This window comes from Arachis hypogaea, chromosome 1 (assembly GCF_003086295.3).
Source record: "Arachis hypogaea cultivar Tifrunner chromosome 1, arahy.Tifrunner.gnm2.J5K5, whole genome shotgun sequence".
NCBI classification, from domain to species: domain Eukaryota; kingdom Viridiplantae; phylum Streptophyta; class Magnoliopsida; order Fabales; family Fabaceae; genus Arachis; species Arachis hypogaea.
Genome location: NC_092036.1, coordinates 12,091,342 through 12,144,985, shown reverse-complemented (window position 1 = coordinate 12,144,985; position 53,644 = coordinate 12,091,342). Strand labels below are relative to the sequence as shown.

The following is a 53,644-nucleotide window of genomic DNA, read 5'->3' as shown; positions in this document are numbered from 1 at the left end:
AGGATTAGTTCTTAGCAAAAAGAAAGCAAGAATAGCAAAATAAGAAATAGAGTTTCTTGGATTAATTCTATCCACTCAAGAAAAGCTAAAACTTCAACCAAATGTTCTAGAAAAGGTAAATTTATTTCCTAATAAAATAGAAGATAGAAAACAATTACAAAGATTTTTAGGGTGTATAAATTATATTTCTGATCAAGGATTTTTAAAGAATATAACAGAATACACTAAAAGCTTATTTCCAAAAATAAGTACTAAAAAAGTATGGAAATGGGATGAAAAAGATAGTATGCAAATTCAAAGAATCAAAGAATTATGTAAAAAACTTCCAGAACTTTATATTCCAGAAGAAAATGACTACTTAATAGTAGAAACAGATGCTTCAGACATAACCTGGTCAGGATGTCTAAAAGCTAAGAAAGCTATAAAAAGTTTGGGACAAGAAAAAGAATCACTAGATTCTAAATATTCTCCAAAGGAATTACTTTGTAGATATATTTCAGGGACTTTTACTCCAACAGAACAGAGATATACTACTCATGAAAAGGAAACTCTAGCAGCAATTAAATCTCTTAAGAAATGGAAAATTGATTTACTACCTAGAGAATTTACATTAAGGACAGATTCAAGCTACCTAACAGGTTTCATACGATATAATTTAAAAGTTGATTATAATCATGGACGATTGGTAAGATGGCAATTATTTTTGTTACAATATCCAATAAAAATTGAATATATTAAGGGTGACAAAAATGTTATTGCAGATACATTAACAAGAGAATGGAGTTCGTCTACAACACATTAGATCAAGAAATTCAAAAATATGAACAATAACTCGAAAAATGCAAGCATTGTCAGCAAATAAGGACACAAATCCAATCCCTCAAGAAGGCCATCGAAGCAATGAAATCAACACAACAACCAAAACCATCAGAGTTCAGCCAGCTAAGCGTGGTGGACAAATCAGGTGAAGAAAAAATTTCAGAAAATAAAACAATTTCCGAAATTATCAAAAAAATCCACACAAGATAAAAAATATTATGTAATTTATAATGGCCCCATGAAAGGAGTATATGATGCCTGGGAAAAAAGCAGCACCATTTACACATCAATCAAGGATAATTCATAAAGGAGGGTTTTTAACACTGAAAGAAGCAAAAGAATCCTTCAGGGAATATGAAGCTCTTCATCCAGAGCAAACCCTAAAAAGAGCAGATAAAGCTCCAATTCAAACCCAGAGAACAGGGATAATAAGAAACATTCCTACAAGGGCTGAAATCAAGGAAAAGAAAAGGGTCTGTAGATCAAATCTCAGAGAAACCCTTAACATAGTCCTGAATTGGACCGAAGAAAAAAGGGCAATCTTGGGATATTATCCTATTGCCAAAGAACAGCTAACAAAGCTGGTTATATTTCCAGATGCTTTCCCCTCTGACACCTATCAGTTTTTCCAGTATGGATTAATTGATACAATTTTAATTTTTAATGATCTAAAAATTATCAGTGAGTTTCCTGCAGGATTCGTTGATGCAGTAAAGAGATTTAAAAATATGATTGACAATGTAAATCCAAGGGATATATCCCTAAAATTTACAAACAGTCAACCTATTTTTAAAGAAGAAGAATGCTTGGTCCCAGCACACCAAGTAATATTCATGTCCGTCTTCCCAGGAAATTTTCAACCAATTGATCAGATTCAAGATTTAACAATTTACAGTCATGAAGGAAGGCTAGCCAGCACATTAGCAAGGGTCTTTGAAAGAACTCAAAAAATAACGAAGGAATCTCACACAAGGATTAATTATAAAAGTAGAAATACTCTGCTTGTGTCCAGTAAAAGAAATGAAATTGAAGAAAGAGAGATGAGATTTTTGGTGGAATTTGAATCAGCATTCTACAACTTATCTGGACTTTTAGAAAAGCTCCCTGAAGGGATAAAGAGGAATCTCTACTATTTAATAAAAGACAGAGAAGACCACAAGTGCCAGCTATGTGCCTCAGAGATATATGAAGAAAGCAATAATGAAACGGAATCAACCCACATGATAAAGGAAGAAGACAACGCATCTGAAGGTCACATGATGAAAGAGGAGGATAGCACATCTGAAGCATCTCTTAACATTATTGCATAGTGACGTAAGCACTTAGGTCATAAAGCACCAACAATGTAGCTGGTGCAAGATAGCAAACAATGACGTAAGCAATGACGTCATAAGAAGGGTAAGGATGGGAATTGTCCATCAAACCCAACTATTATAAATAGGTTGCTTAGGCAATTATAGAAGGCATCAAACAATAGAAAGCAGGAGGCTAAGAGTACTCATATGCTAGGAGAGCAAGGAGGAAGCTGTGACAAACCCCAATTTGACGGTTTGTTGTGTATTGAATTTAGAGTATTTTGATAACCTTTTGTCACATTTAGCCTATGAATTAGCATGGTTTTGTTATCTCTCCCATATTTGTGCTTAAGTGTAAAAACATGCTTTTTAAGCCTTATCTTGATGAATTCTAATTTCTCTTTGATTCCATAAGATGCCTTGATGTGTTTGCTAGTAATCTCAGGATGAAATAGGCTAGACATGGATCAAAGGAAGCAAGGAAGGAAGCATACAAGTGGAGAGAAGCACTAAAAGCCAAAAGAATTGATCCAGGCCATACACGCGCACGCGCACAAGGCGCTCGCGCGCACATTGCGAAACAGGCCAAGGACGCGCACGCGTACCATGCGCGCACACGCCGATGAGGGCACATGACTTCATTTATGTAACACGTGCCTGGCGATTTTGGAGAGGTTTCAGCAACCAACTTTGGCGCCAAAATGCACATAAAGGCCAAGGATTAGAGGGGATTGACAACACATGTCCATACACATTCACACACTCACTAGGATTAGTTTTAGTTTAGTTTCTAGAGAGAGAAGCTCTCACTTCTCTCTAGAATTAGGATTAGGATTAGGTTTAGGTTAATCTATTTTCTTAGATCTAGGTTTAATTCATGCTTTGATTCAATTGTCCTTTATCAATTCTCAATCTTCTCATCTTTCTCTTTCTAGTTATGTGTTTTTATGATTGTAATTCTTCATTTTGTTTTGGATAGATTGTTGTTCTTTAGTTTCCTTTCAATAATGCAATTTGAGGTAATTCATGATAATTGTGATTTCCTTGATTGTTGTTGTTAATTCTTTGCAATAATTGTTGTTAGATTCTATTCTCGTTGTCAATTTACTAGGCTTTTCTTTTATGCCTTCCAAGTGTTTGATGAAATGCTTGGTTGGATTTTAGTATAGATTTTGTCCCTCTTGGCCTAGGTAGAGTAATTAGTGACTCTTGAGTTATCTAATTCCTTTGTTGATTGATAATTAGAAGTTGCTAATTGATTTGAATACCTCTAAAGCTAGTCTTTCCTTTAGGAGATGATTAGGACTTGAGGAATCAAATTGATTCATCCACTTGACTTTCCTTTATTTAGTAAGGGTTGACTAAGTGGGAGCAATGAACAATTCTCATCACAATTGAGGAAGATAACTAGGATAGGACTTCTAGTTCTCATATCTTGCCAAGAGCCTTTTATAGTTGTTAGTTTATTTTCATTGCCATTTACTTTTCATGCCTCTTATCCAAAACCCCAAATTAACTCAAACCAATAACAAGACACTTTATTGTAAATCCTAGGGAGAACGACCCGAGGTCCAATACTTCGGTTTATAAATTTTAGGGGTTTGTACTAGTGACAAACAACTTTTTGTACGAAAGGATTATTGTTTGGTTTAGAAACTATACTTTACAACGAGATTTTATTAGTGAAATTCTAAACCGTCAAAAATCCAATCGTCAAGCTGCCGAGACGATTCTATAGTTTGAAGAAGAATTTCCTTAGGAAAAACCAATTCTAAACTCCCCTCTGGAGTTAGTATCTACAATCTCCCCTCTGGAGATAAAAACATCTTATGTAAAATATACTAAATAAAGGAAGTTTTTCTCCAGAAAGGTACGCCTTTATCCTAATCTCTTAGTTATGAATTATTTAGAAAGCTTAGAATTAACAGAAGAATCTGATTATTATAGATTAACTGCTTTATTAGATAATGAAAAATAGGCTGTTCTAAAAACAGAATTAAATCTCAAATCAAATGAAAATTTTAATAAACAAAATCTTTTAAAAGAAGTTTTTAATAGAAAAAATATAATATACTATGGAAAAATTCAACTTGAAGCCCCTATAAAGATAAAATCCGCCAATGGAGAACTTGAAATAGCTTTGATAAATGATGAAGAATTGAGTAAACAGATTGAGAAAATTAAGGATCAACATAAAAGATCTAAAATTGGATGGATTCATATTAGTACTATACAAGTCTTAATCAAATCTACATATATGAAAGGAATTAATTCACCAATAAGCTTAGCAATCTGTGACAAAAGAATTACTGATGACCCAATAGATCAAATAATTGGAATTGTTCATGGAAACTTGGCAAACGTAAATGTTAAATTCAATGCCCATCTTGGATATGCTATACCTTTATCAACTGAAAACCTTGGAAGATCTATAAGTTTGGCTTATAAATTTCATAGAAAGAATCTAATGGAACAAGACGATGAACCTTTTTCAATTACATATGCAATAAATTATGCTTTAACAAATAGCCATCATAGTATAATATTTAAAAACAGAGAAAGAATTTATGTTGATGAATTATTTCAGAAAATTGTAAAAACAGAAATACCAAAATATAAAGCTATTGAAAACCCAGTTCTATTATTAAAAGAACCATCAGAAAAATTAGTTTCATCAAATTTTCAAATAAGAAAATCTAAAATTAATAGCCCTTTAAGTTTATCCAAGTTAAAGATTAAAGAAGAAAATTCTGAAATAAAAGAATTAACAAAAAAGGTCGAAAAATTAAATGAAACCTTAAACATCAAATTATGACAATAAATAAAGAAAAAATATATGTAACTTATCAAGACAAGAAACAAGAGCTCTTTGAAAGAGAAAATCGGTTGAATTATTTACAGTTTTCTGAAATAAATCAAAGAGCATTTGAAGCTCTAAAAATAATTTATGACAAGTTAAAAAGAGAAGTCGAAGAGTTAGAAAAATTAATAGAATCTCTAGAAAATAGTGATGAATCGATAATAGAATTTGCAGAAATTCTAAGGTAAATAATGAAGCATACAAAGATTGAAAGACCAGAAAATAAAATAAAAAGGAAAAGGGCAAAAAATTAAAAAGTAAAATAAAGGAGTATAAAAGGGAATTAAATAATCTTCAGATCGAAATTGATGACCTTATAATAAAAAGGATAGAAATAAGAATAAATATAAACAAGTTGGAGTTAAACTTAAAAAATTTGTAAATGCCTGGAAAACCATATTATGACTTAAAAGAATTAAAGCTGTTAAAAGAAAAAATGGAAAATGAAGTTGAAAAATTAAAAAGATATTTAGAAACAACAGAAAGTGTAGAAATAAAAGAAGTTTTTGAGGATTTAAGAAATTATATTAAAGAAAAAGACAAACAGATAAAAGATTTTATATACAATAATCCATACAAAAAAGAATATTATAAACTAAAATAAGATTGAAAAATCAGAATTATAAATACTAGTAATACGGTCAATACTTTTTATTATGAATTGGCAAATTATTCGAAGAGTTAATAGAAATTTCGAAAAAGAAATTAAAAGAAAAGACGACTTTAAAAATTGTGAGTTAATAGAAATTTCGAAAAAGAAATTAAAAGAAAAGACGACTTTAAAAATTGGTATCAGAGCCAAGTTAACGATTAAGGGTAACACTTTCTCTTTAAGCAACACTTTTAATGACACGCTTTTTCAGCCACAAAAAGACAAAAATCTGTACAGACACATCTGTACACTAGATGGCCCTTATTATTATTATGTGAATTATAATATGCCTATGTTCATAATAATATAGTGGTTATGTAACTGTCATTAAAATTAATTTTTTTATATTTTGATAATAATTTTTTTAATAATATTTTTTTTAAAATATTGCTAAATAATAAAAAAATATTATTTTAATTTTAATAATATTTTTTGAAACACTATAACTATATAATAAATTTAATTCAATTTATTATAGAATAACGACATTGTATTATTTTTATTATTTAAAAACTTGGAGATGAATCAATTAATAATTTATGAAAAAATGAATTTATCTTAAAGATGTTGCCCAAATATTATTAGAATGATTCACTTATAAGTTGTAATGACCCATTAAGAGACAATAAATTTGAACTTTCTTCTCTCCCCAAATAAAAATAAAAAGATAGGATAAGTATGATTTTGGTTCCCAACGTAGAGGTTGAAAATTTATTTCGTCTCTCAATTTTTTTTTTGCTCTAAAATGGTCCTCAAAGTTTCATTTTGTTTTAAAATCGTTCTTTTTACCAATTTTTTATTACCAAACTACCCCTCATAAAAAATTATAAAATAAAATAAATATAAAATAAATAAAAAAAGAAGAAAGAAAGGGATAGATACAGAGAAGGGGTGGGGAGAGAAAGAAAGGGGGAGGGGCGCGAGAAAATGGGGGGAGGGGGGAGGGATGGGGACCGCCGCACCACGGAACCGCCGCCTTGCCGCCCTGTCGCACCGCACCGCACCACCGCACCACCACCACCTCCTCCTTCTTCTTCTTCTTCTTCTTCTTCTTCTTCTTCTTCTTCTTCTTCTTCTTCTTCTTCTTCTCTCCTCGCCACCGCCATCGGTCTTTATTACCGCCGCCGCTCTTCGCTGCCGCCACCGCTCTGCTCCTCGGAAAAAGGGAGAAGGGAACGCGAAGGGAAGGGAGAAGAAGGGGAGGGGGTTTTGGGAAGAAGAGGGGGAAGAGGAAGGGTCCTCGCCGCTGTCACCGGTCTTTACGGACGCCGCCGCTCTTTGCTGCCGCCGCCGCTCTGCTCCTCGGAAAAAGGGGGAAGGGAACGCGAAGGGAGAAGAGGGGGAAGGGGAAGGGTCCTCACCGCCGCCACTCTTTATTATCGCCGCCACCGCTGCTCCTCACCGGTTTCTGGTTTCTGGTTTCTTGTGGTTTCTTCTGGTTCTGCTACTTCTGCATGTTTATGATTATCAATCTGGTTTCTGTGTTGTTGTTGTTCTTTTGATTCCATTATCGATTGAGTTCTAAGTTATGGGTTTTCGTTTTTCTGATTTTGGGTTCTGAGTTTTGATGATAACGATGATTTTGAGTTCTGGGTTGTTGTTCTTCTATTGTTGTTCTTCTATTTCTTGCTGTTTTTATTGTTTTTTGTTTGAGTTCAGATGATGATTTTCTGGGTTTTGATGATGATGATTTTTCTGAGTTCTGAGTTCATTGGTGGTGCTTCTGCTTCTGTTTTGCTTTTGTTTCTGTTCTGCTTCAACTTCTGGGTTCACAGCTTTGCTTTTGGTTGATTTAGGGGAAGAAGGAGAGGGGTATTTTCGTCCGAAAGATGATTTTAAAACAAATTGAAACCTTGGGAACCATTTTAGAGCGAAAAAAAAGGCCGGGGACGAAATAAATTTTCAGCCTCTACGTTGGGGACTAAAATCATACTTATCCCTAAAAAGAATATCAAGGATGTTACACATCTATGTAATCATATAACCAAGTTAGTCCATACTAAAAATATCCAATACCATTAAATGAAACGTGAAATACACGCGCCCAACACACGAAACACTTCTTCTCTTCTCCATCACGTTGCTTCTTCTTCTTCTTCTTCTTCTTCTTCTTCTTCTTCTTCTCACGCTAGTTTACGCACGCCTTCTTCTTCGCATTCTTCCTTTTCCTCCTTTTTTGCATTCCTTCTTCTTCTCGTGTTTTCTCCTTATCATCATTCTTTTGTTGTTGTTGCTGCTGTATTTTTTGTCTTTCTCTCCTTCTCTCTCTCATGAAGAAGCAGTAGAAGGTGAAGAAGAAGAGTTTTGAATAGTACAGAATGAACCGAACACAGTACTCGTGGTGAACCGAACACGGTACTCATGGTGAACCGAAAACAATACAATTGTATAGTACTGAGTGAACGAAACATAATCTATTATATAAAATCAAATTCAAACAGCTTTCTGCAGAATGAACCGAACACAGTACTCGTGGTGAATCGAATACAGTACTCATGGTGAACCGAACACAATACAACTGTATAGTACTGAGTGAACAAAATATAATCCATTATATAAAATCAAGATGGTGAACCAAACAATGCTTCTTTCAAATACAATTATACAGTACTCATGGTGAACCAAACAATGCTTCTTTCAAATGTATATATGTCAATGTTAATGTATATATCTATTCTTAATATCAACGTATGTATAAATTGTTAATATTTATATTTGATTCAAAATGGATTACTCATCTAAGATGTTAATTGATATATATGTTGGAACTGTCTTACTGCTGTTTTATTCCAGGTTCTCAGTGATTGCAATCATTGTATTTACCAATACATTCGAACTCCAAAAGAACATAGTGAACTGAAATTAATACACTGGGTGAACCGAAAGATAGAAACACACTGAACCCCTAAACCCTAAACCCTAAACACTAAAACCAGAACCCTGAACACTGAACCCTGAACCCATAAACCATAAATCCCTAAATCCCTAAACCCTAAACCCTAAACTCTGAACTCGAACCCTGAACTCTAAACTCTGAACCTTGAACGCATTTTTAAACCCTAAACCCTAAACCCTGAATGCTAACCCTGAACACTGAACTATGAACTCTGAATGCTAAACCCTCATGGTGAACCGAACATAGTATTCATGGTGAACCAAAACCTTAATTATGGTGAACCAAAATCTTAATTATGGTGAACCGAATAGATATAATACTATTTATTCTTAGATAAAATTTACATGCTTATTACTTGCTATTTAGATTTAATCTCATTTATTTTTTATAATAAGTTTTAAATATTTAAAAATTATTTATTTTATATTTTTTAAATTAAATATTAATTTTTAATTTGTTTTAATAAATTAATCGTTATCTTATAAATACCATAATAATCACTTTATTCTTATATACCGAAAAAAATATTTATTTTTGATAAACATTAAAAAAAGTGTCTCTAATAATTTATATATGGTGTTAGTGTGTGACTGGACCTAATAAGATATGGTGTAGGTGAAATAACACATAAAATATATTTTTTTATTCGAAATAAAAGTTTCTCAATTTAATATTTGGCACAAAAATTATCCACTAACCTGTATATTAATAATATTTATACACAACACCACTCAAGTCAGAGTTACTCACCATCCATCATCTCTAACCGCTTTCATTCTCTGCTGAATCGATCATAGTTTGTGCGTGATAGTTGATATTGGAATATGATTTCTCATTGGTAGTTATTGTTTTCGTTTCACCATACCTTATAAGTTCGGTTTGGTATCCAGAGCTGTACGAGAATCGGCATATATGGAGAGAATTTTATGGTGAATCGAAATCCTAATTATGGTGAACCAAAATCTTAATTACGGTGAAACAATTATATAGTGCTTAGGAAAGAAAACAGAACATATTGGTATAATTTTTGTTAGACTCCAGACCGAATCAAAAACATGAACGTGATGAACCACCTCTTTAGTACTTACCGAATCGAAAAGTTACTCACATATATTGAAAGTTACTCACAGTTACTGAAACTCACAATTACTCACAGTTACATATTATCAATTTAATTCAATTCAGATGTAGATCACCTCAGTCCATTCAATTCATTTCAAATAAATTTAGCAGTTTCATTCCATTTAATTCGATTCAGAATTCAATAATCCAAACCTCATCAAATTGATGCGTTTCAGAAGAATCATCAAAATTGCACTCATTCAACTGATTTGAAGTTGATTCATTCATTGTTTCAATTCAAAAGTGCAGATCGAAGAAAAAAATGAAGAAGATGAACGACGAGGCTAATTGCGTTGAATCAATCCAGATCCATAATGCAGAGAAGAAAAACATGAATTTAATTAAGTTGAAGAAGAAGAAGAAGAAAAACGCGAAAGATGTTTATGTTATGTGAAAAGGTTTACGTTGAGAAACGTTGATTACGCAAAATAAGTGATGAGTTTGGAAAACTCTAAATTAACATTTGTGATTACTAAACATTATTAATGCGATTAATTGTAAAAATATTAAATCAAATGTTTTTGAATAAATTAATTTTTGTAATGCAGGTTTTATTTGGGCCGAAACATAAAAGAAATATTGCAAGCCCAAATCAAAACCAACATTCAGCCTTGGTGTATGTTTCCTATAATATGTGGCTGAAGCAATTTGTGATTAATTGGGCCAGAACACAAACATTGCCATAAGCCCAATTAGTTTAGATGAATCAAAACTTTATTGGGCCAGATTAAATGTTGTTGCTACTAAGTCCAATTTTAATTTTGATGAATGTTCCTCATGCTTGATCCGAAATCAAGAGAAGAAGAAAGCAAAAATTGCTTCCATTTTACCATGTGATGGATTCCAAATTTCATTAAATTGTCATTTATTGCATGGAAAATATGAGAGAGAAATTTGCAATGATTGATTGCCATAGTGCTGCACGCTACCAATAGCAAAGAAAGGGAAGTAAATTAATTCATTTTAGTTTTAATTATTCAAAATCACTTGATTGCTTCTCTTTCTACATTTTCTATTCTCTCATCTCTCTCTTCTTTTCGGACAATACACAGCAAACCATGGAAGCAACTTTGAGTCACCGAAAGGAAGGAAGAGTGGTGCACGAAATTGCAATCACACTTTTGCAATTCCGCACAACTAACCAGCAAGTGCACTGGGTCGTCCAAGTAATACCTTACGTGAATAAGGGTCAATCCCACGGAGATTGTCGGCTTGAAGCAAGCTATGGTTATCTTGTAACTCTTAGTCAGGATATCAATAATTATCAGGGTTGATTGTAAAAAGCAAAAGAACATGAAATGAATACTTGTTTTGCAGTAATGGGGAACAGGTTGAGGTTTTGGAGATGCTCTGGCTTCTGAATCTATGCTTTCCTACTGTCTTCTTCTTCAAACACGCAAAGCTCCTTCCATGGCAAGCTGTATGTAGGGTTTCACCGTTGTCAATGGCTACCTCCCATCCTCTCAGTGAAAATGTTCAACGCGCTCTGTCACAGCACGGCTAATCATCTGTCGGTTCTCAATCAGGTTGGAATAGAATCCAGTGATTCTTTTGCGTCTGTCACTAACGCCCAGCCTTCAGGAGTTTGAAGCTCGTCACAGTCATTCAATCCTTGAATCCTACTCGGAATACCACAGACAAGGTTTAGACCTTCCGGATTCTCTTGAATGCCGCCATCAATCCTAGCTTATACCACGAAGATTCTGATTAAGGAATCCAAGAGATATCTACTCAACCTAAGGTAGAACGGAGGTGGTTGTCAGGCACACGTTCATAGTTGAGAATGATGATGAGTGTCACGGATCATCACATTCATCAGGTTTAAGAACAAGTGATATCTTAGAATGGAAGCAAGCATGATTGAATGAAAAACAGTAGTAATTGCATTAATCCATCAAGACACAGCAGAGCTCCTCACCCCCAACCATGGGGTTTAGAGACTCATGCTGTAGAAGATACAATGAGAAACGTGTAAAGTGTCATGAGGTCCAGATACAATGTCAAAAGATCCTATTAATAGTGCACTAGTAACCTAGGGTATACAGAAATGAGTAAATGACGTAAAAATCCACTTCTGGGTCCACTTAGTGTGTGCTTGGGCTGAGCATTGAAGCCTTCATGTGTAGAGACTTTTTCTGGAGTTAAACGCCAGCTTTTATGCCAGTTTGGGCGTTTAACTCCAATTTTTATGCCAGTTCCAGCGTTAAACGCTGGGAATTCTGAAGCTGATTTGCAACGCCGGTTTGGGCCATCAAATCTCGGGCAAAGTATGGACTATTATACATTGCTGGAAAGCCCAGGATGTCTACTTTCCAACGCCGTTGAGAGCGCGCCAATTGGGCTTCTGTAGCTCCAGAAAATCCACTTCGAGTGCAGGGAGGTCAGAATCCAACAGCATCTGTAGTCCTTTTCAGCCTCTGAATCAGATTTTTGCTCAGGTCCCTCAATTTCAGCCAGAAAATACCTGAAATCACAGAAAAACACACAAACTCATAGTAAAGTCCAGAAAAGTGAATTTTAACTAAAAAATAATGAAAATATAATAAAAACTAATTAAAACATACTAAAAACATACTGAAAACAATGCCAAAAAGCGTATAAATTGTCCGCTCATCACAACACCAAACTTAAATTGTTGCTTGTCCCCAAGCAACTGAAAATCAAAATAGGATAAAAAGAAGAGAATATACTATAGACTCCAAAATATCAAGGAAACTTAGCTCCAATTAGATGAGCGGGACTAGTAGCTTTTTGCTTCCGAACAGTTTTGGCATCTCACTTTATCCTTTGAGGTTCAGAATGATTGGCATCTATAGGAACTCAGAACTCAGATAGTGTTATTGATTCTCCTAGTTAAGTATAATGATTCTTGAACATAGCTATTTTATGAGTCTTGGTTGTGGCCCAAAGCACTTTGTCTTCCAGTATTACCACCGGATACATACATGCCACAGACACATACTTGGGTGAACCTTTTCAGATTGTGACTCAGCTTTGCTAGAGTCCCCAATTAGAGGTGTCCAGGGTTCTTAAGCACACTCTTTTTGTCTTGGATCACAACTTTATTTCTTTCTTTTTCTTCTATCTTTTTTTTCGTTTTTTTTTTGAATCACTGCTTTTTCTTGCTTCAAGAATCAAATTGATGATTTTTCAGATCCTCAATAACAGTTCTCTTTTTCCTCATTCTTTCAAGAGCCAACAATTTTAACATTCTTAAAACAACAAATTCAAAAGACATATGCACTGTTCAGGCATTCATTCAGAAAACAAAAAGTATTGTCACCACATCAAACTAATTCAACTAGTTTCAAAGATAAATTCGAAATCCTGTACTTCTTGTTCTTTTGTGATTAAAGCACTTTTCATTTAAGAGAGGTGATGGATTCATAGGACATTCATAGCTTTAAGACATGAACTTTAATTTTTATTAATCATGAATTAAGAACAATACTCAAAAAATAGATATAAGATGAGACCAGTAAGAATAGAAAACAAAAATTTAAATAGGCTCCTAATGATAGAGGTTATCACAGAGTTAGGACTCAACAATCTTGATTTTGAGAAGTGGATGCTCCCTCAAATTAAGGGGAGAACTTTTGGCGCTTCAATTCTTGAAGTTCACGCCCCTGCTTCTCTTGTTCCTTCAGCAATTTGCAGAGCATGCAGTTCTGATTCTGCTGTTCTTCCTTAAGTTGCTCCATAGTTTCTTGCAACTTGGTGATAGATGCTTCTAGGCTGGCCCAGTAGTCAATTTCAGGAAATTCAGGGAGAAACTCCTGCACCCTCTTTTTGATAGAGTTGTCTTGCATTTGTCCTTCCATTGACTTCTTGGTGATTGGATGTTCAATGGGTATGAATTCATCTACTCCCATCTTTACCCCAGCCTCTTTACAGAGCAAGGAGATCAAGCTTGGGTAAGCCAGTTTGGCTTCAATGGAATTCTTATTTGCAATTGTGTAGATCTCACAAGCAATCAGATGATGAACCTCCACTTCTTTTCCAAGCATAATGCAATGAATCATCACTGCTCTTTTGATAGTGACCTCAGAAAGGTTGCTAGTGGGCAATATGGAACGCCCAATAAAGTCTAGCCAACCTCTTGCAATTGGTTTGAGGTCTCCCCTCTTGAGTTGGTTTGGGACACCTTTTGAATTGGTTATCCACTTAGTTCCAGGGAGGCATATGTCCTCTAGAACTTGATCCAACCCTTTATCTGCTCTCATCATTCTCCTATTAAAGGATTCAGGATCATCTTGCAGTTGAGGCAATTTGAAAATCTCTCTTATTTTGTCCAGATGGAAGTAGATAACTTTTCCTCTGACCATGGTTCTGTAAGTATGGAAAGCAGTTCCAGTCATTCTCTGCTTATCTGTCAGCCACAGATTTGAGTAGAATTCCTGAAGCATATTTCTTCCAACCTTTATCTCAGGATTGGTTAGAACTTCCCATCCTCTGTTTCGAATTTGCTCTTGGATCCCCAGATATTCATCTTCTTTCAGATCGAATTTGACTTCCGGGATCACTGACCTTAGACCCATTATTTTGTGATAATGGTCTTCATGTTCTTTGGTTAAGAACTTCTCTTGATTCCAAAGATTCTTTGGATTATTCTCTTTCTTTCCTCTTAAATTGGTTTGTTTTCCCTTAGGAGTCATGATCTTGATGAATCTTGGCTTAGTGATCACAGAAAAGCACACCAAACTTAGAGGTTTGCTTGTCCTCAAGCAAAAGAAAGGAAAGAGGAGAGAGAGGAGGACAGCAAATTCGAATGGTGTGGGGAAATAGGGTGGCCGAACGTGTATTTATAAGGGAGGGGGAGAGATTTCGAAAATTTTGAAGGAGATTTGAGAAGATATGGAGAGAATTTGAGAAAAATTTGAGTTTTTGAAGAAGATTTAGGAAGGATTTGAGAGAGATTTGAAGATTGATTTTAATTTTTGAAAATTTGAAGGTGAATGATGAAAGTTTGAAATGTGTTTATGTAGAAAAGTATGGATCAAAAAAGGAAAGTTTGAAAAAAATTTAATCGGAAAGCAAAATCTCAGTCCCCCACCTTTCTGGCGTTAAACGCCCAGAATGGTATCCATTCTGGCGTTTGACGCCCATTTGTTGGCCATTGTGGGCGTTTAACGCCCAGCCAGGTGCCCTGGCTGGCGTTAAACGCCAGAATTCCCTTTGTCACTGGGCGTTTTGCTAAACGCCCAGGATGCTGCACGCCTGGTGTTAAACGCCCAGAATAGTGCCCATTCTGGCGTTTAACGCCCAAAATGGCACCTTTACTGGCGTTAAACACCCAGAATGGTGCCCATTCTGGCGTTTAACGCCCAAAGTACCCCTTATTGGCATTTTTTCGCCAGTAAGCTCTTTTTCTCTGCTTTTTGCACTGAATCCTTCTGTAACTCTGTGAATTCCTTCATTTTTGATACTTGCCCTTGTAGAAACAAAACATATAACCTGCTAATGACTGGGTTGCCTCCCAGCAAGCGCTTCTTTATTGTCTTTAGCTGGACCTTCACTGAGGATTATTCCAGCCTCAGTTTTGAGCATTCCTGCTCAAAGTTGCTTTCAAGATAATGCTTGATCCTCTGTCCATTAACAATGAACTTCTTGTCAGAATCAATATCCTGAAGCTCAATATATCCATATGGTGATACTCCTGTAATCACATACGGACCCCTCCAGCGGGATTTAAGTTTTCCTGGGAACAATCTGAGCCTAGAGTTGAAGAGCAGAACTTTTTGTCCTGGCTCAAAGACTCTGGATGACAACTTCTTGTCATGCCACTTCTTTGCCTTTTCCTTATAAATCTTAGCATTTTCAAAGGCACTGAGTCTAAATTCATCTAGCTCATTTAGCTGGAGCAATCTTTTTTCACCAGCTAACTTAGCATCCAGGTTTAGGAATCTGGTTGCCCAGTAAGCTTTATGTTCCAGTTCCACGGGCAGATGACAGGCCTTGCCATACACAAGTTGGTATGGAGAAGTTCCTATTGGAGTCTTGAATGCTGTTCTGTATGCCCACAGAGCATCATCCAAGCTCTTTGCCCAATCCTTTCTACGGGCAATTACAGTCCGTTCAAGGATTCTTTTTAACTCTCTGTTAGAGACTTCAGCTTGCCCATTTGTCTGTGGATGATACGGGGTCGCCACTTTGTGGCTAATTCCATATCGGACCATAGCAGAGTACAGCTGTTTATTACAGAAATGAGTACCCCCATCACTGATTATGACTCTGGGAACACCAAATCTGCTGAAGATGTGTTTCTGGAGGAATTTCAGCACGGTCTTAGTGTCATTAGTGGGTGTAGCAATTGCTTCTACCCACTTAGATACATAGTCCACTGCTACCAGAATGTAAGTGTTTGAGTATGATGGTGGGAATGGACCCATGAAGTCAATCCCCCATACATCAAACAACTCAATCTCTAAGATCCATTGTTGAGGCATGGCGTATCCGTGAGGCAAGTTACCAGCTCTTTGGCAGCTGTCACAGTTATGCACAAACTCTCGGGTATCTCTATAGAGAGTAGGCCAGTAGAAGCCACATTGGAGGACCTTAGTGGTTGTTCGCTCATTTCCAAAATACCCCCCATACTGTAATCCATGGCAGTGCCATATGATCCTTTGTGCTTCCTCTCTGGGTACACATCTACGGATCATTCCGTCTGCACATCTCTTAAAGAGATATGGCTCATCCCATAGGTAGTACTTGGCATCTGAAATTAGTTTCTTTCTTTGCACCCTGCTGTACTCCTGGGGTATGAACCTCACAGCTTTGTAATTTGCAATATCTGCAAACCATGGAGCTTCCTGAATGGCAAAGAGTTGCTCATCTGGAAAAGTCTCAGAAATCTCAGTAGAAGGGAGGGACGCCCCAGCTACTGGTTCTATTCGGGACAGATGATCAGCTACTTGGTTCTCTGTCCCTTTTCTGTCTCTTATTTCTATATCAAACTCTTGCAGAAGCAACACCCATCTTATAAGCCTGGGTTTTGAATCCTGCTTTGTGAGTAAGTACTTAAGAGCAGCATGGTCAGTGTACACAATCACCTTTGATCCCACTAGATAGGATCTAAACTTGTCAATGGCATAGACCACTGCAAGTAATTCTTTTTCTGTGGTTGTGTAATTCTTTTGTGCATCATTTAGAACACGGCTGGCATAATAAATGACGTGCAGAAGCTTGTTACGCCTCTGTCCCAACACTGCACCAATGGCATGGTCACTGGCATCACACATTAGTTCAAATGGCAATGTCCAGTCTGGTGCAGAGATGACTAGTGCTGTTACCAGCTTGGCTTTCAGGGTCTCAAATGCCTGCAGACACTGTGTGTCAAACACAAATGGTGTGTCAGCAGCTAGCAGGTTGCTCAAAGGTTTTGCAATTTTCGAAAAATCCTTTATAAACCTCCTGTAGAATCCTGCATGCCCCAGAAAGCTTCTGATTGCCTTAACATTGGTAGGTGGTGGTAATTTTTCAATTACCTTTACCTTTGCCTTATCCACCTCTATTCCCCTGCTTGAAATTTTGTGCCCAAGGACAATTCCCTCAGTCACCATAAAGTGACATTTCTCCCAGTTTAAAACCAGGTTAGTCTCTTGGCACCTTTTCAGGACAAGTGCTAGGTGGTCAAGACAGGAGCTGAATGAGTCTCCATATACTGAGAAGTCATCCATGAAGACTTCCAGGAATTTCTCCACCATATCAGAGAAGATGGATAGCATGCATCTCTGAAAGGTTGCAGGAGCATTACACAGACCAAAAGGCATCCTCCTGTAGGCAAACACGCCAGAAGGGCAAGTAAATGCTGTTTTCTCTTGGTCTTGAGGGTCTACTACAATTTGGTTGTAACCTGAATAGCCATCCAAAAAGCAGTAATAATCATGACCAGCTAGTCTTTCTAGCATTTGGTCTATGAATGGTAAAGGAAAATGATCCTTTCTGGTGGCTGTATTGAGCCTTCTGTAGTCAATACAAATACGCCACCCTGTGACTGTTCTTGTAGGAACCAGTTTATTTTTTTCATTATGAACCACTGTCATGCCTCCCTTTTTAGGGACAACTTGGACATGGCTTACCCAGGGGCTATCAGAAATAGGATAGATAATCCCAGCCTCTAGTAATTTAGTGACCTCCTTTTGCACCACCTCCTTCATGGCTGGATTTAGCCTCCTTTGTGGTTGGACCACTGGTTTGGCATTATCCTCCAACAGGATCTTGTGCATGTATCTAGCTGGGCTAATGCCCTTAAGATCACTTATGGACCACCCAAGAGCTGTCTTGTGTGTCCTTAGCACTTGAATTAGTGCTTCCTCTTCCTGTAGATTTAAAGCAGAGCTTATAATCACTGAAAAAGTGTCACCCTCTCCCAAAAATGCATACTTCAGGGATGGTGGTAGTGGTTTGAGTTCAAGTTTGGGAGGCTTATCCTCCTCCTGAGGAATTTTCAAAAATTTCTTTGTTTCCTCTGGCTCTTCTTGATCAGGCTGAGCATCCTTGAAGATGTCCTCAAGCTCTGATTCTAGACTTTCAGTCATATTGATCTCTTCCACCAAAGAGTCAATAATGTCAACGCCCATGCAGTCATTTGGTGTGTCTGGATGCTGCATAGCTTTTACAGCATTCAACTTGAACTCATCATCATTGACTCTCAGGGTTACTTCCCCTTTTTGTACATCAATGAGAGTTCGTCCAGTTGCTAGGAAAGGTCTTCCTAGAATGAGAGTTGCACTCTTGTGCTCCTCCATTTTCAGCACCACAAAGTCAGTTGGAAAGGTGAATGGCCCAACCTTGACAATCATGTCCTCTATTATGCCTGATGGATATTTAATGGAGCCATAAGCAAGTTGGAGGCATATCCGGGTTGGTTTGACTTCTTCAGTCAACCCAAGCTTTCTGATAGTGGATGCAGGTATTAGATTGATGCTTGCTCCAAGATCACATAGGGCTGTCTTGGTGCAAGCACCTTCTAATGTGCATGGTATCATAAAGCTTCCTGGATCTTGAAGCTTTTCTGGTAAGCTTTTTAAAATGACTGCACTGCATTCTTCAGTGAGAAATACTTTTTCAGTTTCTCTCCAATCTTTCTTATGACTTAGGATCTCTTTCATGAACTTAGCATAAGAAGGTATTTGCTAAAGTGCCTCTGCAAATGGAATCTTTATTTCAAGAGTCCTTAGATAGTCTGCAAAGCGGGCAAATTGCTTATCCTGTTCCGCTTGGCGGAGTTTCTGAGGATAAGGCATCTTGGCTTTATATTCTTCAACCTTAGTTGCTGCAGGTCTATTCCTTACAGAAGTGGTTGAAGAAGCCTTTTTAAAGGGATTACTGTCAGCACTCTCAGGTGTCTGATCCTCCCTTGGCGTCTGAACGCCAGGATTGGGTGAAGATTGGGCGTTTAACGCCAACTTCTCTCCCTTTTCTGGCGTTTGAACGCCAGAACTGGGTAGGGAATGGGCGTTTAACGCCAGCTTTCTCCCCTTTTCTGGCATTTGAACGCCAAAAGTACTCCTCTCTGGGATCTTACTGTCCTCAGAGGGATTTTGGACAGTGGTTTGGTTATCCTCTGTCAATTGTTCCTTATTTGGCTTTTTGCTACTTTGAGCAGTGTTATTCAATGTCTTCCCACTCCTCAATTGAACTGCTTGACATTCTTCTGTTATCTGTTTAGATATCTGCTGTTTTGCCTGATTCAACTGAAGTTCTATGTTCTTGTTAGCAATTTTAGTTTCTTGGAGCATCTCTTTAAATTCTGCTAACTGTTTTGTCATCAGTTGTAATTGCTGATTAAGCTCAATCATCTGTTCTTGAGGATTAGGACCAGTGGCTACTGCCATAACTTCTTTTTTTGTAGAGAACTCATTGCTAGAGTACAAATATTGATTTCTAGCAACAGTATCTATAAGCTCTTGAGCCTCTTCAATCGTCTTCCTCATATGTATAGATCCACCAGCTGAGTGATCTAAAGACATCTGAGCTTTTTCTGTAAGCCCATAGTAGAAGATGTCTAACTGTACCCACTCTGAAAACATTTCAGAGGGGCATTTTCTTAGCATACCTCTATACCTCTCCCAGGCATTGTAAAGGGGTTCATTATCCTCTTGTTTAAAGCCTTGGATGTCCAGCCTTAGCTGTGTCATCCTTTTTGGAGGGTAAAATTGATTCAAGAATTTGTCTGATAACTGTTTCCATGTCTTTATGCAGCCGTAATGGGGTTAGCATATGACCCCAAAGTCCTTCTGGACTGCTCAATTCCACTTAGGTCCATGATGGAGAAAGGAAAATGATATGGATTGCAAGTAGATTAAAATATATTTTTTTTTGAATTGACCGAAAAAATAAAATAAAATAAAGGAAAACAAAATAAATTTTCGAAAACTAAAAGAAAATAAGATCAAAGCAAATTGAAAACTAAATCAATTAATTAGTTAAAAAGATTTTGGAGTTAGCAATAGAAAAGATATGATTGAAAATTATTTTGAAAGAGATTTGATATATTTTTTTTTGAAATGAGGAAAGAGAAAACAACAAAATGACACCAAACTTAAAATTTTTAGAAAATCAAACACTAATTTTCGAAAATTTTAAGGGAAAAACACAAAGAGGACACCAAACTTAGAATTTTTAAGGATCAAAAAGGGACTAAGGACATGCAAATTCGAAAATTAAAAGAAAAATAAAAGCATGCAATTGACACCAAACTTAAAATATGAAACTAGACTCAACTAAAAGACTCTAAACCAACAAAAATAAAATAGTCCTAATCTAAGCAACAAGATAAGCCGTCAGTTGTCCAAACTCGAACAATCCCCGGCAACGGCGCCAAAAACTTGGTGCACGAAATTGCAATCACACTTTTGCAATTCCGCACAACTAACCAGCAAGTGCACTGGGTCGTCCAAGTAATACCTTACGTGAGTAAGGGTCGATCCCACAGAGATTGTCGGCTTGAAGCAAGCTATGGTTATCTTGTAACTCTTAGTCAGGATATCAATAATTATCAGGGTTGATTGTAAAAAGCAAAAGAACATGAAATGAATACTTGTTTTGCAGTAATGGGGAACCGGTTGAGGTTTAGGAGATGCTCTGGCTTCTGAATCTATGCTTTCCTACTGTCTTCTTCTTCAAACACGCAAAGCTCCTTCCATGGAAAGCTGTATGTAGGGTTTCACCGTTGTCAATGGCTACCTCCCATCCTCTCAGTGAAAATGTTCAACGCGCTCTGTCACAGCACGGCTAATCATCTGTCGGTTCTCAATCAGGTTGGAATAGAATCCAGTGATTCTTTTGCGTCTGTCACTAACGCCCAGCCTTCAGGAGTTTGAAGCTCGTCACAGTCATTCAATCCTTGAATCCTACTCGGAATACCACAGACAAGGTTTAGACCTTCCGGATTCTCTTGAATGCCGCCATCAATCCTAGCTTATACCACGAAGATTCTGATTAAGGAATCCAAGAGATATCTACTCAACCTAAGGTAGAACGGAGGTGGTTGTCAGGCACACGTTCATAGTTGAGAATGATGATGAGTGTCACGGATCATCACATTCATCAGGTTTAAGAACAAGTGATATCTTAGAATGGAAGCAAGCATGATTGAATGAAAAACAGTAGTAATTGCATTAATCCATCAAGACACAGCAGAGCTCCTCACCCCCAACCATGGGGTTTAGAGACTCATGCTGTAGAAGATACAATGAGAAACGTGTAAAGTGTCATGAGGTCCAGATACAATGTCAAAAGATCCTATTAATAGTGCACTAGTAACCTAGGGTATACAGAAATGAGTAAATGACGTAAAAATCCACTTCTGGGTCCACTTAGTGTGTGCTTGGGCTGAGCATTGAAGCCTTCATGTGTAGAGACTTTTTCTGGAGTTAAACGCCAGCTTTTATGCCAGTTTGGGCGTTTAACTCCAATTTTTATGCCAGTTCCAGCGTTAAACGCTGGGAATTCTGAAGCTGATTTGCAACGCCGGTTTGGGCCATCAAATCTCGGGCAAAGTATGGACTATTATACATTGCTGGAAAGCCCAGGATGTCTACTTTCCAACGCCGTTGAGAGCGCGCCAATTGGGCTTCTGTAGCTCCAGAAAATCCACTTCGAGTGCAGGAAGGTCAGAAACCAACAGCATCTGCAGTCATTTTCAGCCTCTGAATCAGATTTTTGCTCAGGTCCCTCAATTTCAGCCAGAAAATATCTGAAATCACAAAAAAACACACAAACTCATAGTAAAGTCCAGAAAAGTGAATTTTAACTAAAAAATAATGAAAATATAATAAAAACTAATTAAAACATACTAAAAATATACTGAAAACAATGCCAAAAAGCGTATAAATTGTCCGCTCATCAAAAAGCAAGTCACAAGACCATCACAATGATGGCATGAAAAAAAACATAAAGTATGTTGTGGCTGAGATTCTTATCACTTGTGAAAAGATTTGGTGATGAGATCTTAGCTTCTTCATACCAAAAAATGGAAAAAAAGATATCGGCCAGCAAGGTGAAGATTCTTGAAGTGTTGGCTTGTCTCTGATTCTGCTCAACCACCACAGAAGGTAGCTAGGGTAGCTACGTGATGGAAGAGGCATAGATTGGAGCAGATGAAGCCATCATTATCATCATGAAGCATCAAGGGCCAGAATTTCATGTTGGAGAACAAGCCAAGGATGGAGCGCTCGAATTGATGAAGGATGATGACCAAGGGAGAACTAGAGGTATTTGCATGTTGGGTTTTGCATGGGTTACCTCTTCTCTCTCTCTGGCCGAACCGGTTATGGGTGAAGAAAAAGAAGTTAAGCTTGGTTCTTGTTTCAACTGTGAAGGCTTCTCCTCTCTATAAAAGGGGTAAACAGTCATGGTTTGATTCAAGGAGAAAGTGAGAGAGTGCAAAGCACAGAAGTCTCATAGCTACCTAAGCTTACAGTTTTTCTTCTCCTTCAATGTATTCTATTTTGTAATTTTTCTGTTTAATTTTGTCATGTCTTGAGTCTCATGGAAAAAAGGCAAACAGTGAGGTTTGTATGAAAAAGCCATAGAGCGAAAAAAGGCAGAGTGCAAAATTAAAAAGAAAAAGCCATAGATGTCCTTAGAGTTCCTTTGTACATATGTTTTGTGTTTAATGATTCTGTGGAAATCTCCTTGTAAGTTGGGTTAGCATTTTACAGTTTGTAATCAGGTTGATTATAGTGAAATTCCATCATTGTTGTGATGGAGACTGGATGTAGGCTGTACTGCACTTAGCAGCTGAACCAGGATATATCTGGGTGTAACTTTCTCTCTCTTCTACTCCATTTCTGTTTCTACTGCACAGGAGCTAAAACAAAAAATATCTCGTGCCAAGTGACGAGACAAAAATAAAAGTCTCGTGGCTAAGGACGAGACAAAAAAAATCAAAAGTCTCCTCAAAGATCAGAAAGTGTAATTGATTAAAAAGGGGGCTAAGATTCAACCCCCATTATCTTAGCCACTAAAAGCCATCAATTAGTATCAGAGCTTGGTCTCAAAGAGATCAAGCTTTGCAGCTTGGAGAAAAGATCCACATGGCAGAAAGCAGTGGCTCGAATATGGTGTCCTACAATCTTACAGAAGGACAGTCAAGCAACAGACCTCCTCTTTTGAATGGGAAAAACTATACTTATTGGAAGGAGAGAATGAAGATCTTTGTGCAAGCAGTAGACTACAGGCTTTGGAAGATCATCCTAAAAGGTCCTCAATTTCCAACCAACACAAGTGCTGAAGGAGTTGTCACACTTAAACCAGAAGCTAGCTGGACCGAGAAAGATAAAAAGAAGGTTAAGCTAAATGCTAAAGCTGTAAATCTGCTCAACTGTGCTATCAGCTTCGAGGAGTACTGACGAGTATCACGATGCACAACGGCAAAGAAAATATGGGATAAATTGCAAATCACTCATGAAGGAACCACCATTGTAAAGAAGACTCGGATAGACATGTTAAACAGAGAGTATGAAATGTTTGCAATGAAGGAAGGAGAATCCATTGATGAACTGTTCAAACGGTTCAACACCATCATTGTTGGCTTGGATGCTATGGGAATAACACACTCTGATTCTGTGCTTGTGAGAAGAATGTTGAAATGTCTCACTAAAGAGTGGGAAACAAAAGCTTTAATTATTTCTGAGAGCAGTAGTCTTGATTCCATGACATTGGATGATTTGAGAGGAAACCTTCTTGCTTTTAAAAATACTTATTTGAAAAAAGATTCAAAAAAGAAAGGAATTACTTTTTCTTCTGTGACTAACCCCCTGGTTGATGAATCCAGTGATAACTCCTCTGAAAATGAATTTGTGTTGTTTGCCAAAAAATTCAGAAAAATGGTGAAGTTCAAAGGCAAAGGCGGCAGCTCAAGGAAAATGAAGAAAGACCTTAGCAAAGTAACTTGTTACAACTGCAAGGAAATGAGGCACTTCAAATCTGATTGTCCCAAGTTAAAAAAGGAGGAGAAGAAAAAAGGGGAGAAGAAGAAGGGTCTAATGGCATCATGGGAAGACTTGAAAAATGACTCAGACAGTGATGAAGAATCAGAGACCAAGTCACAGCCTTGTCTCATGGAAAATCATATAGATCAGGTATTCTTTCAAAACCCTGACACTGAAGACCTTCATCTTATGATAGATCACCTCTCTGAAAAAATAAGATGCTTTCTCCTTGATAATCAAGACTTGAACAACAAATTACAATTCTTAAAGCTGAAAATAATTTTCTCAAAGAAAAGCTAAGGGAGGCCGAAACTGCTTGTGATCTTGTGGAAGAAAATAAGCAGTTGAAAGCTCAACTTAGAAGTTGCGAAAGTGATCATTCGGTAGTTGCATATGTAAATTGTTTCAAGGAAAATGAAAAGTTGCTGAAAAAGGTTAAAAGTCTTGAAAATGACTTAGCCAAGTTTACTCAAAGTTCTGAAAATTTAAATCAAATATTGGCCAGTCAAAAACCACTCTTTGATAAAGCTGGTTTGGAGTTTTATAAAACTGATAAGAAACCTTCTTTTAAAAATAGAGCTTCTTCCTCTAATGACACAAGGTTTCAAGATCCCACCTACTTTAACAAAACAGCAACTCCAAGGTTTTGTAGGCTATGCAACCAAAACGGTTATTTTCCCGTTCAGTGTTTTTTTGGTGAAAGAATGATTGGTGATAAAGTTTACAAAGTTATTTTTTATTACAATGATTTGGGACATAGGAGATGGTTTAACGTGAAAGGATCCAAAAAGATTTGGATACCTAAGGTCACTTGAGCTCATTTTGTAGGTATGCCTAGCATCCAAGAGGAAGGAAAATATGTGGTACATAGACAGCGGATGCTCTAGACATATGACCGGAAAGACAACTTTCTTCATAAAGCTTGATGAATATGATGGAGGACTTGTCACTTTTGGTAATGATGGTAAAGGAAAGATAGTGGCCGTTGGAAAAGTTGGTAAAAGCTTTTCATCTTGTATAAATGATGTTCTTCTTATAAATGGTTTGAAACATAATTTACTTAGTGTAAGCCAATTGTGTGACTTAGGTTTTGAAGTTATTTTTACAAAATTTGTGTGTTTGGTTGTTTGTGAAAAAACTGGGAATATTCTTTTTGAAGCTAAAAGATGCAATAATGTGTATGGATTAACTCTTGAGGACTTGAAAGAACAAAATGTAACATGTTTTACTTCTCTTGAATCTGAAAAATGGCTATGGCATAGAAAGTTGGGTCATGCTAGCATGTACCAAATTTCTAAGCTAGTAAAGAAAAATCTGGTTAGAAGAATTCCTAAAATCACATTTGATAAAGATCTTACTTGTGATGCTTGTCAATTAGGCAAACAAGTTAAATCCTCTTTTAAACCAAAAGATGGAATTTCAACCAAAAGGCCATTAGAGATGTTACACATTGATCTTTTTGGTCCAACAAGAACTCAAAGTTTAGGAGGTAAATACTATGGTTTGGTAGTGGTAGATGATTACTCTAGATTTGGTTAGGTACTTTTTCTTGCTCATAAAAATGATGCTTTCAATGCTTTCTCAACTCTTTGCAAGAAAATTCAAAATGAAAAAGATTTAAAAGTGGCCCATTTGAGAAGTGATCACGGAAAAGAATTTGAAAATCAACACTTTGAAAAATTCTGTGATGACTTTGGAATTACTCATAATTTTTCATGTCGTAGAACACCTCAACAAAATGGGATTGTTGAAAGAAGGAATAGAAGCCTTCAAGAAATGACTAGGGCTATGTTATGTGAGAATGAGGTTCCTAAATTTCTATGGGCTGAAGTTATAAATACAGCATGCTATATTTTGAATAGGACAATAATTAGAAAAGGGTTGAAAAGAACTCCTTATGAGCTATGGAAAGGAACCCCTCCCAATCTTAAGTACTTTCATATTTTTGGATGCAAATATTTTGTACTTAACAACAAAGAAAATCTTGGCAAGTTTGATCCAAAATCTTATGAAGGAATGTTTGTTGGATACTCTACCACTAGCAAGGCCTATAGGATTTATCTCAAAGATCATAGAACCATAGAGGAATCTATACATGTTACTTTTTGTGATTCTAATTTAATTCCCAGTACTATGATAGATAATGATTCAGATTGTGAAGAAGCTGGAACAAGCAAAGAAAATCTCAAGTCTGCCCAAAATGAAGAATCTGCCAGTACAGTTTTGTCTCGTCAGAATGGAGGAGACATTTCTATTTTGTCTCCTGAGCCAGCAAGAGAAACTGAAACAGTGAGGCCCACAGAAGCTCATCAAAGCTCAACACCTCAAAGGAAGCCTAGAGAATGGAAGTCTATGAGGGGTTATCCTTATGACTTTATCATTGGAAATCCCTCTCAAGATGTGACAACTAGATCTTCAACCAAAAGACAATCCGAACCAAGCCATCTTGCACTCTTGTCACAAATGGAGCCCAACAATGTCAAACAAGCTCTTGAAGATCCATCATGGGTGAAAGCCATGCAAGAGGAGCTTGCTCAATTTGACAAGAATGTGGTTTGGACACTAGTACCTCATCTGGATGGTAAGAAAGTTACGGGTACTAAGTAGGTTTTAAAAATAAACTTGGTGAGGATGGACAAGTTGTTCGTAACAAGGCTAGTGATGGTTTCAGTGGCTAAGAGAAGGGGGGGTTGAATCTTAGCCCCTTTTTGCTTGCTAACACTTGTTGGACTTAGAAGAGACTTTTCTGTTTTATCTCGTCCCTAGCCACGAGACCATTTCATTTTGTCTCGTCACTTGACACGAGACATTTTTGATTTTTCATCTGAACAGTAAAAACAGAATTGAAGTGGGAAGAAAGAGAGAAGATTACACCCAGATATATCCTGGTTCAGCTGCTAAGTGCAGTGCAGCCTACATCCAGTCTCCATCACAACAATGATGGAATTTCACTATAATCATCCAGATTACAAATTGTAAAATGCTAACCCAACTTACAAGGGGATTCCCACAGAATCATGAAACACAACACAGATGTACAAAGGAACTCTAAGACATCTATGGCTTTTTCTTTTAATTTTGCACTCTCTGCCTTTTTCCGCTCTATGGCTTTTTCATACAAACCTCACTGTTTGCCTTTTTCCATGAGACTCAAGATATGACAAAATTAAACAGAAAATTATAAAACAGAAAACATTGAAGGAGAAGAGAAATCTGTTAGCTCAGGTAGCTCTGAGAACTCTGTGCCTTGCACTCTCACTGCTTACTTCTAACTCCTTGCTTCAAACCATGACTGTTCACCCCTTTTATAGAGAAGTGAAGCCTTCACGGTTGAAACACAAACCCGAGCCCAGCTTCTTTTCCTTCACAACACAACCGGTTCGGCCTCACAGAGAGAAGAGGTAACTCATGCCAAAAACCAACATGCAAATACCTCTTGTCCTTTCTTGGTCATCACTCTTCATCAATCCGAGCACTCCATCCTTGGCTTCCTCTCCAAGATGGATTTCTGGCCCTTGATACTTCATGATGATGATGACTTCATCTGCTTCAATCTCTGCCTTCAACCATCACTTCGCCACTCTAGCTACTCCCTGTGGTGGTTGAGCAGAATCAAAGACAAGCCACGCCTCCAAGATCTTCCTTGCTGGCCGAATCTTCATCCTTCTTTTTGAGTAAGAAGGATCCGAGATTACCTCACCAAATCTTACCAGATTAGGTGATAATCTCAGCCACAGCTCATTTTTATTTTAGTATGTTTTCTTGCCATCATTAGCTTGATGGTCTTGATGCATGCTTTCCTTTCCTTTCGGTAGCTCCAAGTAGCTTCCATGGATTCCTGGTTAATAACCGAAGAAGGAAGAAGAAAGAGATGAGAGAGAAGAGAGAGAATATTCAATGGATTTGAACAATAATCAATGAACAAAGAGAGAGAATAAAAGTGAATTAAAGTTTCCCACTTCCCTTTGTTGAGTAGCGTGAAGTGTCATAATAGCCATCAAATCAATCTTCTCTTTCTTTCTTATGTTTCCAATGCATTAATTAAATTTGAAATCCTTCAAAATAATGAAGTGGAATCCGTTGGAAGCATTTAGGCATTTCATTTGCTTCATGGATTCGAATAAGGCATGGAAACATTTATCAATATTGGGCTTGGTAGCAATAGATTTTATTTTGGCCCAATATCATTTTCTTTTCGGACCATAGCATGCATAAAACACATTGGACTATTGAATTTTGGTCCACTAAAAGCATTTGTTTTCCTGGTAAAAATTGGAACATGCACAAAACAAACTGAAAGCATGTAACACACTTGGGCTTAGAGCAATCAAAATCATTTGGGCCCTAGTAACATCAAATCAGCCATATTCATCATATATTATCAAAACCAAAGGCTGAATGTATTTTGGGCTTGCTCCAGAAAATTGTTTTCGGCCCAATATTAAACCTGCATAATAAAATTATTAATTAACATATGAGTAATGAAGATTGAATTAATAATTTTGCAATTTAATATTTTAATAATGTTTGTTTATCACAAATATTAATTTGGAGTTTTCCAAACTCATCAATCTCCCCCTTGATGACAAACATTATTAAAATTGAAATGGAAAGAAATTTAAAGATTGAGTACGAGTACTCCCTTTGAAGATTGAATTTCTCCCCCTTTCAAATTATCACATGACTCCCCCTTGATGTATGCTATTTTACCAAGGGAAGAACTAACCTGTAACATTTAAATCAAGCTTCAAGTAACAATGTTATTTAGCATATTTTATGATGCTGAAATGCTTGATTTATGAGCAGTTTTAATTGATAATCAAAACTCATCTGATATCATAAACTGATTTACTGCTCAACATATTACAAACATAAAAAATATCCAAACAATTTCCTGTTTAATATATCAGAGCAAAACAACATGAAGGAAAATATTTGTAGAGCAAAATAAGGCAGTTTTTGATACTTTATACAATTTAAAGGAACTGCCAAAAATACATTTTCAATTCAACAAGTTTATCAATGATGAATCAACAGCCAGGCATCAAAAAATCAAGCATAATTATAAACCAGATGCCAAAAGAGAATTAACTAATCATGATAAACTAAATGAAGTTTGAACAAAGCAAATCAACCAACATGCATTTTTTCGAACAAGGGTGATCATGAATTTTCAATTTGAAAATTTCATCCCTGTTCTTATCCCCTGTTTTTCTTTGTTTCCAATTTCAATTTTGGAAACTGATTTTCCTCCCCCTTTTGTCATCATGGGGGCACCTGCACAAAATATGATTAACAGAGCAAAATATTCATAACAGAGTAACTAGAGTGTATCAAAGTATCACAAAGCAATGAGTATCAAGTCATGCTTATACAAAAAATAGATTGAGCCTAATGAAGCCAATATCAAATAAAAGTAAACAGCAGCCATCAATCATCAGAAAGATTGAATTCTGAGTCGGAATCAGCTTCAAAATCCCCTGTGCCCATTTCATCATCAAAGCTTTTTATCATGAAGCCAACTCTATCATGGCATTTCTTCCAGGCCCTTTCTTGTTCATATTCCAATTTTCTGGCATTCTTGTGGGATTTGAACATTAACTTGGACATGTTGCGCATCTCATTGAGAACCTCCCGGATTGATGCAGTAACATTTGAGGACTCAGGATGGCTCTCCAGATCACTGAGAGATGGTTCAGAGGGAACAGATTTCTTGCCCTTTTTGCCCGAAATTCCTCCTCCTTTAATCATGGAAATCTTGTTCTCAACAGTTTCATTAGTCAAATCAACCTTAAAATACTCAAATATACATGTGAGAAACATGCCATAAAGAAGATTAGCCTTTTTGGTACTTTTCACTGCTTCCCACATATGACGTATCATAACATAAGCAAATGAAATTTGGGAAGAAGTAAGAAGTGCAAATAAAATAACAGAATCAGAAACTGTTACTCTGTGGTGAGAACCGCCTTGTGGAGTGAGAATGTGAGTGATGATACGGTGCAACAGAGAGTTCTCAGGACCGAGTGCTCGATGAGTTGGAATTAGTCCATCCAAACCAGAGAGATTTGCACAGATGTGTTGTAAGACCGTTTGTTGTTCAATGCCAACTTGATCATCCCACTTATCAACCATGTAAACTTTTGGCCCTTCTTCTTCATATCCAAGAGCAGCGGTTGAGGGTCATGTAAACACGTTTGACATAAGAGTGAATTGAGCCATCAATCAAACGCATGTTTGCATAAAATTCCCGGACCAGCCCCGGGTACAAAAGTTTTTGAATGTGAAGCAGTGGAGTCCACTTCAGAGCATCAAACATGGAAGAAAAGTTGATTCCTTTGGTTGCCAGTTTCTCAAGATTTACCAGTTATGAAAGACAGAGAGGGCGTTTCAGCAAAACCTCTTTATGAAATTCATAGAAAGCACATGAGTAAAACCGAGAGGGATCAAAATGGGAGTGAGTTTTGTGAAATTTGTTCTTGAAGTCGAGAGACTCCAAATTTGCCGGTTCCCTTGTTTCATGCAGAACAAAGCTTTTTGGCCTTTTCTGAGAGCTTTTTGTGGTTGAAGTAGGTCTTTTCGGCGGCGATGGTGGTGGAGAAGTATGTGATTCCTCCTCTTCTTCTTGAACGCTAGGCTCCTTGTTCTTTCCTCTCCCTGAAGATTTATGAGCAATGACTTTGCGACGCATGGTTTCGGTCCTTTTGGAAGGAGGTGATGGAGTAGAAGAGGAGGTAGAATGAAGATGGATATGTGTATGAGTTTGAGGTGATGAGAACGGTGGGCTTTTTGAAATAGGGGTTCGGCCACTTCTCTTTTGTGCCGTTTTCTTTTTCATGTTAGGAGGAGGGAGGAGGTTGAATATGAAAGGGTGAGGGTGCCGAACGAGAGTGAGGAGAAAGGAGGTTAGTGGTGCAATTAATGAGGATTGGAGAGAGATGACGGGGAAGTTAATAACCATAATGATGCGGTTATTAACCAAGGGGTTTTGAAAAAGTGGTTTCCTAGTTTTAAGGGATTAGATGGAGAGAGGAATTTGATTTGACAATAACCACTTCCAATGAGATTTGAAATGACACTCAAAAGATTTGATCATCATAAAATGAGGAACCAGTAAAATTCAATGAGGGGTCAAACTTGATTATGTGGGGCCCATTAAACGTAAAGTCTGCGCAGCCTCCCCCTTAATCATAGCTCCTCCAGCATGCCTTGTTTTTATCTCGTCCATTCCTACGAGATAAAACCAGACAGAATCAGAAATTCACAAATTTTCAACATGACTTAAATCAATCATTCCCAAACTTTTCCTTAACAAACAGAATCTATCTTCACAGAAGGGTTTTGTAAAAATATCAACAAGTTGTTCTTCAGATTTTACAAATTGAATATCAATAGTACCCTTTTGCACATGTTCTCTAATAAAATGATATTTAATTTCAATGTGCTTTGTTCTAGACTGCAGAACAGGATTTTTGGAAATATTTATTGCACTCATGTTATCACAAAATAAGGGTATGCTATTGATTTTTAATTTGTAATCTTCCAATTGAGTTTTTAACCAAATTAATTGTGAACAACAAGCAGATGCGGATATATATTCTGCTTCAGCTGTGGATAGAGCCACTGTGGCTTGTTTCTTGCTTGACCACATGTTGAGTGAGCTTCCAAGGAAGCAACACATGCCCGAGGTGCTCCTTCTATCCACTCGATCTCCCGCATAATCTGCATCACAAAACCCTACTGCACAAAAATCATCAGATTTTGGATACTATAAGCCATAATCACATGTTCCCTTAATATACCTAATGATGCATTTAACAGCCGTTAAATGGGATTCTTTTGGGTGAGATTGAAATCTTGAACATACACCCACACTTTGAACAATATCCGGTCTAGAGGATGTAAGATACATTAGTGAACCAATCATTCCTCTATACCGTGTCTCATCCACATCTAGGCCATCATCATCCTTTTTAAGTTTAGTATTAGGATGCATTGGTGTTCCCATTGGTTTGGAATTCTCTAAGCCAAATTTCTTTATCAATTCTTTTGCATACTTGCCTTGGTGAATAAAGGTACCACTAGGAGTTTGTTTAATTTGGAGGCCAAGAAAGAAAGTTAGCTCTCCCATTAAACTCATTTCAAACTCACTAGTCATGAGTTTTCCAAACTCTTCACACAAGGACTCGTTGGCTGATCCAAACACAATATCATCCATATAAACTTGAACAAGAAGGATCTCATCATTAGAAACTTTAATGAACAAAGTAGTGTCGGTGGTTCCCCTTTGAAAATGATTTTCTAACAAGAAGGCACTAAGCCTTTCATACCAAGCTCTTGGAGCTTGTCTAAGGCCATAAAGAGCCTTTGAAAGTTTAAACACATGATTAGGAAAATCTTTATATTCAAAACCGGGGGGTTGAGCCACATACACTTCTCTATCAATAAAGCCATTAAGGAAAGCACATTTAACATCCATTTGAAACATTTTGAAACCTTTATGGGCAGCATAGGCAAGAAGCAACCTAATTGCTTCCATTCTAGCTACCGGAGCAAACGACTCATCAAAATCAATTCCCTCTTCTTGATCGTAACCTTGGGCCACTAATCTAGCCTTGTTACTAACAACTTGTCCATCCTCACCAAGTTTATTTTTAAATACCCACTTAGTACCCGTTACCTTCTTACCATCCGGATGAGGTACTAATGTCCAAACCTCATTCTTGTCAAATTGAGCAAGTTCCTCTTGCATGGCCTTGACCCATGATGGATCTTCAAGGGCTTGTTTGACATTGTTAGGCTCTATTTGTGACAAGAGAGCAAAATTGCTAGGTTCGGTTTGCCTTTTGGTGGAGGATCTTGTGGTTATACCTTGAGAAGGATCACCAATGATGAAGTCATGAGGATAACCCCTCATGGATTTCCATTCTCTAGGCTTTCGGACAGGTGTTGAGCTTTGATGATCTTCTGGTGGTCTCACTGTTTCAGTTGCTCATGCCTGCTCAGGAGACAAAATGGAAGTTTCTCCTCCGATCTGACGAGACAAAACTGGGCTGACAGATTCTTCATTTTGCACAGATTTGGGATTTTCTTTATTTGTTCCATCTTCTTCACAATCTGATTTATTATCCTTTACAGTACTGGGAATTAAGTTAGAATCACAAAAAGTAACATATATGGATTCCTCTATGGTTCTATGTTCTTTGAGATAAACTCTATAGGCCTTGCTTGTGGTGGAATATCCAACAAACATTCCTTCATAGGATTTTGGATCAAATTTTCCAAGGTTTTCCTTATTGTTAAGTACAAAGCATTTGCATCCAAAAACATGAAAGTACTTAAGGTTTGGAGGGGTTCCCTTCCATAGCTCATAAGGAGTTTTCTTTAACCCTTTTCTAATGATTGTTCTATTCAAAATATAACATGCTGTGTTCACAGCTTCAGCCCATAAGAATTTGGGAATTTCATTCTCACATAGCATGGCCCTAGTCATTTCTTGAAGGCTTCGATTCCTTCTTTCAACCACCCCATTTTGTTGGGGGTTCTAGGGCATGAAAAATTATGAGAAATCCCTAAGTCATCACAGAATTTTTCAAAGTCTTGATTTTCAAATTCTCTTCCGTGATCACTTCTCAAATGGGCAATTTTCAAATCCTTTTCATTTTGAATTTTCTTACAAAGGGTGGAGAAGGCACAAAATGCATCATTCTTATGAGCAAGGAAAAGTACCCAACCAAAACTAGAGTAATCATCTACCACCACAAGACCATAGTGTTTACCTCCTAAACTTTGAGTTCTAGTAGGACCAAAAAGATCAATATGTAACATTTCCAATGGTCTTTTGGTTGAGATTCCATCTTTTGATTTAAAAGAGGATTTTACTTGTTTGCCCAATTGGCAAGCATCACAAGTAAGATCCTTATCAAACTTGATGTTTGGAATTCCTCTAACCAAATTCTTTTTGACTAGCTTAGAAATTTGGTACATGCTAGCATGGCCCAACTTTCTATGCCAAAGCCATTTTTCAGATTCAAGAGAGGCGAAGCATGTTACATTTTGTTCCTTTAAATCCTCAAGAGTTAATCCATACACATTATTACATCTTTTAGCTTCAAATAGAACATCCCCAGTTTTCTCACAAACTACTAAGCAAACAAGCTTCTTAAAAATAACTTCAAAGCCCAAATCACACAATTGACTAACACTAAGCAAGTTATGTTTCAAGCCATGTACAAGAAGGACATCATTTATACAAGATGAGAGATTTTTACCCACTTTCCCAACAGCCACTATTTTTCCTTTTGCATCATCACCGAATGTGACAAATCCTCAAGCTTTATGAAGAAGGTTGTCTTTCCGGTCATATGCCTAGAGCATCCGCTATCCATGTACCACATATTTTCTTTCTTCTTGGATGCTAGGCATACCTACAAAATGAACTCAAGTGCAAATTTTCTTGGATCCTTTCACGTTAAACCATCTCTTATGTCCCAAATCATTGTAATCAAAAACAACTTTGTAAACTTTGTCACCAATCATTCTTTCACCAAAGAAACATTGAACTGGAAAATGACCACTTCGGTTACATAGTCTACAAAATCTTGGAGTTGCTATTTTGTTAAAGTGAGTTGGGTCTTGATATTTTACATCATTTGAAGATGAAGCAATGTTTTCAAAATGTGATTTTTCAGATTTATAAAATCCCAACCCAGCTTTATCATAAAGAGGTTTTTGACTGGCCAAGATTTGGTTCAAATTTTCAAAACTTTGGGTGAACTTAGCTAAGTCTTCTTTAAGTCTTTTAACCTCTTTGAGCAACTCTTCATTTTGCTTAAAACAGTTCACATATGCAAGAACAGAATGGTCACTTTCACAGCTTCTTACTTGGGCTTTTAACTGCTTATTTTCTTCCACAAGATCACAAGCAGTTTCGGCCTCTCTTAGTTTTTCTTTGAGGAAATCATTTTCAGCTTTAAGAATGAAATTTTGTTGTTCAAGATCTTGATTCTCAGTTAGAAAACATCTTATTTTTTCAGAAAGGTGATCTATCATAAGATGAAGGTCTTCAGTGTTAGAGTTTTGAAAGGATACCTGCTCTACCTCATTTGCCATGAGACAAGGTTGTGACTTAGTCTCAGATTCTTCATCATCATCATCTGAGTCATTTTCCAAGTCTTCCCATGAAGCCATCAGTCCCTTTTTCTTTTCCCTTTTTGGCTTTTCTTCCCTTTTTAACTTGGGACAATCAGATTTGAAATGCCCCTTTTCCTTGCAATTGTAACAGATTACTTTGCTAAGGTCCTTCTTCATCTTCCTTGAGCTGCTGCCTTTGCCTCTGAGTTTCACCATTTTCATGAATTTTTTTACAAACAACACAAACTCATTTTCAGAAGAATTATCACTGGATTCATCATCCAGAGGGTTAGTCACAGAAGAAAAAGCAATTCCTTTCTTTTTTGAGTCTTTTTTCAAATAACTGTTTTCAAAAGCTAGAAGATTTCCTCTCAAATCATCAAGTGTCATGGAATCAAGATTACTACTCTCAGAAATAATTAAAGCTTTTGTTTCCCACTCTTTAGTGAGACATCTCAGCACTCTTCTCACAAGCACAGAATCAGAATGTGTAATTCCCAGAACATCTAAGCCAACAATGATAGTGTTGAACCGTTCGAACAGCTCATCAATGGATTCTCCTTCCTTCATTGTAAACATTTCATATTCTCTATTCAACATATCTGTCCGAGTCTTCTTTACAATAGTGGTTCCTTCATGAGTGATTTGTAACTTGTCCCAGATTTCCTTTGCCGTTGTGCATCGTGATACCCGTCGGTACTCCTCAAAGCTGATAGCACAGTTGAGCAGGTTTACTGCCTTGGCATTTAATTCTACCTTCTTCCTATCTTCCTCGGTCCATCTTGCTTCTGGTTTGAGAGAGACTACCCCTTCAGCACTTGAGGTAGTTGGAAATTGAGGCCCTTCAAGAATAATCTTCCAAAGTCTGTAATCTACAGCTTGTACAAATATCTTCATCCTCTCCTTCCAATAGGTATAATTTTTCCCATTAAAAAGAGGAGGTCTGTTGCTTGATTGTCCTTCGGTCAGATTATAGGACACCACATTTGCGCCACTGTTTTCCGCCATGAAGATCTTTACTCCAAGCTGCAAAGCTTGATCTCTTTGAGACCAAGCTCTGATACCAATTGATGGTTTCAGTGGCTAAGAGAAGGGGGGGTTGAATCTTAGCCCCTTTTTGCTTGCTAACACTTGCTGGACTTAGAAGAGACTTTTCTGTTTTATCTCGTCCCTAGCCACGAGACATTTTCATTTTGTCTCGTCACTTGACACGAGACATTTTTGATTTTTCATCTGAACAGTAAAAATAGAATTGAAGTAGGAAGAAAGAGAGAAGATTACACCCAGATATATCCTGGTTCAGCTGCTAAGTACAGTGCAGCCTACATCCAGTCTCCATCACAACAATGATGGAATTTCACTATAATCATCCAGATTACAAATTGTAAAGTGCTAACCCAACTTACAAGGGAATTCCCACAGAATCATGAAACACAACACAGATGTACAAAGGAACTCTAAGACATCTATGGCTTTTTCTTTTAATTTTGCACTCTCTGTCTTTTTTCGCTCTATGGCTTTTTCATACAAACCTCACTGTTTGCCTTTTTCCATGAGACTCAAGACATGACAAAATTAAACAGAAAATTATAAAACAGAAAACATTGAAGGAGAAGAGAAATCTGTTAGCTCAGGTAGCTCTGAGAACTCTATGCCTTGCACTCTCACTGCTTACTTCTAACTCCTTGCTTTAAACCATGACTGTTCACCCCTTTTATAGAGAAGTGAAGCCTTCACGGTTGAAACACAAACCCGAGCTCATCTTCTTTTCCTTCACAACACAACCGGTTCGGCCTCACAGAGAGAAGAGGTAACTCATGCCAAAAACCAACATGCAAATACCTCTAGTCCTTTCTTGGTCATCACTCTTCATCAATTCGAGCACTCCATCCTGGGCTTCCTCTCCAAGATGAATTTCTGGCCCTTGATGCTTCATGATGATGATGACTTCATCTGCTTCAATCTCTGCCTTCAACCATCACTTCGCCACTCTAACTACTCCCTGTGGTGGTTGAGCAGAATCAAAGACAAGCCATGCCTCCAAGATCTTCCTTGCTGGCCGAATCTTCATCCTTCTTTTTGAGTAAGAAGGATCCGAGATTACCTCACCAAATCTTACCAGATTAGGTGATAATCTCAGCCACAACTCATTTTTATTTTAGTATATTTTCTTGCCATCATTAGCTTGATGGTCTTGATGCATGCTTTCCTTTCCTTTCGGTAGCTCCAAGTAGCTTCCATGGATTCCTGGTTAATAACCGAAGAAGGAAGAAGAAAGAGATGAGAGAGAAGAGAGAGAATATTCAATGGATTTGAACAATAATCAATGAACAAAGAGAGAGAATAAAAGTGAATTAAAGTTTCCCACTTCCCTTTGTTGAGTAGCGTAAAGTGTCATAATAGCCATCAAATCAATCTTCTCTTTCTTTCTTATGTTTCCAATGCATTAATTAAATTTGAAATCCTTCAAAATAATGAAGTGGAATCCGTTGGAAGCATTTAGGCATTTCATTTGCTTCATGGATTCGAATAAGGCATGGAAACATTTATCAATATTGGGCTTGGTAGCAATAGATTTCATTTTGGCCCAATATCATTTTCTTTTCGGACCATAGCATGCATAAAACACATTGGACTATTGAATTTTGGTCCACTAAAAGCATTTGCTTTCCTGGTAAAAATTGGAACATGCACAAAACAAACTGAAAGCATGTAACACACTTGGACTTAGAGCAATCAAAATCATTTGGGCCCTAGTAACATCAAATCAGCCATATTCATCATATATTATCAAAACCAAAGGCTGAATGTATTTTGGGCTTGCTCCAGAAAATTGTTTTCGGCCCAATATTAAACCTGCATAACAAAATTATTAATTAACATATGAGTAATGAAGATTGAATTAATAATTTTGCAATTTAATATTTTAATAATGTTTGTTTATCACAAATATTAATTTGGAGTTTTCCAAACTCATCAGCTAGATTAGTAGCCCAAGGTTATGATCAAGAAGAGGGTATAGATTTTGATGAGTCTTTTGCTCCGGTGGCTAGAATGGAAGCAATTAGATTGCTTCTTGCCTATGCTGCCCATAAGGGTTTCAAAATGTTTCAAATGGATGTTAAATGTGCTTTCCTTAATGGCTTTATTGAAAGAGAAGTGTATGTGGCTCAACCCCCCGGTTTCGAACATAAAGATTTTCCAAATCATGTTTTTAAATTATCAAAGGCCCTTTATGGCCTTAGGCAAGCTCCAAGAGCTTGGTATGAAAGGCTTAGTGCCTTCTTATTGAAAAATAAATTTCAAAGGGGTACCACGGACACAACTTTATTCATTAAAGCATCTAATGATGATATACTTCTAGTTCAATTTTATGTGGATGATATTGTATTTGGATCGGTCAACGAGTCCTTGTGTGAAGAGTTTGGAAAACTCATGACTAGTGAGTTTGAGATGAGTTTAATAGGAGAGCTAACTTTCTTTCTTGGCCTCCAAATTAAACAAACTCCTAGTGGTACTTTTATTCACCAAGGAAAGTATGAAAGTATGCTAAAGAATTAATCAAGAAATTTGGCCTTGAAAATTCCAAACTAATGAGAACTCCAATGCATCCAAACACTAAGCTTGAAAAAGATGATAATGGGAAAGATGTGGATGAAACAAGGTATAGAGGTATGATAGGATCACTCATGTATCTTACATCCTCTAGACCGGACATTGTTCAAAGTGTGGGTGTATGCTCAAGGTTTCAATCTCACCCAAAGGAATCCCATCTTTCGGCCGTTAAGCGCATCATTAGATATATTAAGGGAACTAGTGATTATGGCTTATGGTATCCAAAATCTGATGATTTTTGTGCAGCAGGGTTTTGTGATGCAGATTATGCGGGAGATAGAGTGGATAGAAGGAGCACCTCCGGCATGTGTTGCTTCTTTGGAAGCTCACTCAACATGTGGTCAAGCAAAAAATAAGCCACAGTAGCTCTATCCATAGCTGAAGCTGAATACATATCCGCTTCTGCATGTTGCTCACAATTAATTTGGTTAAAAATGCTGTTGGAAGATTACAAATTAAAGATCAATAGTATACCATTGTTTTGTGATAACATGAGTGCTATAAATATTTCAAAAAATCTTGTTTTGCACTCAAGAATAAAGCACATTGAGATCAAATATCATTTTATTAGAGAACATGTGCAAAAGGGTACTATTGATATTCAATTTGTAAAATCTGAAGATCAACTTGCTGACATTTTTACAAAACCCCTCTGTGAAGACAGATTCTGTTTATTAAGAAAAAGCTTGGGAATGATTGATCTTGTTTCTGTTGATAATTTGTGAAATTCTGATTCTATCCTGTTTTGTCTCGTAGGAATGGATGAGATAAAAATAAGAATGAAGGAAGGGATGTGATCTAGGGGGAGGCTGCGCAAAAGTTAATTTTCGTGGACCATACCAAATCTCTTTGACCCCACCTTGACCGTTTTGTTAGTTCATCATTTTTTTTTGAAAACTCAAAATCCTTTTGTGGTCTTATCAAATCTAGTTGAAAGAGGCATAGTGTCAAATCAAATCTTTCCTTCCAACTAATCCCTTGATTTAAAGAAACCACTTTTTCAAATTCTTGGAAATCCCCTGGTTATTAACCGTGCTCTTAATGGTTATTAACTTCCTCCACATTCTCTCTCCAATCCACATTTAATGCTTCCCTATCTTCCCTCCTCCCTCACTCTATTCGGTTCCTACCCAACCTCCTCATATTCCACTCCTCCATTTTCACTACCATGAAAAAGAAAACCGCCCCTAGGAAAAGCAAACAGATTCTTCTTTCTCAAAAACCGTCTACACCCCAATCTTATACACATATACATATTCATTCCACAACATCATCATCACCCTCACCTCCCTCCAAACACACAGACACCATAAGAAGAAAAGTCATAGCCAAGAAAACTTCTTCAAGAAGGAAGAAGGGAAAGGAACCTGTGGAAGAAGAAGAGGAATCACAAACATCCTCCATTCCATCACCACCGCATTCACCACCCAAGAAGGCTACTCCTAGAAAGAGTACTCAGAAGCCAGACAGTTTTGCACTGCACGACACCACCGAACCTGCCAACTTGGAATCCATGGAATTCAAGAACAAGTTCAGCAAAACACATTCCCACTATGCCCCTGCTAGGTTCAACTCCTGCGCCTCATTTGAATTCCAGAAAGATGTTTTGAAAAGGTGTCATCTCTGTTTAACCTACCTTGTCAACCTTGACAATCTCTCCAACAAAGGAATAAATGTGTCTCCTTTGTTTGAATTGCTTCAATGGACTCCATTACTTCACATTCAAAAACCGGTTTACCCTAGCTTAGTCCGACAATTCTATGCCAACATGAGACTCATTGATGGCACCATCCACTCATATGTGAAAAAAGTTCACATCACTCTTGACACTGCCACCATTGGGACGGCCTTGGGATATAAAGAAGAAGGGCCGAGAGCCTACATGGCCGAAAGGTGGGACTCACAAGTCGGCGTCACCGATAAGGTTGTTCTTCAACACACATGCGAGAATCTCTCAGGCTTGGATGGAAATACCCCTACCCACAAGGCCCTTGGTCCCACCAACTCATTGCTTCACAGGATCATCACCCACATCTTGACTCCTCAAAGCGGCTCTCACAATAGAGTAACATATTCTGACTCTCTCATCTTATTTGCACTTGTTACCTCTACTCCTATTTCTTTTGGTTATCTTATGATCCGCCATATGTGGGACTCAGTAAGAAGCACCAAAAAGGCAAATCTATCTTATGGTATATTCTTAACCAGTATCTTTGAATTTTTTAAAGTTGACCTTTTGAATGAGGCAGTAGAAAACAAAGTGTCAATGGTCAAAGGTGGTGGAGCTATTAAAGGAACCAAGAGCAATAAATCCATGGCTTCGGAGAGTGACTATGAGAGCAGACCTGAGTCATCCAAAACCACCGAGCCATCAAAAAAGTTCTTACCGAATTTTCAACTATGCCCGAATTCATAGTCCAATCTCACAAGGATGCACGCAAACTGGCATATGAAAGTGAAAGAGTTTGGATGAGATGCAAGGATAGGGTCAGTTTGATGTTAGAAAATTTGGAGAAGGAACTGGGAGATGCAAGTGAGGACGGGGCTAAGGAATCTGACCTTCATCTATCTGATGATTAATTCTTTGTTTAATTTAGGATATTGGCTTAAGTAGGCTCAATCTGATATTATGTTTTGTTGGGTTTGATACTTTTTGATACTTTGTGATACTTTGTGATACTCTGTTATATTTTGCATATTATGTTTCCTATGTCAAACTTTTTTTGCAGGTGCCCTTTTGATGACAAAAGGGGGAGAAAGTGCTGAAAATTGAAAATGAAAAACAGAGGATGAAATTCTCTGTTGAGAGTTCATGATCACCCCTGTTAAAAGGATTCACCTAATGCTTGATAAAGCACACTAATAATGCTTGGTTGATTATGATTGTGATGCATTTGTTTTGATATTATGGCTGCCTAGTTGTTAATTGAATCTTGTGAAAAGGATTATCTTGATGAATATGCTTGCTACCTGTGGAATAGGAATATTCTGATTCATCTTGGTAAACATGTTTGCAGAATAAGTTATTTTTGGCAGTTCCTTTAAGCATTAAGTATGAAAATAAATGTGAAAATTGCAATGATCATGATGTGGTTAAAAATATTTTTCTTACCATAAGTATGTTGCTCTAATTTGATTGGAAAATATTTTTTAAAACAGCAATTTATGTTCAATTTTTTTTATTAGTGATTGAGCAGAAAATCAATTTATGATATGAAATGAGTTTTGATTATCAATCCAAATCTACTCATAAATCAAGCATTTAGCATCATGTAATAAATATGCTAAATAACAGTTACTTGAGGCTTGATTAAAATGTTACAGGTTAGTGCTTCCCCTGGTAAAAATATCATATATTAAGGGAGATCCATGTGACAATTTGAAAGGGGGAGAAATTCAAAACTCAGGAAGTATTCTTTACCCAATCTTAAATTTCTTTCCATTTCAATTTTAATAATGTTTGTTATCAAGGGGGAGATTGATGAGTTTGGAAAACTCTAAATTAACATTTGTGACGACTAAACATTATTAATATGATTAATTGCAAAAATATTAAATCATATGTTTTGAATAAATTAATTTTTGTAATGCAGGTTTTATTTGGGCCAAAACATAAAAGAAATATTGCAAGCCCAAATCAAAATCAATATTCAGCCTTGGTGTATATTTCCTATAATATGTGGCTGAAGCAATTTGTGATTAATTGGGCCAGAACACAAACATTGCCATAAGCCCAATTAGTTTAGATGAATCAAAACTTTATTAGCCAGATTAAATATTTTTGCTACTAAGTCCAATTTTAATTTTGATGAATGTTCCTCATGCTTGATCCAAAATCAAGAGAAGAAGAAAGCAAAAATTGCTTCCATTTTACCATGTGATGGATTTCAAATTTTATTAAATTGTCATTTATTGCATGGGAAATATGAGAGAGAAATTTGCAATTGAGTTGATTGATTGCCATAGTGGTGCACGCTACCAATAGCAAAAAAAGGGAAGTAAATTAATTCATTTTAGTTTTAATTATTCAAAAATACTTGATTGCTTCTCTTTCTACATTTTCTATTCTCTCATCTCTCTCTTCTTTTCAGACAATACACAGCAAACCATGAAAGCAACTTTGAGTCACCGAAAAGAAGGAAAAGCAAGTCACAAGACCATCACAATGATGGCACGAAAAAGAAAACATAAAGTATGTTGTGGCTGAGATTCTTATCACTTGTGGAAAGATTTGGTGATGAGATCTTAGCTTCTTCATACAAAAAATGGAAGAAAAGATCTCGGCCAGCAAGGTGAAGATCCTTGAAGTGTTGGCTTGTCTCTGATTCTGCTCAACCACCACAGAAGGTAGCTAGGGTGGCTACGTGATGGAAGAGGCAAAGATTGGAGCAGATGAAGCCATCATCATCATCATGAAGCATCAAGGGTCAGAATTTCATCTTGGAGAACAAGCCAATGATGGAGCGCTCGGATTAATGAAGGATGATGACCAAGGAAGAACTAGAGGTATTTGCATATTGGGTTTTGCATGGGTTATCTCTTCTCTCTCTGACCGAACCGGTTATGGGTGAAAAAAAAGAAGTTAAGCTTGATTTTTGTTTCAACTGTGAAGGCTTCTCCTCTATATAAAAGGGTGAACAGTCACGGTTTGATTCAAGGAGAAAGTGAGAGATTGCAAAGCACAGAAGTCTCATAGCTACCTAAGCTTACAGTTTTTCTTCTCCTTCAATGTATTTTATTTTGTAATTTTTCTGTTTAATTTTGTCATGTCTTGAGTCTCATGGAAAAAAGGCAAACAGTGAGGTTTGTATAAAAAAACCATAGAGCGAAAAAAGGCAGAGAGTGCAAAATTAAAAAGAAAAAGCCATAGATGTCCTTAGTGTTCCTTTGTATATCTGTGTTGTGTTTCATAATTCTGTGGGAATCCCCTTGTAAGTTGGGTTAGCACTTTACAGTTTGTAATCAGGTTGATTATAGTGAAATTTCATCATTATTTCATCATTGTTGTGATGGAGACTGGATGTAGGCTGCACTACACTTAGCAGCTGAACCAGGATATATCTGGGTGTAACTTTCTCTAACTTTCTCTCTCTTTAACCCCCTTCTCTTAGCCACTAAAAGCTATCAATAAGGATTCGTTATATAAGAGGCGCGTGTAAAACAAACATAGTAGTGAGACTTCGAGTGAAATTACTTGAATACCATCTATGTAATTTATTTTTAGAGCGTGAAGTAAAAATTGTTTGAATACCATCTATGTAATTTTTACATAGATGTAGAGCTTTTCTGAAAGAATATTTGTTCACCAAAAAAAGAATTTGCAGTTGAATTCAATTAAATTCGTGACATTTTTCGTATAGTCATTTTTACTCGCCAAGACAACACTTTGTGATTCCCTATAAAAAAGAGAGGGAAAAAAATATTGCACGAGGAAGATGGAAGCTAACTCAATATATAATAAAAAAAATTCACATGACATTCTAGCAGTTGGGATTTAACTGCCAGTCTCATCACAATACCATTCCACCTGCCAAAGCATGTAATTTAGAGAGTTATTAAAGTATTAATAATACAAATGAATAGTATAAAAATCGATTCAGTTGAAAACACTTTTTGAGGTCTTGTTGCTGAGTCTAAAATCTAGAGTTTAATTTTAAGTATGTACACCACGAAAAGAGGACCATCATCATCAGAACTCGAAAGGGGGATTGAGAGTAGAAATTACAATCCAATGTATGTATCCTACACCATTTCAGCTCTGACTGCGAAATTCGGATAGATTTCTGATTTTATTTAAACACCCAACAAGGCACCTGAACACAACCGATTGTCGAAGCGACCAACCTCAGAAATCCATAGAAGAGACCGAGCTTTGGAATTAGACTTCGTTCACATTGCCTGCTACTGACCAGGGTTTCCTAGAAGTCGTTCAACTGCTGCATGAACATTACCGGATGTGGCAATAAGGGCCCTTATGTTCTCTTGCGTGTCGAAGAATCCCATTTCTTGAAGCTGAGAAAGCTGGGTTGCATACAACTGCTCGGGCGGCTCTGCAGAAGGCAACAATGTCAGCGAATCGACATAAAATTTATTTAGAAAGAAACAAAAGATGAGAACAACGCTAACCATTTGATCTATTTGGAACAGCTAGGCTGCCAGTTCCAAGTCCACCAAACATGCTTGATAACAACTCCAAACCTGCCAAGTTGTTCAAAGGACCTAGCAAAAAATAATAGTTAGTTATTATCAACAGATATGTACGGTATCTGTGGTCAATCAAGCCCCTGCAAATCTAAATCTCAATATATAAAAAACAATTACTACTGATTAAGTACTGATGGATCATCTTAATAGAAGAAATGATATAAAATAATTTGAATTGCAAAAACTATGGCATAAAATTAAATAGTTTATATCAACATAAGCTCGCATACCAGTGCCTCCGCCAGTTTGACCTGATTCCCTGCAAAAGCTTTTCATATTAATAGAAAATCAAGAAAAAAAATATAGAAAAAGAGATTAAAAGTCTAGATGGGTTTAAAAAGTGCTGATTTCAGACATTGCAATACAAGCAAGGCATCATATTTGGTCAGAGATTTGAACCCACACCCTTGTGTCCCGAGTCAGATTTACTTTAAATGGAGAAATTAAAATATCCTTCCAATGTTTCAGAAAGACATTATAAGTATTCAGCAAAAACCTTTACACATTAAACCTCATTATCAAATTCACAAGAATTATTAAAAATAATTACCGTGGCTGTTGTTGACCAAGCTGAGACAGAAGAGCTTGCTGAAAAGACATCAGTTGCTGCCAATGCGCAATAAAATAAATGGTAAGAAAATTAATTGAAACCAATGAATAAAATTACACAAGGAATCAACACAGTTTCTTCTTCATCATTATATTTCACAAAATCAAATTCTGTTAAAAAAAATGTTCTCCCAGAAAACACTTGGAGAATTATGATCATTTCTAAATGAACTAAAAGTTTTAAAACCCATTTATTTTTGTAACAAAAATTACTATTAGAATCGATACACACAACATTATATGAAAGGGGAGGTCTTTAGCTTGTCCTTCATTCCATCTACAATGTAGCAACCTACTTTAGATGCATTTTCCTATACAATCTCAAAATTTTGTCATGCGAAAACTGCCCTAAATTCTTATCATGTGACATGTACTATAGCCTATTGTAAATTATGAGAAAGAACAAAAATTTAAGAAGAACCTAAAATATCAACGTCCAAGCAAGCTACTCTGTTATAAAATGAACCACATCCAAACATCAATGCCAATACTCGAAAGACTAAGTAAGTGCAGTAGACCACATGCTTATTAACACAAGCAAAGACAAATACTCAACCATATGCTTAAGAGAAGATACTCAATGTCAACAAGAACTCATCAACATCTGTTTACCTGCAGTGTCTCAGGTGAAGAAAATAAGCGAAGGAACTCTGGATTTTGCATCACTTCTCTAAGAGAATTCAAATCAGGCATGCCACGCTGATCAGCATTAGCTCCAAGCATCTAAAAGAAAAAAGAATAACGTTAAAAGGATAGATCCAAGGGAACCACACGTCCACAACACATCTTGTACTCTTACTAGGCAAACTAAACATATACCTGATTCAAAGTTTGTGGGTTGGAAAGCATACTTTGCATCATATTTGAGATAGCTGGATTTTGCATTAACTGGGCCATTAAAGCAGGATCTGGCATAGCATTGCCGCCCAGCATGCCTTGAAGATCCGGCAGTCCAAGCCCTCCTAAGCCAGTAGGTGCCTGCGGCCTAGCATCCCCACCAGCAGGGGTTGACCTTCTATTGTTATTTTGGGCACCACCAGCTGCAAATATTCACCATCAATTACAGTAGTACCAGTAATGAGCAACAAAAAATCTATTTACTAGTCTTGAAAGAGCTAAAAAAATATCAGAGTAAGGGAAAACGTAATAAAAACAATTGATTAGAATGAGCCATCCGGTCACAGGATTCTAAGGAGCAAAATATAGCATAAGAACTTACTTCCCGTAGAGGACCAAGGATTGGGGAGTGGGTTAGTATTGGGTAATGGAGAACCAGCAGTTGCTTCGGAGCTAGTAGTTGAGGGATTTGTTGATTGGTCCCTGGCTTGAGTCCCAGAAAGTGGTGTATTGTTGCCTCCTGTGTTTCCAGCCATCGTAGTAGCATTTAAAAATGGTTCTTGAACATTTTCATACATGCGCCTCAACATGTTAAATCCCTCAGGAGATGCTTCAATGTTGCTCATTGCTCTGTCGGTATTTCTCATCATTTCACGCATAATCTCAGGGTTCCTTGTAGCTTCAAGTGTCTGGCGGAGGGTGCTTGGATCATTAAGTATGTGAGCTAACTCAGGATTCCGATCCATGAGCTCCTGCATCTGCGGGTTGCTCATTATAAGATTCCGCACAATCTCAGGATTATTTATTAGGTTCTGCATAGCAGGTGTGTTCATAATTTCTCTCATTAAATTGGGATTTGAAATAAATGGTTGCTGCATCTGCTCAAGATCCGGAAATCCCTCTCCAAATAGGTTATTGCCACCCATCCCATTCAAACCTAATCCAGGGAACAATGAAGCTCCAAAACCAAGGCCTCCTAAGCCCCCACCCTCAGCAGCACCAGTACTTCTGGCATTAGTCGTGGCGGTATTGGTGCCACTGGTATTTGTGCCCCCACCTGTATTGGAAGGTGTGAAGCCACGAACCAAATGGATGGTGTGATCTGCCTCCAAGCCTACACAGATAAACAGAAAATTAAGCTGTATCGAAAGACAAGGGGATTATCATTGTCACGGTATAACATGATTGTACTGAGCAATAAAATTGCTTTAACATGAATACAAATGATTTCTCAAACACGCCCAAGCTCTATATTCTAAACCGAAACCCAAAACTAATTAAACATTCGTATTCCTTTCCCTCAAATTCATTAAAAATAATAAGGAAAGGGTAATTTCTATGGTGAAGAGAGGAGAGTGTGCATTGCAAATTATATGTTTATTTTTTTTTAAATATTTTTCTCTATTGTTCAAAGAACAATCTTCACTCTTCATTGAAAAACACTCTTCACCATAGTATTCCCCTAAGAAAAGTATAGTATGCCAACAAATCAATAATGTTCCCCAATTGGAAGCAAATTCATTCCTTTTCACATTGAACACCCAAACCATACATTAAAAATCCGAAACCTTCTAACTCTAACCACCACAAAACCCTAGCTGACTCTCAAACTAAGCAAAGAATAATAAAAATCAGAAAACACACGAACATCTCCCACCACAAAACCATACAATCGATCATAGGTTTCCACAGGTTCATAAACAAAAACCTGAACCAAATAGAGCAAAAGCAAGCCCAATTTTATGAATTGAACAATAAAAGAACGAGATCAAATCATCACCATAGCTTTGTAGGGTCTGATCATCCTTCAGGATCCGACCCTTGTAAATCAGGCGCTGCTGACCGGCTGGGATATCGCAGCTGCCAGCAATGACTTCCTTGAAGGATCCGACGGTGGAATCGAGGCAAATCTGAACCGAGAACTTGGAACCATTGGAACACCGAATGTTGATGCTGACGGGTTCAGAGACCTTTGAATCCGTAGACCTCTCTGCGGCACTGTCACCTCCCATGTCCCCCAATGAAGAATGGAGGCGCGTAGGGCTTCACGCGCTGTGAACCGGATCGAATCAAAGGTTGGGAATGAAAATTGGGGATGAAGAAAACACTAACCCTAGCACAATCCAAGAGGAATAGAAGATGGGAAAAGAGAAGAGAGAGAATGAGCTGCAAACTTGGGTAGGGAGAGTAGGAACAACAAGAGGGAGAAAAATAATAATTTTATGCAATATTTTATAAAATAAAAAGAATAGCGATTAAAAATTGAAGGTTTTATAAAACTTATAAATAAATAAATTTAAATTTAAACATATCTTTTAGTCCAAGTGTGTGTTATGATTTATGAACAAAACAACCCATGATAAGTTCGATTCACTTTTTCTTTTATTTTTTCTTCTGTAAAATCAATTTTTTCAGTACATTGTGTTTATCTGTTAAAATTTACAATTTAAATTTCTTTTTATTTAATTATTTAAATTATTTCTATAATTTTATTTATACACTGAACATTCTTAATATTTATATAAAAATATAAGTGTTACTTATTAATTATGTATTTACATTATTTTAAATAAAATATAAAATATCTTCATATTAAAATTATATATATTATAAAAATAGTTTTTGTAAAAAGTACAAAATTATAACATTTTAGAAAATATGTATTATACACCATTTTTTTATATCTAATTTTTTTTATTATTGAAAGATTGATATTCAATCTTCATCCAATCTTATTATTTACTTTAATTTTATCTTTCTACAAAATGTACACATAGAAATAAAATAGAGAAAATCGAAATTTTACATAAAATTAAAAAAATAAATTAAATACGTAAAACGTAAAATTTTAACAAGATTTAAATTGTAAAATTGTCGGACATAATATAAATTTTATAAAATCGATTGATCCGTTTAAAATTGTAATATCAAAAGATTTTAAGAGTTAAATCAAAATTCTAGTCATAATACATAGAGGGAAATTGAATGATATTTGGGTCGGTATTTTAAAAAATAAATGTTCAGAAACAAAATATTAGTCACTAGTCATAAAACAAAGAAAAGTGTTAAGAACTTAGGATTATTCTTTCTTTTTCTTTTTTGTTTTTAAAGAAAATGAGCTACAATTTACTGCGATATTGGACAAACAACAAAGTGGCAGGGTCCACTAAACTCAAACCAATAATCGATTCCTTTATATATATGAGATTGAGCCTAGCCCAACAGTATAGCCTAATCTTTGAGTGCATTTTTTATCCACCCGTTGGCCCAACTCTGGCCAGTCCAATAAACCCTCACCCTTATAGAGTCTTGTAATTTGTAGTGTTTTTTTCTTTTTTTTACTGGGTCATTGCAGTTAGACTTTGTTTATGGAAAACTTTTAAGAAGATTTTTAAGTGTACCGTTGTATCGGTGTATAAGTAACTTTTAACTATTGATCTTAATTATATATATTATATATTTTTTATAATTAAAATTAGCGATTAAAAATTATTGAAACACTGATATGATGGCACACTTAAAAATTTTCTAAACTTTTAAGGTGTTCTATAAGATTTATAATGTAACACATTAATAAGAGAAATTCTAATACCACAAAAAAAAATAAAAGAAATTATAAGTGATCAATATTTTTTTATTTTTGTTTTACATATAAAATAACATTAATCAAATTTCTCATTTTCTACACTAAAAAGTATTGGTTTCCTAATGTTCTTTCATTAATAATATAGATAATTTTTTTCTCAAATTTTTAAATTTTTAAAATTAAAAAAAATTGTTTGAACTAATCTCTCCCTATTTCTAAAATTACTGACATGTCACAATATAAATAGAATAAAATAAAAATCTCATCTACTTTTAGAAATTTTTATTAGCTTTAAAGGTTTTTGGGTTCATATTTTTATTCTATGATAAATTAAATGATTTGGAGAAGTAATTAAAAAGTATTTCTGTACATTGCATTTGCTTTTTAAGGAGAAGAGAAATAAAGAGTTAATATTTAATGTAGTCTCTGAATTTGCAGTTCAGTTTTAATGTTTTTAAATTTAAAATTATTTTAAATTTGTCTTTGAGTTTAACAATAGTTGTCTCTAAAATATTTTTCTATGACGAAATGATGAGGTGCTTGAATAGAGGCCTAATTGGACTAGTAAAATATTATCGTTTTATTTTTTGCGCCCAAATAGAACATAAACGACAGTGTTTAGAGTATTTTAAGGGATTTTAACATGTTAGAGTTAAAACCCCTCAAAATACTCTAAAAGATGTCGTTTATGTTCTATTTTGGCGCCAAAAATAAAACGGCATTTTACCAATGCAACATAATTTTCAGCGTGACCTCCATGTCATTATTCTGTTATCGAAAAGTATCTCAAAGACAAATATTGTTAAGTTTAAAGACGACATTGAAACTCAACTGTAAGTGTTGGGTATATGAAGATGGTAAGATGACAAAATTTTATATTTGTGTAGTGGGTTCAAAGCACAATTAGATCTCTTTTTTTAGAGAGATATTTGTCGCTACACTTAGTTGCTATAGGGTTGATGACAATATTCTCCCAGGATACAATGAAACCTAAGAATTTCTTAATTAACAATAGTAAGAAATTCTCAACTCTCTTGAATAAAGAAAATCTCTTAATAGTTGATTAAAATATACACTTAGTACTTGTTTTTATGAAATAGTGGATAAGGATTTATTTATACATATTGAACTTAGCAATTATGATTAGTTACGTATACAGATGGTTGTGTCTTTTCTATTGCCAATAGATACAATGTTTTGAACATACACAATTCTTAAAGAGTTGTATCCCTTTAACCAATAGACACAATATTTTGAACATACACAATTCTTTAAAGATTATGTCCCTTCAACCAAATGGTACTAAACAGTTAGTAACCGTTTATTAATATTAATAATAATATTAATAATAATATCAATAATATTAATAATATTAATTAATTAAATTTGTAAATACCTTTCAATTCCCTACTATTTACAAAATTTTAATGTTATACAAGTATATGCATAAAGAATGTGTCACTAAGATTAAACATTCTTTTAGTGTAATTTTAAAGTTCTAACGAAGTGATAGGTGTCTAATCGATTAAACTTATACTCCATTTACTAGTACAAAAAATCACACACATTACTTATACCCTCCAAGTTCAAGAGTTTATAATTTTAAGCAGTTATATGGCCTTGTGCTCATCCTGGTTTCATGAATATTTACGAGAATAAAACCTCTAAAATTCTCGATTAGAGCGGCACCACTCTTATATTCATATAGGTGGAATCTTTTGATAAATAATATTATCATTCCATTAAGAGTTTTAACTCACCCTCCTAATTTATTGTAAATAGCACTAAATCCTATACCTTAGTGCTCTAATTGCTAAATAACTTGTTATTACCCATTAAACCTTGAAACTAGTTGTCTACTAGAATAAGGTTGGGTTTCCATCATTTAGCAATAATAGGTTTTAATCCTATTTTAGCAGTAGTCTCTTTGATTTTATCCCTTGACAAACCTTTAGTCCAAGGGTCTGCTAAATTTTCTTGAGATCTTACATAATTGATGGTAATTACACCATCATCTATTAGTTGCCTCACAAATTCATGTCTCAAACTTATATGTCTAGACTTTCCATTATAAACCTTATTATATGCTCGAGACATAGTTGATTCACTATCACAGAAGATTGAAATGGCTGTCGTTTACTGTGACCACAGCTTTATATCATATAACAAGTTTCTTAACCATTCCTCTTCTTTCCCTGCGACTGATAAAGCTACAAACTCAGCCTCTATATTAGAATGTGTAATACATGTTTATTTTTTTGAGGCCCAACTTATTGCTCCACCACCTATGGTGAAAATCCATCCTGAAGTGGATTTGTTGTTACTAAATTCAACTTGTGTCGGAATAACCTTCTAAAAAAATTGCGGGATAATCACTATAATGTAATCCCAAGTTTATGATTTTCTTGAGATAACCAAGAACTCTTATTATAGCTTTCCAATGTTGATTGCTAGGCTTTTCTGAAATTCTTGATAATTTGCACACAGCAAATGTTATATCAGGTATAGTACAATGCATTGCATACATTAGACTTCTTATAGCACTAACATATTCTAATTGTGCTATAAGTCTACCCATGTTTCCTTATAATTTAAGATTAGGATCATAGGGTGTATTAGATTCTTTAATAATGAGATGATCAACCTTTTCCAATACCTTTTTGATATAATGAGATTAACTTAAAGTAAAGCCAACTTCATTCTTATGCACCTTTATACCTAATATTGTATCTACTTCATTCAAATCCTTCATCTTGAATTTAGAAGTTAGATACTCCTTTGTTACACGAATTCCTTCTAAATTTGTTCCGATGATTAACATATCATCAACATATAAACAAATGATTACTCCATAATCTTTAGTAAATTTTGAGTAAATATATTTATCCACACTATTATATGAGAAGCCATTTGATAACACCACTGAATCAAAATTCTCATACCATTGTTTAGGCGCTTGTTTTAACCCATACAAAGACTTAATTAATTTGCAAACTTTCTTTTCATTTCCATGTAGCACATAACCTTCAGGTTGCTCCATATAAATTTATTCATTAAGATATCAATTTAGAAAAGTCGTTTTAACATCCATTTGATGTATATGAAGCTTATGTATGGATGCTAATGCTATAAGAGTCCTAATAGAAGTCATTCTTGCCACAGGTGCGTAGGTATCAAAATAGTCTAGACATTCTTGTTGTCTAAATCCCTTGGCCACTAACCTTGCTTTAAAGGTTTGTAATGAACCATCAGTGTTATACTTTTTTCTAAATACCCACTTACGTCCTATAGTCTTTGATCCTGGAGGCAAATCAACTAAGACCCAAGTATTGTTAGATAATATTGAATCCATTTCATCATTTATTGCTTCTTTCCAAAAAGCAGAATCTCTTGAAGCCATAGCCTCTTTGAATGTTTGAGAATCACCTTCTATGTTAATAACAATAGGAATGTTGTTTGTTACAGAATTCCTAGCTCCTTCTACCAAAAAAGGTGATAGCCTGAGAAGAAATAAAATCTGAACCCAAGTCCTTTTCTTTTCTTACTCTCAAGCTCTTCCTTGGTTCAATCAATTCTTT

General features: G+C 36.2%; 1 protein-coding gene across 1 annotated transcript; it reads right to left on the bottom strand.

The window, feature by feature from the left end:
• Nucleotides 1-44,268: 44,268 nt before the first annotated feature.
• On the bottom strand, nucleotides 44,269-48,756 carry LOC112797138 (ubiquitin domain-containing protein DSK2a). The gene is made up of 8 exons (XM_025839922.3): nucleotides 48,261-48,756; nucleotides 46,863-47,594; nucleotides 46,463-46,683; nucleotides 46,256-46,366; nucleotides 45,585-45,640; nucleotides 45,265-45,293; nucleotides 44,957-45,049; nucleotides 44,269-44,880 (listed from the first exon to the last, which is right to left on the bottom strand). Exons 1-8 carry the CDS (start codon nucleotides 48,490-48,492, stop codon nucleotides 44,732-44,734), a joined length of 1,623 nt encoding a protein of 540 aa, XP_025695707.1. The 5' UTR covers nucleotides 48,493-48,756; the 3' UTR covers nucleotides 44,269-44,731.
• Between the last annotated feature and the right edge of the window lie 4,888 nt (nucleotides 48,757-53,644).

Coding starts and splice junctions, on each gene's coding strand:
- LOC112797138 (XM_025839922.3), bottom strand. CDS start 48,492: ATGGGAGGTGACAGTGCCGCAGAGAGGTCTACGGATTCAAAGGTCTCT. Junction 46,684..46,862: donor TCCTTGGTCCTCTACGGGAA/GTAAGTTCTTAT, acceptor GAATATTTGCAG/CTGGTGGTGCCCAAAATAAC. Junction 44,881..44,956: donor TGTTCCAAATAGATCAAATG/GTTAGCGTTGTT, acceptor TGCCTTCTGCAG/AGCCGCCCGAGCAGTTGTAT.